Source organism: Falco peregrinus, chromosome 7 (genome assembly GCF_023634155.1).
Source record: "Falco peregrinus isolate bFalPer1 chromosome 7, bFalPer1.pri, whole genome shotgun sequence".
NCBI classification, from domain to species: Eukaryota; Metazoa; Chordata; class Aves; order Falconiformes; family Falconidae; genus Falco; species Falco peregrinus.
Genome location: NC_073727.1, coordinates 23,675,228 through 23,747,316, shown reverse-complemented (window position 1 = coordinate 23,747,316; position 72,089 = coordinate 23,675,228). Strand labels below are relative to the sequence as shown.

The 72,089-nt window shown below is 37.4% G+C and overlaps 1 protein-coding gene and 1 long non-coding RNA gene across 4 annotated transcripts; both read left to right on the top strand.

The window, feature by feature from the left end:
- The first annotated feature begins 11,674 nt into the window (after window positions 1-11,674).
- On the top strand, window positions 11,675-15,677 carry LOC129784889 (uncharacterized). The gene is made up of 3 exons (XR_008748094.1): window positions 11,675-11,930; window positions 13,288-13,979; window positions 14,873-15,677. It is a non-coding gene; the product is annotated as an uncharacterized LOC129784889 (long non-coding RNA).
- Window positions 15,678-16,179: 502 nt separating this feature from the next.
- On the top strand, window positions 16,180-70,052 carry HACE1 (HECT domain and ankyrin repeat containing E3 ubiquitin protein ligase 1). 3 transcript variants are annotated; one of them, XM_055810132.1, is made up of 24 exons: window positions 16,180-16,381; window positions 20,877-20,931; window positions 22,084-22,173; window positions 23,972-24,076; window positions 25,362-25,437; window positions 25,707-25,838; window positions 27,019-27,101; window positions 29,512-29,608; window positions 32,020-32,121; window positions 34,537-34,643; window positions 38,396-38,546; window positions 44,945-45,282; window positions 48,165-48,233; window positions 48,929-49,016; window positions 50,724-50,835; window positions 50,927-51,024; window positions 51,218-51,305; window positions 52,425-52,574; window positions 57,402-57,598; window positions 62,285-62,416; window positions 63,137-63,235; window positions 63,523-63,593; window positions 68,590-68,703; window positions 69,135-70,052. In XM_055810132.1, exons 1-24 carry the CDS (start codon window positions 16,306-16,308, stop codon window positions 69,235-69,237), a joined length of 2,733 nt encoding a protein of 910 aa, XP_055666107.1. In that variant the 5' UTR covers window positions 16,180-16,305; the 3' UTR covers window positions 69,238-70,052. The 3 variants fall into 3 exon arrangements, with proteins under 3 accessions (XP_055666107.1, XP_055666106.1, XP_027651922.1); XM_055810131.1 differs by having other exon boundaries at window positions 38,396-38,642; XM_027796121.2 differs by lacking the exon at window positions 16,180-16,381 and having other exon boundaries at window positions 22,084-22,241; window positions 38,396-38,642.
- Window positions 70,053-72,089: the final 2,037 nt, after the last annotated feature.

Sequence of the window (72,089 nt, the reverse complement as noted above, 5' to 3'; positions counted from 1 at the left end):
CTGAATGCCAGAAGTGATTCTTGGAGCTGATGCAGAGGAGAAGGATGAGGGTAGTGGTTATGGGTGGGCAAGTTTTTAAAATAAGGTGGCAGAATAGGAAAATGAGGAATGCAATGGGTAAGCTTAGGAATGCAGAGCAGGAAATGGATTGTGAATCAGCGTCTTGCCATGGGGGGAAGGTATACATCATCTATCAACATTACTGTCAATGGTTAAAAGTGATGTTGAAAGAAACATCGATCTAGAACTTTGTCTTAAAATGTTAAAACTACAAAATCACATACTGAGAACAGGTGAACAAGCAAATAACATTTAAGAAGCTGATTAAGCATCAGGTAAGGAAAGAAAACTCTTTTAATGGAATACAGTAACTCTATTAGCTATCTTCAATGAAACTTGAGCTTGGGTTGTACTGACTAATGGAAAATTACCCATGAAACCACATGCTCCAGGAGCTTCTGGTACAAGAGCTGGGGAGCTACACTAATCGATTTGGTGACACTAACAAGCTAGTTAAATCACAAATTCTAATAGACTGCATTTAGAAATTTTGATATATATAGATAAAATTAACTGATTGGTCTGAAAATTTGATTTTTGTATGTTGGAAGCATTGGACTTCCTGCAGAAAGTATCTGTCAGATATATTTTTAGACAAGTACTGGTATTACATTGTGTTGCTGATATTTTGCATTTCTCCAGTGTACTCATTACAAAATAATTGATGAGTACTAAATCAATGTATGTTAACTCCTGTGTCTGTGATTCTATATCCCTTGTGACCGCCATAGTGGTCAATATGTCTAGTTGCTTTCCAGAGAGGAGACTATATAGGAAGGAACTGATCTTGTACCAAAAACCAGACAAAAGGAACTGATTTTGTACCTAAAACCAGACAGATTCCAGACAAATTACAAGACAGGTTGACAGAGACAAGAAACAACAGCTTTTCATCCTTCACCTTTTACTTTTAATATTTGCAAAGGATTGCTATAAGGATACTGTTATAACAAGTGATGTATCAGGAAGAAGCTTTAACATCCTCAAACATTTTCCCTCCTAAATTTTGAAACATCCTACCATAATGTGTTCATTTTACAAAGCACAGATCTCAGAAGAACATGAGTCATCTCTCAACCAGGTACACAACCTGCGTTTGCAGACACGCTTGTCCCAGAAGGGAGGTGTCTTTCATCTATGGGATGCAGATTCAGACCCCTGGAGGCTCCACACAAGTGCATCTCCCTTTTTGCCTTATATGAGTGCATTTTGGCTGTCCCTGCTTTGGGGGTAGGATTAGTTGCGGGGTGGTGCCACTGTTCTCTGTCGGCTTCCTACCACTGGAAAGCCCACAGCTGAGCACCACAGCATCTTTAATCTGCATATTAGGATGCCTGCTCTCTTCAGAAAGCAGAAGCAAATTGCCCCAAGGGAGACTGGCAACCATCAAACAGTGCATTATGAAACCTGAAGACACACCAGGAGAATTAAATTTTAAGGCCAAAGTAACTTTAGCAAAAGTGCTTTCACTTAACAGCTGAATGACAAGAGTTGCTCAACTTTGGTTAAGTGGTTTGTAGAGCTGGAGGTGTGAGCTGCAGGGGAGGACAACAGCCTGTGTGAGAATCCTGTAAGACAGAAGCCTAGAGCCCTGCCTGCCTGCAGCAAGCTGAGAGCCAGCAAAGGAACAAGAAGTTCAGGGCTTAATTTCCTGGTAAGTGTTGTGGTGCCTCGGGGTACTTCAGCTACAAGTTGATGCATAAGGGTTTTAGTTGTGTTCTGGGCAACCTATGTGTGATTGCTGAGGGAGCAAATGCTGCAGCTTGTCATCGCATCCCACAATGAAGGAACCAAAAGCAAATCTGGATCAAAGCATCTTTTGGTGTTTTGTCTGGTTGGTTTTTTTTTTTCAGAGCAGGGGTAAGATCCTGCTGGGAAATCTGACTGATGTTGCAAGGTCTCTGTGCAGATCCTGCTATCACTGAACTTCTTAAGCACAACTAAAAGACTGTAGGGACTGCAAAAAGAAAGGGTTGAGCAGAGGCAGAAGCAGTCAGTGGTTTTGCGGCAGAACAGAGTAGAGCAAAGCAGCACAGTGTCAACAACCAGCAGAAACAACAGGAGGTTGCGACTGATGGCAGTAGCTAATGGTAAACGTGGCTAGTGTGAGCAATTGGTATCAGACGCAAGAACATTGTTACTGTGAGTAGCTAAAGGCAAATAGAGTGTCCCTCAAAAAAAGCAGTTGAGAGCACAATTCCTTTGTCAGCTTTCAAATGGCAAAATATGGGGGAGTAGATTGCAAAGTATTCCAGGAAAAACGATCAATATCTGTCACTTGAATGTCTCCAAACCTGGACTGGAAATGGAAAATTACTTTCTTATTATCTTACAAGCGTTCAGACCCATAGGTTGAGAACATAGTCAAGTATACCAGGAAAATAAAAATAGCTTTACAGGAAAAAGTCCAAAGTCCATCTGACAGCAGATGCTTAGAGAAAGAGTATAAAAAAAAGGGCAAGTGGGGAGTGACAAATCCCTGCTATGTCCTTCCTGTGAGTCTCAAGCAGAAGGGTTAAATCTTCAGCTTTTCTCCTAGTAGAAACAAATGTGCATAGGGACTTATCTGGAGCTGATCATTCGTTTTTCTGACCATGCTTATGACTACTAAGAATATTATTCTTAGATTACTTTCTCCACAAATTTTTCAACATGATACATAATTTTCCCCTATCTTATCAGGAAGGACCCAATCAGAACGAGCTACTGTAACTCATTAAGGCTGACATCTTGTGGTTGCTTTTTGTATGCCGCCGCCTGCTCGAGTTTCTTAGAAAACACTGATTTTTCTCCCCGGCTTCAATAGCTATTGTACATCTTCTCTGTGTCACTGATTGTGTGTTAGCCACACGACTCTGAAAATTATTCATTAACCCCAACAGGGAGCTATGAAAAGAAGTAATGCTGGCATCAAAATTTGCTGGTTTTTTCTTTCTTTCTTTTTTTTTTTTTAAAAAGAGCTTTATGGTTTGAATTGTTAATGTACAAAAGCATTTTTACCACTACAGTCCCAGCCCTCTTTAACATGTCTCTGTTTACACACTCTTATTTATCAGTTTAAATATTTTTAAAACTGTTAATAATCTTACCCTAGAACAGTAAACAAAGGCACTGGCTGGAGTAACAAGGATCTATAGTTTAGTTTGAAAATCCCTCTAATGATATTTTGTCTTTCGTGAGTTAAAAGCTACCAGTGTCCAGTAGCATGCGTGTAGCAAGGCCTGCCTCTGCATCTGTTTAGTCAAGACAGGTGCTGGGAGCACTGCTGTGTTCCCAAAGGCTTCATCATGTATTTTATTGTGGTGCAAGCATAAAAGACACGCCTTCAATGTCTGCAAAATAGGATCCATTTCAGAGCATGAAATACTGTTATTGCCAGTTCAAAGAGTGTAGCAATCGCTACATCTCAGGGGTGGTGTTATATGAGGCTACATCTTCATATTCTGATTTTAGAGATAGAATTGCCTTTCTTAGCAATTTGCAACTTGCAATATGTTGATATAAAGCTGGAAGGTAGTTTGTATGTTTATCTGAAACTTTTTGATCTTCTATTGGTACTTTATTAGCTTGTTCACAAGCATCAACAACTTCTTCATCCATACTTTACAGGAGGTTTGGGATACCAAGGGGAGTCTACCCACATAGCATCACCAGCAAGTAGCAGAGAAACAGCAGATCGATTATCTCCAGTTATTACTGTGTTAAGTAATGAGAGATCAACCCAGTATTTTCTCATGTGTATATAATGTATTCATTCATTTATTTGCTTAAGAGAAGAGTTACTTTGAAATTTTCTGAGTGACAGAATATTCTGTTGTCTCCCAACTGCTAAAATTAACCCAGTTTTAATACACTTCCAAGGAGGAAATCAGTTGATCTGGAAGAAATTAATAGATTTTGCTTGTCCTTCAAAACAGAATCAATTCTAGAATAACAGCAAATAGTGTCAGCCTGAATGCAATTTTGACAGTTAATGAGGACTTGAAACAGGGGTAGATAATGACAATCTCAGTATACTGTAAACTCTAAATTTGCAGCAAATGCAACAAAATAATTAGTTCCACTGTTCAGTTAATACATTTAGATGGTTCAGGATATAATGTAGTATTTCAGCATTGTTCACCTTGCAGGTTTCCTTACTGTGATCTCTGCTTGAGTATAGAGATAAGGAATTACAGAACCTTAAGTCATGATTACTATTGCAGAACTGTAAATATGCATGTTCTAGAAACATGAGAGAACATGCAGAAATTGCCATAATTATCTGGAGGGAAAACCCTCACATCTGTACTGAGCTGCAGCTGAACAGAGTAAAGTTGCAAACACAACTAACCGAAGAAGTGGTAGGGAAAACGTAAAAGCCAGCAGGAATATTACAAGAACAGCATCCCAAAGTTAGACAGACAAGGACAGAATGATTATCAACTTCTTTTTGCCCAAGCAGATGTTGAAATAGTTGGCTCTTCGCTGGTTGCACCGAGGCTAATACCAAGAGGAGCATAATGATTAGCAGAACAAAGGCTTGTGTCTATGTCTTACACTCCTTTAGTATTTTCTGCTCAAAAATGCTTTGTGCAGAAGACGGGTTTTACTAGAAAAAGAGCGATGCTGTTTTTTAAATATGAGACACAGTTGTACGCTTTTCAAGCTCCAGTAAAGATATGGCAAAGTTAAGGGCTATGACATTATGAACATAGTTTAAAGTATCTTCACTGTCATCCTTGAGCACTGTGGATTTGTTCTGAGGCACAGCAAAACTTCCTTTTGAAAAATTAGTACAACAGAAATGTAGCAGAAATTAACAGAACTGACAGTTTCTTCAGAGCAGAAGCATGGCCATATTAGACAAAGAGAGAGTTAAAAAATATATCTTCAAGACGGGATGCTTTGTTACTGACGAATTTCAGCAACTCAGCTTTAAGGAAATGTAGGTAGGTGTCAAGTAGTGCTAATTGCTCCACAGAGAATAGAAATGGATGCTGCACAAACTGTAACTGATGGTCCTTTAGTTTAGAAATGTTGAGAGTGAGTGTAAATCATGTGGGCCATTAAAACACACAATAATGTTTTTAACCTTATGTTGAGTTCTAATTAGAATTACAAGAAATTTTAAAAGATCTGTAGCTCTTTTGCAGCCCTGTCATAAGTCTCAGAAAGAGAAACCAGGATTTTGTATAGTTCATCTAGCAAAGCAGGAAAGAAATAGAAGGAAAATTCAATAATTCAACCATGCAGATAAAGTCAGAAAAAGTGATGGGGAGTGTCTCTGATGTCTGACCTACAGCTACTTACCTGTCAGTTGGCAGAATCAAAGCAACTGCAGTGCTTTCATAGCCTTTTCTCAGTGAATTTCCCCCCTTGATGAAATCTCTTCATAGTAAAATGAGAAGAAACCCAGTCAAAGTATACACAATTTGTACTTTTCTTGAACATGGTTTTCAGTATTACCTAAGGAACTATGTTTGTCCAGTAAAAGAAGATATTAAAATGGCTTTAAGAAATCTCATTAAGGGATTATAAAACCAGCATCTTTTAACATACAATAATATTCCTCAAAAATAAGAGAAGACATAGAAATAACATCTTATTTTGTGAGATTTCTTATTCTTACTACTGCTACTACTACTACATGTCTTGGTTTCATCTGGGACAGAGTTAATTTTCTTCTTAGTAGCTGGGGCAGTGCTGTGTTTTAGATTTGGTGTGAGAACAATGCTCACAGCACACTGATGGTTTTAGTTATTGCTGGGTGATGTTTATACTAAGTCTTTTCAGTTTCTCAGGCCCTGACAGTGAGAGGGCTGGAGGGGCACGGGGAATTGGGAGGGGACACAGCCAGGACAGCTGACCTGAACTAACCACAGGGATATTCCACACCATATGACGTCATGCTGAGTATATACAAGCTGGGGGAAGAAGAAGAAAGCAGGGGAGGACATTCACATTATGTCATTTGTCTTCCCAAGTACCCGTTACGTGTGATGGAGCCCGGCTTTCCTGGCAGTGGCTGAGCACCTGCCTGCCCATGGGAAGCAGTGAATGAATTCCTTGCTTTGCTTGTGTGCGCAGCTTTTGATTTACCTATTACACTGTTCTTTATCTCAATCACGATTTTTCTCGCATTTACTCTTCCGATCCTCTCCCCCATCCCACTGCGGGGGGAGTGAGTGAGCAGCTGCATGGGGCTTGGTTGCCAGCTGGGGTTAAACCACAACCCTACAACCTCTGTTAGTATTGCTTTGGCACCTATATCACAAATAATGAGGCTCAGAAGTAAAATCGGAACACAGCCAAGCTCACATATCATTTGACAGTAGAAATAAATGTGGACATAATCCATACTATTATTATTGTCTTATAAATCCCATTGACAACAAAGTGAGGTTGCATTGATTGTTTTTAAGATGGATATGCAAATGGAACAATTGATTTCCAGTCCAGATAACAGATAAAAGTGAAATAGCTTAATGTTACATTTTCTCTACCCTCAATACTATTGATAGCAAGGTTAAAGATGGATTTTGGAATGCAAAAATAATCTGGATTCATGTATATATGTATAAAAAACAAGGATTCATGTATATATGTATAAAGCCTATCTATCCAATGTTAAACAGCTAATATATCCTGAAAAGGTTACTGTCTCAGTGTAGTAGCATTTTACATGGTCAGAGGTACTAAAAATACAGCTGTATGAATTAGTGTATAGGACAGACACGCAGCTGCAGTAGTAGTGCAAGTCACAGAGATATATATAGATCCTCTATCATTGTTTCCACTGCAATTATGCACAGTTCTCTCTTTGGAGTGGCTTGATCTGGTTTCCTCAGTCCCTAAGAGCATATATCCAACAAAAAGAGATGTCCTCTCAAGAGCAGGTAGAAAGCAACATGCACTCATTCTCTGTATGTTATATGTTCTTTGGTGGTAACATAGGAAAGAGGAAGGCAGCTGAAGTAGCTCTCTATGAATTAAGTTGATCTTTACTATAATTCTGCAAAGGTCCTCTGTTACATAGCCACATCTTCAGCACAGGCAAGTTCCTGCATAGAAGATGAAGGCAGTTTCCAACAGTCTGTTGGCGTGTCCAGAAGAAGCTGGCTCAGCCTGCAAGGAGCACGTGGCTATTGGGAAAAAAACCTCCAAGCCACACTCCGAAGATGTGCTGACTCCTAAGACTGCAATGTAGCGGAGAAGAAAATCTCTGCTGGCAACACAGCTTCCAGGAAGAACTCAAATTGCACTTGTGAGTCCACTGCTAGGGAAGGGAATCAAGACTAATGGAATTGCAAGGGAAACACATTGGATCATGCCTGCCTATCTGGAGCATCCCATAAAAATATGCTCTGTTAGATTTTTAATTCATTTGTTGATGAAACATAAGCTACCACATTATCAGCTCCTCCAGTATGAGTGGCAGACAAAATAAAAGGAAATATACTTTTTTACCTATTTGTAAATATTTAATGATACTTTTCCTTTTTGAAGAGATTTGATCTTTTCTTCAAGTAGTCCTGTCTGATAGTTTGCCAGTAACTGAATAGAGCCTGCTGAAGTGAATATGAACTTTAGTAGAATCTCTTTTTATGGTAAAAGGAGACAACAGCACATAGGTGAAATGCGCTTTCCCATACATTGAATTAATTCCTACATTTTGGCATCCAGTGATGCTAAAAAGGTCAAATTTAGGACCGGATGCTTGAGCTCAGCACTGTCTTCCAGAGAAGACTCTTTGTGAAGACCTATCAATGTAATGATAGAAAAAATGCAACAAAACCAGATCCAAAGTTCACTTAAGTCTTTATGCCACAAATTTCTCTGGGGATTTAAAAATACAACTATCAATATCCATTTCTCTCTTTCTTCTATGCTGTAGGCTAACAAGTTTAAAATTCTTACAATTTTGTATGTCTGTGTGAAGAATGTACAGAGGAAAAATAGAGTGAAAGAGCTGAAGGTTTTAATGTTTACTTGGTACTGCATTCTCTTTCTGACAACAATCTGCATTCCTCCAGATCCTGAAATAATTTTTGTCTCCAAAGAAGATTTTGCTCATAGCAAAATAAATGCCACAAGCTCCACAATTTTAATTGTTTTGAAAAGAAACACAGTCTATCTCTGGTCTCCCCTGAGAATGTTCACAGCAATGAACTTCCTGTAAAGCCCAGGGACAGTGTTTCTCTTGCAGGACTGATAATTGACTTGCTTTCATTCATCACAAGAGACAGATCTGACCAACTGCTCTTAGGCGGTTGAACATGACATTTTTAGATACGTGAGTGCAATGGATAGATGTATTGGTGTCTGCTTATTTCAGTATTGAAGAGAACTCTGCTGACTGCACTCAATGAGCAAATGACTTAAAAGCTGCAAGTGGGAAGCTGGGAATCTTAGTCTTTCCTTGGGATGACGTATTTTCCCTTGACACCATGGAAGTGAATAAATTTTGAAAGTATTATTGATGACTTCTCTCATGGTGTAACTAATTTTAGACGATTTTACTACTGTCAGCTAATTTTAGTCATGTAAAAGTTTTCAGTTTGAGACCTAGTCTTACTGCAGGTGTCTTACAGACACTTCAGAAGGTGTTTCATCCCTGTGTGTTACTAATTTCTAAACTAGAATTAATTACCATCTGGAGTTGCTTAGTTCTCCATGGCAGTCAATATAGGCATGGACAGTTGCAATACCACTGGAAAAGCACGCTGCTCAAATCAGAATTTCCCAGAACATACTACCAGCTCATATGGTTGAGCTGAGATTTTTTTTAACGATGAAGTCTGCTACAGTCTACTAAAAAAAAAAGACCCTTAGCCATTTATGCAGCCCTCAAACCAGCTGTGTGGATCTGGAGTTTAAGTCAGCCTCTGAAAGTGATACTGAAATTTGTGACCACTGATACTGACCATTGGGATCGTGTTACCACTATCTGGTTTGCCTCTGGGCTTCCACTGGATTTTCCTTCCTTGAATTTTTGTACAGTCATCAACCAAAGGAGTTGTTAGACTTCAGGAAATGCTTTTCACTGTAGACTTCTTCCTGCTACATTGGAAAGAATAAGGCTTCAAAGCCTCAAATGCCCATCAATTTATCCTATCTGTTTGGGAATATCTTGGCAGGTAGAACAAGTTTGCGCAAACCCCCCTGAAATAGGGTCAAAAAATGCAGGTGCAAAATTAGTCAAGGGGCTTGGCTGATGATTCTCCCTTATGAGTCAGGGGAAAAGGTCTTGGTTTTCCTGCCCTGATAAAACCCAAGCTGTTTGGCTGGATAGCAGAGCTCATGATATAGGTAATGGAAGACCCTGTATTTAGGTGAAGGAAGACCTTATATTTAGGGTTGGGAGACTGTGGAGCTTAGTGCTAGGGAAAGGAGTCAAGTAGTATCAAGTATCCTTCTTTCCTTCTTTCCTGAGCAGTTTGTGACAACATGGAAGGTAATAGCTACTGTTTCTATCCATCCTGTGTCCCAAGAAGAACTAAGAAAAATCTTAAAAACATGATAAACTCAAGCAACTGGCTGACGTAAGAGCAATAGCTTATGTTTTTCTTTCTTCAGTGCCCACCTGCTCTCTAGTAGCATTTCTACCCTGCTGAATGCAGATCACAGTGCACACAGTGTTCGACTATAAAGCATTCTCTAAAACAAAATTTACTAAGGATTTTATATCACTGCTGTAACAATCCTTTAACTTTTGAACATGCATCCCTGAATATATTTTGTGTTTAGCACTGAACTGGAAGCTAAATACATAAGAATTTATATATATATATATATATAAAAAAATAAACAAATTTAACATGCTGCAATTAATTGCATACCCTTAATGCTTTTCTTTTGTTTCAGCCCTTTACTGTGATGTTCTTAAAAGATGTCACCAAATACGTCCTGTGGCACTGGTATACCCTTGAAATATCATTGCACTCAGAGAGTCTCAAAAGGCATTAATTTAGAAAGGACATATATTCTCAGGTTTCCTTACTTTTCTCTTCTTCGATTGTTATGATGAAAAAAGGCAAACAGTAGTTGTTCATGCATGTTGTGGTTCTACCATTAATGTACCCAGAATCGTACACACACAAAAGGAAATGGAGTTCAAGAGGTCACTTAATTCATCCTCTACCCTAGCAAGGCCATTTAGAAATTGGAGTAAGCTCTGATCTTAGCCCCTGAACAACCTTAGTTCTTTGAAACCTGGAATAAAAGGAAAAAGCTCTGGGTATGCTCACAGATTGTCACTGTTTAATAGCACACTAATAGTGTTTGTTTCTATTAGCAGCATCAGCAGCCTTTGGCAAAGCTGAGGGTGAAGTGTTGCCAACTCGCCTACAGAAGACCAAGGAGGGGAGAATTACATTATACTGCTTATTTTAATTAAATAGAAGTTACAAATAATTTTTCTAAGGAACACTTAAGTATGGAGACATTCTGTAGCTGGTCCTTTTTCTTTCTTAATACCAATGAAATAAGAAAGAGAAAAAGACAGCTATAGAATATTTTGGACCAGTAGAGGTAGACTGTGACACGGGATGGATTTCAAAACCATGAATAATGTGATGACACCTCATTATCTGATTGCTTGTTCCATTATCTGCCAGAACACGTAATAAACTCAAATTTGGCTAACATTCTTGTTGTAAGGGCTCCTCTGCTCCATCAAGCATTTGCAGCAAAATAAATCACATTTTTCACATAGTATTTTAAAAAGTATTTAATTTTTATGCTCTAAAAGGTGTGTATAGGACCCATTTTTCATCTTACACCCAAGCCTCCACACTTAGACAAAGTGTCCTGTACAAGTGCTGCCGGTAAATATTGTCCTGGCAACAATATCATGCTGGTCTGGAAAGGAAGGAAGAAAATGTGGCAAGATCCAGGTAGCAGAACCCTGTGAACAAGGGAAGGAGAAAGCATTGTTTTGGTGACACAGGGATAGGCACATTTGCTCTTCTGTGGAGATCAGCAAAGGCATCTGCATGGATTTAAAAATGCCAGGACAGAGCACATGCTGTTCCAGGTAAGAGCTGTCATACCACATAAGGCCAGTCTGGCTTCTTGTGTCTGACCATGATGGGTGATGAATACGTCCTCTTACATCTCTTGCATACTTAAGAGTTTACAGAACAAAGTGTGCACAGTGTGATTCTTTACCTGGTTTCCACACCTGGTTGTGGAAGTCTGAAGTTCAGCAACTGCGTCATGTTGCACCTACACCCATCATGCTTAAAATCTGCTGATGACCCAGTGCTCCATGAACTGTTTAATTTGCATTGGAACATATCTTGCACCCTGGCCTCCGGCAACACATTTATTCTAAGCTTGTTGCCTGTTAAGTTCATTTCCTAGTCACCTTCTCCATATTCATAATATTTTAAGATTTTATAAATCTTTATAATGTCCACTTGTATCCACCCTTTTCATATGCAAGAGTCCTAGTCTTGTCTCATTATCTCACAGACAAGCCATTCCACATCATTGACCATTGTTCTTGCTTCTCTTTGTAACTTTTTGGAGGTAATAAAACCTTATTGACCAGATGTGTGCCCATCATATTCAAATTTTTTTTTCTGCTTTTAATTCCTTTTATGTGTTACAGAGCTATAAAACCAACAGCTGTAAATAACTGTAATTTTTCGAGGAATGAAGCTGGGTTAATTACCATTGATAATATACAGCTGTGGGCTGGCTTCAGAGGCAGAGGGTTGGCTGATGTAGATAAGGTGCAGGTGTGGCTGGTTCTGTGAAGTGGTTGAGAGTCAGTGAAGAGAGAGCAGCTGAGGAAGAAGCAGGGAGAGGAAGAAGCAAGAGAAGAGAGAGTGGGCCTTGGATGAGGAGAAGGCAGCAGAGGGACTGGCATGAAGAGTATGTTGGTATGTGGTGGTAAAAGACCTTGTTGCAGCTTGATAGTTTGGAGAGTGCTGCAACAGTCATTCATAATTAAAACTAAATAATACTCTTCAATCACTAATCAAACAAAAGCTTGAGAAGACAGAAGGACTTTGCAAAGTTCTTGAAAGTTGCTATTTAGGGTATCGGATCAATGGAGACAATGAATTCCAGTGCCAAAGGTCCTCCACTGTGTATGGCCTCTCAGCATTCTCCAGATATTTTAATTGACTGACTTGTAGATGGAATATCTCAACCGCTATCATCGACCATGGGACTTCAGGCTGTCATCTGAGTACCTAGGAGCTTTCTGAAGATCAGGCAGTTTTATTATATGGTTGTGTTTGTTTTTTGTTTTTTTTTTTTAAAAAAAATGATATGTAGGCAGGTTAGCAACTGTTTTCCTCCTCTGAACCTCCCTTTGATTTCTGTTCTTCTTTTTCCCTTGTTAAAGGCTGTCTTAGTATTTAAACACCTACTCTGATTTTTATCTGCTATCTGTAAACTAAGTCTGATACCTAGGAAGCGCAATGTCTTTTCATTTATCATCAGGGTGTGTTAAATTCACCTCTTGTCTGCATAATCAACATCTCAATTACCTTTTAAAAAACACTGAAAAATAAATTTGATACAAGGACTGGAAGCTATCAGATGGTTTCTTAGAGAAGACTGGAGTCTAGCCACCACATGCCTCATAGGTATTAGTTCAAGACAGGATCTTACTGACGCAGGATGCTAATCTTTCTTTTTCTTCTTTTTTGACAGATCAAAAAAGTAAACTTTAAGCAGTCAGCTATTTAAATTTGTTACATGGAACTAGGTATTGCAGTACACCAGGTTATTTCTAGTATCTTACAATATTCCATGAAATGCTAACCAGTAGAATCGTACTTCTAGCAAACCAAGAGTTACTAAAACTGCATTCAAGTAATTAATTTTGCTGAGAAAAGACAGTTGTTGGCTGGTACCTCCTTTATATATTAAAGGTAAAGCTTAATTTTTGTTAAAACGTTAACATTTTCAGAATAGAAAATTTGCACATCACCAATTACCCACACCATTGTAAAAAAGAACTCTGTGTTAATTGGCACGTTTATTTTTGAACTATGGAATAGTTCTTTTTACATTTTCACAGTATTCCATCACCCTTTGCTATAATATTAAAACTCCTGTATAATTTTATTCTTCAACAATTCCGTATTTTCACTTAAAATTACCCTCCTCACGTGCTGAATATTTTTATCTTACGTATATTGCCTATTATTGCGATTGGGGATTCTCTTTCAAAGACTGTTCAGTAGTATTGTGATATAAGTAATGAATATCTAGTATTTTCCACAGATTTTTAGGAGGGGACTCCAAGGTGGTCATCCAGTCATTTCTTCATCCCAAAGCAATGTCAAAGGATCTACATCACTCCTCTCACATGCTTCTCTTGCAAATTATCGAATCATATGTCTTCTCAGACAAGCTACTCTACTACTGCAATGGCTATCAGGAAATATCTTTCTAGTATCAAAGCTAAGTCTAACCTCCAAACAATTTAAGGACAACTAGGAGCTTCCTGAGACAGATAATACAACTACATTGTTGTATCTTGGGTTTCCATAGCTGGGGGGGGGCACGCTACAGAGAGGGGCTTCTGTGAGAAGCTCCTAGAAGCTTCCCCTATGTCCGGTGGAGCCAACGTCAGCCGGCTTCAAGATGCACCCGCCACTGGCCAAGGCCGAGCCCAGCAGTGACAGTGGTAGCGCCTCTGGGATGGTGTATTTAAGATGGGGGGTGGGGAACCCTGTGCAAGAGCAACTGCAGCCAGAGAGAGGAGTGTGACTGTGTGAGAGAAACAACTCTGCAGGCACAGAGGTCAGTGAAGAAGCAGAGGGAGAAGGTGTTCCAGGTGCCAGAACAGAGATTCCCCTGCAGCCTGTGGTGAAGACCAAGGTGTGAGGCAGGCTGTCCCCCTGCAGCCCATGGAGGTTAACGCTGGATCAGATTTCCACGTGCAGCCTGTGGAGGACCACACTCCAGAGCAGGTGGATGCCTGAAGGACTTTCTGACCCCAGGGGAAGCCCGTGCTGGAGGAGGTTCCTGGCAGGACCTGTGAATAGAAAGGAGCCCAGGCTGGAGCAGGTTTGCTGGCAAAAGTTGTGAACCTATGGGGGACCCACGCTGGAGCAGTTTGTGAAGAACCGCAGCCCATGGGAAAGACTCATAGAGAAATTCATGGAGAACTGTCTCCTGTGGGAGGGACCCCACACTGGAGCAGGGAAAGAGTGTGAGGAGCCCACCCTGAGGAGGAAGGAGTGGCAGAGAAAATGTGTGATGAACTGACTGCAAGTCCCATTCCCCATCCTCCTGTGCTGCCTGGGGGGAGGAGGTAGAGAATTTGGGAATGAAGTTGAATCCAGGAAGAAGAGAGGGGTGGAGGGAAGCTGTTTTTTAAAATTTCATTTTTGTTTTTCATTATCCTACTCTGATTTGGTTGGTAGTAAACCAATTCCCCCCCCCCCCCCCAAGTTGAGTCTGTTTTTCCCAAGACAGTAATTGGTGAGTGATCTCCCTGTCCTTATCTTGACCCAAGAGCCTTTTGTCATATTTTCTGTCCCCTGACCAGCTGAGGACAGGAGTGATGGAGTGGCTTTGGTGGGCACCTGTTGTCTGACCAGGGTCAAACTGTCACAGATGTCTTCTGTGGATGTTCGTTCTATGATCTTTACTAGTGTTACCACGGCAGTTTTCAGCAATCACCAGAGTTTGGCAAGAACTGCAGGACATACGCCCTCTCCTGTGTTTCTCTTCCAGATAGCACAGTTCTAACTCAGTTCCCACTTATATGGAATCCGACCCATATCTCTTGATTGTCCTTGTTGTCCTTTCTGAACCTTTTCCAATTTTTATATCACTTTTCTCTGATTTATGCTTCCAGGTTGGAGTCATTGGAACATGTTATGGTATTATCTCACTGAAACGTCTTGCAGAATGAAAGAATGAAACAGTTACACAGGATCAGATCACGACAGACCCTTGTGGACACATAGGTCCTTGCATTTGGAAGCAGATCATTAATTAACAGCTTGTTGGGGTATGATTATTTCACCATTTTTACATTCTCACTGTACAGAATTTTAATGTAACCCATATTTCCTGGGCTTGCCAAGATTACATTAAGTACACCTGAAGCATTAAAGCCATAATACCTGACACAGGGTATTTCTTCGTACTTGACAACATGTATTATCCTGCCAGAGGAAGAAATTAATTGATAGACTCACACTGGCAGTTGTTCCCTTGCACAATGCTATGTGTCTACAGGTTTTGTTCTGGCGATTTCACTGGAATTTAAGTTACACAGACTTGCTGATAAATCCCCTGGTTTTCGACCCCCCCCCCCCCCCCCCCCCCCCCCGGCAGGTACTACACCTGCTTTTTATGAACCCAACCAGTCCTCCAGGATTCCATTTCAGCTCAGTGTTGACAAGTCTTCGGAGGGAGATCACATGCCACAGCTAGCTTGAGAGCACCCAACTGATATTTCCCTAGGTTGTTCTCAGAGTACAGCAACTTCTCTTTGGATTCAAATGCTTTATCTGCTTTTTGTAGCTGGGAGTGACAATTGAAACAAAAAATCTCAACAGATAACTTATGAACATTTGTTCTTTGCTTCTTGTGTCATACTCTGTGTTATTTCTATTATGAAGTCCTGCTTCGGTTTTTTTTTAAGGTTATAGCTCCTAAATCCTCCTTTTCCTGTGTTTACTTTGAAAGTGCTAGTAAAGTCAATCACACTTTTCATCTTTGCTCTGTGTTTCCTACTTCATTTTCAGTCACCCCTCAAGTTTAAAGCTCCCGGAGCTTGACGGGTGAGCCCTCTTCAGGGCAGAGATGGTAGCAGAGCTGCCCTCTCCCGCTCAGGTGCATTTGCCGGGCGCCATTGCCACCTGTAGCTCTGAGGAAACTAAGGCCCCGAGCCACCACTGACAAGATCAGTCAATCGACATGATTTCAAAAGGCATTATTTTCTTCAAAAACTGATACAAGCTGTTAAATAATATGTTCAAATACCCGTATTCCATAAGTTTTGGAAATTTATCCCTATCTCCCCGTTCCTATCCCTTTTCCTTTGCCCCCAAGGAAAAAAGTCAACTGAGGTAAACGGGCGCGGACTACTGACAGCGCGCGGCTCCTGCCCGCGGCCCCGCCCACCGCGCCTGCGCGCAGCCGGCCGGCCGCGGAGCATGTGCAGAGGCTCGGGGCTGGCGGCGGCCTGGGCAGCCTCGGCGCCGCCACCGCCGCGATGGGCTGAGGGGAGAGGCGGCGGCAGCGGGGGGTGTTAGCGGCTCCGGGCTGGGCGCCCCGAGGATGGAGAGAGCTATGGAGCAGCTCAACCGGCTGACGAGGTCCCTGCGCCGCGCCCGCACCGTGGAGCTGCCGGACGGTAGGAGAGGGGACGCAGCCGGCGGGGCGGTGGCGCGGCGGCCTCCCCGGCCCGGCCCGGCGGGTGAGCTGAGCCGGAGGCCATTGCGTGCCCCTCCGCCCGCGCCGGGCGAGGAGATTTCAGGAGAATGGAAGCCGGTCCCTCCATCCGCCTGCGAGGAGCCGTTCTTGTTTGTGGTGGCGATAACCACAGCGGCTGCTTCCCCCGTCCGCTTCCTTCCCCGCTGCCCCGCCGCCGGGGGACGGCGGTGACTGTCACGGGGCGCGGGTGCCCCAGCTCGCTGCTGCCGCCGGGCCTGGGGTGATGAACCCTCGTGTTGTCCCGTGTTAAAGCCTTCGTTAGATGGTTCGTCGATGACGCACTAGTGATGGCAGTTTTGTGTTTTTTTTTTTTTAATTTGTTTCTTATAGTGCTGAATTTTGTTTGAAAAGGTGTCACTGGCCGTAGCCTAATTTTTTTTTTTTCTTCTCTAAACTACTACACTTGGGCTAGCCACTCCATATCGGGATGGATTTGAAAATACAGTTTCAGGCTCTTAGGCAAGCAGTTTAGTGTTCCAGCCAGATCCAGCTTTTGGGAGGGCTACCTCTGCAAAAGCTTTTGAGATATGCAGAAGTTTCTGTTCTTGTGAGTCACATGCTGTCGTTGTGCTTTCTTCAGGGTTTATTTTTACAGATGAGTCACTTTGGCTGTCTGCCTGCCAGCTTTCATCGGTGGAGAAAAGGGAATAATCTATTTTCTCTGTGTGTTCCCTGTTGGGACTTCCTGGCAGCTGCTTATGGACTTCCCCCAACGCTGAGCTGCTGCACCCTTTCCTTCTTGTCATCTGTCAACAGTTTCAATATCTGCCGGTGCAGTTGCTCATAAATTTCAAAAGATTGACAGATGAGTTTCATTCGGATTTTGCTGCTTCTTGTAAGTCTTTGAATGGCAGCAGTGAAAACTGATGTACTACATTGTTAATGTGAGCTCAGACTTACAGAAATATTGTAATAGCACCAGTTCAACTAATTGATGATGGTAATATGAATAATGCTTAGCACAATGTGCCAGTTGGAGCTGCTTTAAATTTACTCCAGTATTAGTGTGGGCAGATTAATTCTGAATTTGAGTTTAGCCGTTTTCTTCCTATCTTGGATGTTACTATCTTAACACTTCAGAGGTAATTATGTCTGTGGTAGTGCAAGCCCTGTGACCTCCAGAACAAGTACTTTTCTTGCCTTATAGTGCAGAAGGAATGTCAGTCCTATGTATTCTCTAAGAATTACATGAAACAAATCACAGCTGGACTGAAATAAAGAGATAAATGGTCTTCAGGCGCTGGAGTCTCAAATTACGTTCCAAGAAAACCTCCATTTGATGGCCACCTAACTTTGGGTCCCTCTTAGCTCATTACGTGCCTTCTTACTTGACCTTGGTGTTCCCTAGGTTCATGCAGGCCTGCCCAAACTCTTCTTGAGAAGCAGGTTTGGGTTGTAGTGTTTTGCTCCAAACATGTACTGACAGGATCAGCTTAGAAAATACCACAACCAGCCGAGTATGTCATGCAGTTTGGTAGCTTCTTGTGTGCTGTGTCTGGCTTCTTGAATTACAATTCCCGCGCCCCCAGCCCCAACATTTAAATAGCTTTGATTTGAAAGATGTGTAGTTTAACTCTCCATCTTTAAACTGAGAGTTACAGTACTTAGGAAATGGGAGATGTATGTTTGAGCTTCCTTATGCTGAAGAAGGCACTAAATCCAAGTATTTAACTTCCTCTGCACGTGCTGTAGTCATTAGGGTACTATATGGATGGTGCTGACATTTCTTTAAAATTTCTAAAGATCTCTGCCAAATCCAAGCCAATATCTCTTATGAAATAGAATAATCAGTGTATCTTGTCAGGGCAGGATTCTAGATGATGAATTTTAAGTGTGTTCTTTTTTTTCTAAAGCAAGCATTAACACCTCTGTCCAGTGCCAATGAATACCCTGAGCTGACCTTGCCAATAGGAAATAGTATTGTTCTTTTCATCACTCTTCTGAAGTATCCTTCAGCAGGAATTTTCTGGGAACTGAAGAGCTTGACACAGATTTCTGGATTCTACTGTTAAGGCTCGGTGCCTGAAAACTAGGTCGTAGAGCCCAGAGGCTGTAAGTTTTAGGCCCTTTGTTGTCTCTTACTCTGCATTTTGGGTGTGCTTTTTGTCTTTAGATATTCATGACTTGAAATGCAAGCAAGTTAGATAACAAATAAGTTTTGTAAGTGCATGAGGCATATAATACTTTTTCTTTCCCTGGTGTCATGTACTTTTACATCAGTAGGAGCTTGTTTATGAATGGGGTAACATTTACCAAAAATAGGCACAAAGCCTCTGTAGTCACATACTCTTTTAATTATTTATGTACAGAAAAAATCTGGGAAAATCTGCATATGGTCCGCAGTGTAAATTTTGTAACTAGAATAGCAAAAGGCTTATTTTTATAACTGCACCATAAACACCTTTTGTGGTCCAGCTACACTCATATTTAAGTCTCTTTCTAGATAACTGCACTTGCAATATAGTTACATTTAATTAGGCAGAGTATTAAGCATTTCAGTTAAGTGTGTTGGAGTATTTAAATTTTCGTGGTTTTTTTATTTGGCCTTTTCTCTTTAATAGGGCATGATTGTGCAAATACATAAAAATGTTGTGCTTAGATTTAGTTGGTGCTCTCATGTTCTGGTTTTTTTTTTTTTTTTCAATTGGAGAGCTTTATCTTCCTGCCAAGAGATCTGTGGAACAGAGCTCAAGCAAGAGATTTTTTTTTTTTTTTCATTTGTACATACTGGGAGCTAATAATGGATACATTTTTAAAAAGTGATCAAATCTTTTCCACTGTTGATATCTTTATTTAGCATCTATTTAATTTTATTTCCAGGACTCTCCCTCCATGTGTATCATTCCTGCTTCTGCCCCCCCACTACTTTCCCACCCAGCAATGAAAATTCTAGTAGTGCATGTTGGGGATGGAATTACCTGGTACTTACAGTGCTCTGATGTAAGGAGCAATCTATAGACAGTTCAAACTCTTGATCTTGGGGATGGTTAGAGTGACTCTTTGCAGCTTTGAAACATCATTTGGTGTTTTGAGAAGCTTGTGTATCTTCTACCATGTGTTCACTGTAAGCAGCTTTATTTTTTTAAAATTTTTATAAATAGTAGAATTAATGTGATTTGAATTTGAATATGACTTACCTCTTTTTATTGTTCAAAGGTAATAATAGATTAGCATTGCTTCTTCCTTTTGTTAGCTATAGACTGCTTCAAATAGTGGGTTGGAACACTGGAAGAATAATGAGTAGCATAGCTGCAGCATGATAGGTAGGGGTTTCTCTGACTCCACTTGATAACTGAGGAATTGTTTGTTTAATATTTGGTAAGTGTCAGCTTGCCTATCTAATGAATATATAGAAGCATGGTACGTAAAAGGTATGAGAAGCTGTACTTGCGTGTCTGTTTTAATTCTTCCTGTTCTGATGGCTTTGTAACTTTGATATTGGGATCAATTAAGATGATGAGGGAAAGGTTCAAAATAAAAGTTTTATGAGAACAGTCCTATATTTCCATATCCTGAAACCATATTCTTGGGTTCCTAGGAAGTATAGTCCCTCCTGTCATAAGCTGGCATCTACATGAAGAGTCTGTAGGGACTGTACTCTCAACAGTGGGTAGTTTGCTTCAAGCTAGAAAGTATAATCATTATACATCACTAATTAATAATTATTGTACACTAATATTTTTAATAATTATACATTAAAACCTTTTAAGTTTTATCAAATTTATCTTTTCAAAATAATATTTTACTTCAGAAAGTCTGTAAATGACCAAGCAGGCATGTCATACCCGTACAGTGTGCTGGTGTGTGCAGCAGGAGTACTGACAGGGACTGTGTAGCTGAATGTCAGTTTGTTCCCACCGTTGACTTGGATCTTTCGAGTTCTGGTCTGTCTTCATTGCCTTCACATGTGGAATACGAAACTGATTAGAAATTGAAATGAAATTTATTCCATTCAGGTATTCAAGTTTAGGGACAAAAATGAATAGTTATGGAGTAACTTCACAGAAATCACTTTTACAAACTCATAGTTATCAGGACTATGGAAGTCACCTTGGAACACAGATTTCCTTCTTTTTAAAATAAGCTATTTACCTTTTTTGTTAATGTGCATTTCTTAAATACTTTGGCTTAATCAATAGAGCTGTCAATTTAAATAAACTGATGCTCCATTGAAAATTCTGCAATTACTTTGTAAAAGAGCCACACTGAAATGTCATGTGTTGCAATCCTGTTAATTACCTCTTTTGTCTGAGTGGTTTTTTCTTTATAATGAAACTTCAGGTATGTATAACCTGTGTAAAAAGAATGATCTATTGAGCATTGGACACTTTAAAAGGTAAATAAGTGTCTCTAGAGGAATTTATTTTACATGAAAGATTTCTTTATGATAATGGAGTAATTTAATTCCTTCACAGATAATGAAACTGCTGTCTACACGCTTATGCCGATGGTTATGGCTGACCAGCACAGGTGGGAACTTCTTTAAATTCCTTTTTTTTTTTTTTTAAGATCCAAAAAAGCATGTTTGCTAGAGCTGTAGCTGCTAGAGTACTCTCAGAAATTCTGCTGCTGAATTGCTGAGACCTTCTGTAGCTGAAGTTAGTAATTGCTTCTGCACATCCCAGCATATTTTTACCTGAAAACCTGTTTTGTTTTACGCCATAGACTGGAGCTGGGATTTATTCTGCTGATGCACAGATAAATTTGTCTTAGGATAAGAACAAAATCATTGTTCTGTAACTGGGTTGTGGTTCTGATTGTGCATGTATTGATGACATAGAAGCTCTTAGTCTTGTTAGACATCAGAAAGACATAGAACTAGAGCTGGACAATGAAATTGATACTTCTGGGATTCCTCGGATGAGCAGCAGTTTCTCTTACCTATTTGTCAAAGTGGTTGGGACCTGGGGCTGTATAGTGCCAGCTAAGCGGTGCTATCTTCCGAGTCTTGTAGGCAAGCAGGTAGTAACTCTTACTGATGTTGTAAACTGTGTATCTAATCAGGATAAACATTTGTTCTGCTACATAATACTTTGTTGAGATTTTATGCAAGGGTTTTAAATTATGTGATCAGCTCATTACTGGAGGTTGAAATGTTAGTAGTTCACTTGTTGTTTCACCTATTTTGAAATATTTTCTCTTGACTAATACTTTAGCTTTACTAATTCGTTAGGGCTCGAAGGGCCTTACCCTCTTGGCGTATCATGTGTCCAACTACTTCATCATGATGATTTCACATACCAGTCTCCCTTCTGAACTTTGCCTGTTGTTTGGGAAAGCTGTTGGATATGTGGTTAGGGTGTCTGTGTTGAGGTAAGGAGGAAAATAGGAATTTATAGTGTTTCAAACCAAAGCTATTAATATGCTTTTTTTCCATATTTGTAAAGAAGTGATTTGGTAGTGTCACAGTTAATTTTTTATGTACAAGTAAGAAGTGAAAGATTAAAAGCACTGTTAACATGCGCATGCTTGAAAGCTGTTGGATCTCTTGTTCAGAAATTAGTTGGAGGGAAAAGAAATAGTGATCAAGTGAAAACCAGAGTAATTGTGTACATCTTACAGTATATACTTTGCTTGGATATTGTGAGCTTTTCTAAATTAAAATTATATTTCTGTTTGAAGGTCTGTCTCAGAGCTGCTATCAAATTCAAAATTTGATGTGAATTATGCATTTGGACGTGTGAAGAGAAGTTTGCTTCATATTGCAGCAAAGTAAGACTTACTTGAGTCCGGTCCTGAAGTTAACAATGAAAGTATTACCACAAATCTAAGGCACCAATGTAAGCTGGAAAACTCTGTAGTATGAGTTAAAATTTTGTTTTTACATTTTTTTTATATTTCATTTTTTCTTTTAGCAGTGTGCCTGCCTCATTGAGAGGACAGGTTTTATATGTGATAGCAAATGGCTTTCCAAATTCTAGTGAAGGAAGTCTTGACAGATTCATTTTTTCCTTTCTGTGAAAACTCAGTCTGTGAAGACATGTAGCCATTATGTGCATCCTGTAGACTTGCCTTTGTAGATTTAGAGAAATCTTGTCTGCAGATGCTGCTTGTTTATGAAATACTCTTAAATGGTGGGAAGCCCTTGGGTGTTCATTAGGAAGCAGCTGTTCCAAAGCAGTTCTGTGACAAAGTACTGTGACTGTAGCTGTAGGGTATATGACTTGGCCACTCACTTTTACTAAATTTTTGTATCCTGGATTAAGTATTAAAGTGCAAATTTCAAATCCATGGCCTAGATTGTTCATTATTTATGCACCTTTTCAATGGGGATAAATCTATATTGCCAAGAAACAACCAGATTAACATAACCTTAATAGAAATGAACCAGTTTTTGAAATGGCTTTTCAGCAAACTAAACTTTAAACTAATGATTAAATGTTCTATATTTGGGTCCCATTATAAACACTCTGAAAGTTACTACATTTAAACTGTTAAAAAAAAATGAAATTACAATAAACAGTAGTAGTAGTATTGCATATAAATAGCACAAATACCTGGTAGAAAAACGGGTGGAAGTTCCAGATGTCAAAGCAGGCTGTTTTACAAAAGTTTGCCAAACTTTCTATCTCAGAATCACATGCTGCTTATATAAATTTATAATTAAGAACTTAAAAAATAAATGCATGCAGATTTTTAGCATACTTTCTAGATGTATCTTTGAAAAGCTGTATTTATTGATACGAAACCCCAGGAAATTGTTCCACTTAAATTTCTGGATTCTCTTTTATTTTGGCTAGTTGTTGGGTTGTTAAGAGGTTACGGAGATGCACTTTTTGTAACTTATTGTACAGCTAATCTTCAGTTTCTTTGGGTTGTTGTGTAGCAGTTCTGTCATTGGGAAGACTAGTAACAATGGATAAGTCAGTCATGACAGATATAAAAATACTGTATGTTTAGCCTCCCAATCAGCATTTCCTCTTGAAGAGTTCAGGAGTAAGATAAACATATGATGCAAAGTTTCTGTGTTCTTGGTGATGTTGATTATCCTGAAGAGCTGCTGTACTATGAAAAGTGAAAGGGAGTTATAGGTTCAAAACAAGTAGCAAAGAAATATTTATATGAGTTTTAAATAATTTTTTTTATATTTAAACTTTCAAATGTAACTTCCAGACAGTGAAGTGTAACAAAAAAAGAAATTATATTGGAATTTAATGGAAAATTTAGTCCTGTGAGTAGGTTAAAGATGAGGAAGGTGAGAGGAAATAGTAAGCAAAACATTTTAAACAATTGGCAGTCTTAAAGATTCACTGTTGGGTTTTAAAGTCACGAAAATCACACAGAAGGCTAGCATCTCTTCATTAGTACGAGTTATGTTCAGTCAGCTCTCACTGCATTGAAGTGTATTTCCTTTAGCTTTGTTTAACTTGAACTATGAGGGTGTAAAAAGTTTTGTGTAAAGAGTTTCTACGGAATATAATCTATACGTAGTATTGCTGTTGTCTTTATGTCAATATAGATTTGATCTGTAAGTATCCTTGTTACAGTTTTTCCCTTATTTTGTTCTTAGCTGTGGATCAGTTGAATGTCTCGTTCTATTATTAAAAAAAGGAGCAAATCCAAATTATCAGGACATTTCAGGATGTACACCTCTCCATTTAGCAGCAAGGAATGGGTAAGAAAAGTTTTTAAAACTCTTAAAAATGCATAATGTGCTTGAGCTGACATGTTCTGTAATATTTTTGCATGGTTCGAAAACAGTACTTTCGTTTTGGCACGCAGGGAATGTGGAGGCTAAAATCCATAATTAATACTCATAAAATATTGTTTTATAAACAGGAAGTTTCTGAAATTCCAGTTTCAGTGCCAGTCATATTAATGTTTTCTGTTAAACACGAGCTTTAATGGTTTTTACAACAGTAATCAAGCAAGGGATGCATTCACCTTCCAGTTAGCTAAGAAAGAAAAGGTTTCCAAGAGGACACTGAAGGGTTTGGAAGGTTCAGAGATTTCGAATTTTCCTCCGATGGTGTCTCCAAGGAAGATTTTACTATGAAGGAAGGAATACAAATTTTGCCTGCACAGTATTAGCAGAAGGGAAAAACAAAACTGTGAGCAAGCACCTTTTATAAGATCTTTTAAGGTCTTATTTCTTGAATTGTAGTATGTGGACACACACAACTGATAATAGTAATGTCTTTTTAGAGCATATATGTCTTACAGTAACTGAACTGTATCACAGCTAGTATTTCAAATGAGGAAGAGGTAGTGTTTAGTGGCTTTTAGGTACGTGGGAGGAGTATTCGTAGGAGAAAGGAGAAAGAAGCAGCCAAGTGTGGTACATGATGAAATGCAGAAATACACAGAGGAAACAGTTATGTGGAAAGGAGGCATGAGAAAGGTGCGAGTGGTACCAAATAGAAAGAAGTAAGTTTAAGGGTAAAGCGCTTCGAGCATTAGAGAGCATTAAAAGACCAAACAAAACAAGTACGAAAAACACCCCTACTTTCATTAAGGCTTTGTACTTGCCAAAAATTAACATAGTGTTATGAGTGTCTCATTAAATGATTTAGTGCTGTACTGTAAATGTGTTTACTGAAGTGTACAGACCGTGAGCTTCATAGATTTCCATTAGTTGAACCCTAGCTTCTTGTCTTGAGAGTGTAGTTCATGCTGAGCTGAAGCTGTTAAGAGTGGTGGTGAAGTACTTCTACACTTGACAAAAACATTCAGCTACACAACTGTGGTTTAGCCCTGTCCTGTCACATGCTACACTTGTGTTGTATGAGTGGTGCTACTGATGATCGCTTCTTTTTCACCTACTTACTCCTTACAAAGTGAAACTACCTGCTGTAGTTTGTACAATGATGAATTAGAGTGAATGGAGCTCTAAGAAGATACTTGGTCATATCATAAATTATTTTCCCTGGCTGGATTTTAATGTATTCTTTTGTTTATAGCCAGAAGAAATGTATGAGCAAGCTGCTGGAATACAGTGCAGATGTCAACATTTGTAATAATGAAGGCTTAACTGCAGTAAGTACTATTATCATGGTGCTCATAAAATGAATGAAGAATTTGAAGGTTCTAATTTCTTAAGCTTCTGGTGTCTCACATGTAAATAAACTGCTGTGTGTCCACTGCCCTTAAGAATCAGGGGATGTGATCAAAGTACCTAAGCATATGATATTGTTCAAAGCTTCTCTGTGTGAAAATGTTGACAATAGTACAGTGAGGTTTAAAACCGTTATGAAATACTTACATCATTGCTAAAGGAAACATACATATTATCATTTTGTACTTAGATTCATTGGTTGGCTGTCAATGGACGAACAGAATTGCTTCATGATCTTGTTCAGCATGTCAGTAATGTAGATGTTGAAGATGCAATGGGACAGACAGCCCTTCATGTAGCTTGTCAAAACGGACATAAGACGGTAAGTTTTTACATTTTATTAACACAGTGGATTTGTGAAGTATTGAGTAATGCCTCAATGTTGTTGTGTGCGGGTTTTTTGTAAACTTCAGGCTAGTTATGCACATGATAATGGTTAGAAGTATGAAGAACTCTGTTGTTTGTCTTAGTACTGACTGCATACACTTCCATGGGAGCAACTTGTTTATTCTTGTGTGGGTGATTGATCTCGGTGTTAATGGGAGTTTAAGTGGCGTACTGTATACTATTCAGAAGTTCTGTAGTGCTGTTACTGTTTTGTTGATAACAGGTTTTGATGTAACATTAAACATTTGACAATGTTCTTTCTTACTTTTTAGGATGTGTTTGATTTGTAATTATACCAGCTATTATGTGCTTTTGAAATCTGAAATGATTTTACTTTACTGTGAATAAAAAATGAATGTGGAGTTTGGTCAGTAGAACATCTAACAGAAATAAAAAAGTTCACAGGCTCTTCTGTGTTGATCTGTGTGAATAATTTTTAGGCCTGGCCTTGCATTAGGGCTGACTATTTACTCTCAGAGTGCAGGTCTAGGTGCTTTACTTGAACTGTGTTACAGCCATGTGGAGTTATACAGATTGTCTCCAGGACTATTTACTGTTCAAAAAAATTTATCTTTCTTCCCAGATCCTTTCTGTTGTCATTGTCAGAACTTGACTTTTGAAGACCGAATTCTGAGAAACTATCTATAGACTTACCTACTTTGTAACTGGAATATAACAAAAGTTGTTTGAGAGCCTGCTCAATATTTCCATATTTTAGAATTTGCTTACTTATTTCTTCTAGTGTGTGTTTAAAACTTCAACTTGTGATAAGGCTGTTTATGGCTGTCAATAAAAAAATGTCATTTTCCTGTTTAAATGGCTTACTTCTATAAAAAAATGTCATTTTCCTGTTTAAATGGCTTGTAGTTCCAGGGGTCTTTGGGGTTAGCTAAAGTTCAATAAAAGGCTTTGTTATTAAAATGGGAAGTTCAAAGGAGGCTTTATGAGCTCTGACAGCCCTGTTTTTTCCATATAATGTTTAGAAATTTTGGTTTTGAGATTCATTACTGAAAATTAAATCTTTCAGTGTAATTAGACATGCATGATACGAAATCATTGCAAGCCAATAGACTTTTCTATTGTTTTTCTAATGCTGGTGTTTTCTTGTGTTCTAGACGGTGCAGTGTTTGCTAGACAGTGGTGCAGATATAAACAGGCCGAACGTGTCAGGGGCAACTCCGCTCTATTTTGCTTGCAGGTTGTATGTTCTTAACTTTTGATTACTGTGCTAAAAATGAAATATATTTTTTAAAATTATTTTTTTAGAAAGCACAAAATTTAGAAAACATAAAAGCTGACTGGTATTTAATCTTGTCTCATGTTTGAATGTAGTTGGTGTCTTATCTAAATGCTTACATTAGTACCGCAGGCTTATATACCTCTTCCTAACGGACATGTTGAACACATAGCCATGCATGCTCTAGCATGAGTCATAGATAATGACTGCAGAACTTTTTTCTGAAAAAATGAGATACACCAACTTAGATTACTTTTGAGTAAACTAAAAATGCAGCCTTTTATAAGGCAAGTGTGATTAGTTTTTAATGTGCATAATGGTATTACAGTGTATGTGAAATGTGCATATATGCCTTAAAGTTGCAATGTTGAATCGAAATCATATTCTTGCTTTGATCTGTTTTGTTTTCTTCACAGTTTAGTTGTATTTCAAAACAAATCACATATGATAAATGGCCTTTTGTTTTAATTGGAGCATTTCTGCTGTTTGATAGAACATTTATAACTTTATAATCCAGTGCTTTGGTTAAAGGTTAAATAGTTCACCTGTGATTAAATGTTAGTATAAACAAAAGGAGAAATGGACTGGTCTGCCAAGACTTATGTTGCGAGAGCCCTGGTCTCTGCAGCTAGTGTATGCTGACTCTTGGCAGTTGAGAAGAAGGGAAGTGGAGAATAAATAGCTGCTAGTTAATTGAATGCCTTGGTTCTTGATTTAGGGATTGTTATTGGCCCACTTTAAAAAAAGTAAGCGACTTGCCTCATCCTGGAGGTTTTCCATGAGAAAGGAATGTGTTCCAAGTACAGCAGTGATAATTCTTTTAGAAATTAACAATTGGAGCAGCTGGCAAGGTAGATTGAAAAAGGTGTGTAGTGGAAGACATTGCCACCTTGTCAGAAGTGCTAACTGGTGGTGCTGCCATCTGGGAAGAAAGGTCACTGATGGCATGGAGACCAGGATGAGGTAGCAGTGGCTGGTGACGGCTGGAGAAGGGGTATTGGTGCTCAAAGTCTGACTCTGAAATACCTGTTTTTTCAAGGTGTTGAGTTGTGCACTTAGTCTAGAGAATTGCAATGAAGAGGTGCTTCTAGTAGGCTGTTACAGTCTTAGCTCCTTTCTGGTATCTGGAAGCTGACTCTGAATGTTTGCTGACATTGGGGCAAAGTCCAATTATATTAACCTGTTGGTTTCTTGGGCTGGAAGGACATGAATGAGGAGAACTCAGTGGGGAACTATTGAGAGACCAGTGAAGCCACCTCTTCCCCTCATCTGTTAATGGTCACTCTTCTTGTGCCCTTCCTGAACTGTTAGTGCAGACAGCCTTGGTGTGTTCCAGGACAGCAAATACTCATATACATTTGTGTAAAGGGTGAACTGCACGCTAACTTGTGATGTAAAACTTTATTGAAAAACTTGTATCTGTAACTTTAATTGCTATGTCTTTTGTATCATTTCATTTCACCCATTAGATACTTCTGTACTACATTTGTCAGTATATGCCGTTACCAATGAAGGCAATAGTCAGCTAGTCTTACAATGTGTTTTCCATGAAGTCAACATCTAGTCACTGGTACCCAGTTTCTCATTTTCTTCAGAGGAAAGGGTTTTGGAAAGTATATGCTCTAGATGTTGAGGGATATAAATAATCTTTGGTCTTATTATTTTCTAGGCAATGATGGCATGTAGAATAGTTTGTGAAATTATTGACTCGAGGAAATACAAGCATCCTATACAACCTATAAACAGATGAATGAGACTGTGAAATAGACTCTGAATGGAAAAGTAAAACTCATTACTCTTCACATTTAAAGGCTAGGCAAAACATTCACATATATTGGTTAAAAGAAATTAAGAGTCAAGAGTGATGCACTTATTTTGCACTCGTGCAAAAAAAATGTTTTATCAAGAAAAAGTCTTATTGATGGTTAAAGCACAGACACATACACCCCAATCTGGTAGGAATGAGCAGAGAACTCAGTGAAGGAAACTTTCTCTGTGAAGTATATTAGGATGTGAATTGAAAAAGAGCTCTTTTGTTTTATTTTCACGAAATACAGCTCCTACATATTTATCAGGCTAGGCTAAGACGAATAATTTCTGAATGAGGTTGACTGTGGCTTAATAAATGGGCCATACCTAATTTTGCACTGTGCTTCAGCAGTGGCCTTGAAAGCTAGTGGAAGAATATAAGTGGCATTATCTTCCATCCTGTGTTTCTGCTTAGTTTCATACCATAGCTATTTGTTTTCTTCTAGATTATGTTGTTTTATTAGATGCAATGAAGTCAGATATATCACGTATTGTACTATAGTATTGTACTATAGTAGAACATAAGTGCTGTATTAACTTTTTCTTATTTTCTTTTGAATAGCCACGGTCAGAGAGACACTGCACAAATTCTTTTGATGAGAGGAGCCAAATATTTACCAGACAAAAATGGTATTACTCCACTGGATCTCTGTGTGCAGGTACTGGTGTTTGTGGTTTTTTTAATGACCTTCTCCCACTTACTACAGTGTCGCTTGATGAGCGTTGCCTTTTCTTATTTTTAAGGCCTATGAAAGATGATAGTTCTTTGGTGAAACAGAAATATAAAAATAATTTTTTTGCAAATAAATTGCTCCTACAGGCAGGCTCCCAATTTGTACCCTTTGCAGAAGCTTTTAACATGTTTAAAGACTGCAAGGTTAGAGCTCGTCAGAAACAGAGTTTGCAGAACTCCATTTGACTAGAAAGTTTGGGAATCCTTGGTATAATGGTAATAGAATGTTTAGATGATTAACTGTTAACAACTAAGCGGTAAAGGCATGCATTGATGGGTTGTTTTTATTTAAATTAACAGATTTTCTTAATCTTGGAGAGAGATTACTAATGAAAACAAACAAAACTTACATGGTGCTGACTCTGTTACTTTTCAGAGGTATTCCCAATACTATATCTGGATGAGGAACAAAAGTCTTAAGCATTTTTAACTACTGTGCAAAACAGTGTCTTTCTTGTTTGATACCAAAAATTGTGCTCCTTGCTAGGGTGAACAATTCCACATATTTCTGTAGGATCGGTTTAAAGTTAGTATGTAAATAACACATAATGAATGAATGGAGGCTTTTGAACCTTTGCAGGTAGTCAGACTAGAAAACTGAACTGGAGGCTAAAAAAAAATAAACCACTGCATTTAGTGGACATCACATTACCTCAGTGCATGTCATTAGTTTGGCAGGATAAAGTTAAAATGTTCTAGTCTTTTCCTGTACTAGCAGATCATTTCAATCTCAAATTACTTAATTTCTGAAGACTCTTCGTGGGCCTGAGATCTGCTGTTGAAGGTAGCTGTGTGCATGTGGTAGATACGACTGTCTCCAATACTTGTGGGATATTTTTTGAATGTTTAACTCTGAAAATTTTATTTCATAGAATGTCTGTGGAAGATCTGCATCAAGTAATGTTGCTTACAGCATTTTTTCTTTGATATAAGAAATCCTAAAAAGTCTTTAGCTCCAGTTGCACAGAAGTACCAGACGTCTATACTGTCTCACTACTGATTCATTTGTGAAGAGTTAGATTTTTTTTCTCTTTATTATGGCAAAATCACTTACCATTACCATAAACCCACATGAAATCTAGTCAATTTTGATGCTTTCTGCAGCCACAGACCTGTAAGACAGTATACCATTGTATACTTAATGGTGCTATTCTTAGTTTTTATGATTAGTATTTCAAATGTCTGCTTCAGTCTCCAGTTTTACAGTCCCTAGGGCACCGCTTTATATGTCAAAATTTTGTCAACTTTTTTTAGGTGTGAGTAGTGACACCTGGTGTTTGCTATTTTGTAGTGATGATCTTACTGTGTTTGAGATAACCTAGTTTACAAATTCATGATACTAAATAAAAAAGGAGAAACCAAAATATTTTCTTTCCATTTACATCAAGTGTTTTAATCTATGCTTACAGAGCAGATACATGTTTTTAGAAGACTGAAATTATGGATTCATATATTTCTTGCCAACATGTTATTACCTTGTTTTTGAAGAGCTGACTGCAATTCTTGTGGATTCTGGGTGGTTTTAATTTTAGTACTTAATTTCTTGGTGCCAGGAATAATTAAATGAATCTGTTATCACTGAAGCAAGATATAAACTGTCCTGATACGAGTTGCAGCATGTTGTTAATACATTACATGGTCATCTTTCCAGTGTAGAATTTGATGTGTATGCAGTGTTAGATGCCAGCTTAAAAATGCAGCTGTGTTAAATAAGAGTTGATAGAAATAAACCACAAATTCAAGTTTTGTTCTTTCCAAAAACCGCTTTTCTCAAAAGGTTGTGAAGTTGGTCTGAGCTGAAGATTAAAGGCACAAGCAGAATCATACTTGTGTATTGATTTTAAAGTTAAGTAACTGTCATGGGTTTATCTTATTTCTTCCTTCAACAAGTCAGAATTGTGCCTTATGAATCTTTAGGTAAATACTTGTTTTGAAGGATTAGATTCTGGGTGTAATTAGGTAGACATGTTTCATCCGTCAGCAATGGGAAGAGGAGCTAAATACTGCACTATTCCTGATTTCTGGTAAATTGTTATGTGAAGAGTTGTTCTAATGTAACTTGGCTTTCTAAGTAGGAAAGTGTTTCAAAACACCGAAGAAAGGGAGCGGCTATATGTGAGCCACTATACTGAAAGAATTTGATTCTGTCTTCTCCCAAGTTTTGTGATATCCAATTTTGATACATTATTTCAGTTTATTTTAGGATTGAATTTCTCTATACAGTATTAAAAAAAAAAAGTATTTGTAATCCTCAGTAGGTTTTAATGCCTATAATAGTATAAACCCAATTGTAATGCTTCTTTTAATTAAAACATTTTTTGAACTATTGCTTTTTAGGGTGGTTATGGAGAGACTTGTGAAGTCTTAATACAATACCATCCTCGACTTTTCCAGACGATAATTCAAATGACGCAGAATGAAGATCTGCGAGAAAACATGGTAATACAGTGTTATGTGGTTTATAGTTACTGATCTCTCTGTGTTGAGGAGATCTGATTGCTCAATGTTAAGTGCCCTGATTAGAAGACAATATTGGCAGCTGCCTGTTAGCGCCGCAGTAGTTCAGCACTATGTATTTTTCTTCCCCCCATGGAAAATGTACTGTCTTCACATAGTTTTAAACACAAGAATTTTGGATTAAGTGTAGGATCTATTTTAATTTAGTGTTTTAACTTTGCATATTTGGTAAAGTGATCTAGACAATGTAAGAATTGAAAGAGCAGACTTCTTGCAAGCTTCAATAAAAGGTGCCATAGAGCATTCTGTATATACAATTGCTTTGTGCAATGGGGTCTGTTTTCCTTCATTTAGTGGTTCTCTGCAGATACCCATTTTAGGATATTTCTTAGGCCTTGAATCATCTAGAATGAACTTGAACGTTCGGAGTATGAACACTCCTCTGTATGAAGTTGCCTTATATAATTAGAGTTTGAAAGATTGCAGCAGCAATTTTATTTTATTATTATTGATGTAGATGAAACTATTGTTCCTCTTACAGTGGTTCTTGTATACCTTGATTCTTCTGTTGTTGTGGGCTAGTGCAATCTAAAGCAAAGAAAAAGCAAGGAAAAGAATTTTTGTTTCTTGATTTTGTAGGAAGAAGGAACCATAGGGTGCTTTTTTTCCCCTTCCAAATCTAGCTAGCTGTGGGTTTTTATATTTTTTCTTTGCAAATAACTGCAAACAATTTTACAGACTGCAAATTAAAAAAAAAAAAGAAAAGAAGGAAAAATAGATTTAGTAAGGTATTGGCTGCCACTTCACTGCACTTGGTTATGTAGATTTTTGAAGTTTTTTATTTTCTCTGTAATCCCATTATTTCCACTACAAGACTGAGGATTTATAAGTCTATATAGAAACAGTGTTTAAATTTCTGATACAGGGTTGAGTTTTACAAAGTAAAATGACAGAGAGGTGAGAATTCTCAAAGTGTATGTTAGAAGCATGGGGAGATGGTATAGATGATTTCAAATAAAAGAGAAAATTTAAGAACTGAAACCATGGAACAAAAAAGATTTTCTACAGAAAGGTAAATGGCAAAGTGTATTATTGTATATTGTAGAAGTAAAGACAGTAAGCAGGAAAAATTAATTTCATCTGTCTGAGTAATAATGGCGGAGGTACGTGCAAACCCAAGATCTGAATGAGAGGATATACAAAATATATTAGAGATACATATATACCACGTATATATATAGATATATATGTGGTATAGTTATGCTTCATTGCTAAAATAGAAGCATATTTTAAGTGTGGTTTTCTGTGGCCAAGTCTTTTCTGCCCAAAGTCTTGGCTAATTACCAGTTCATGTGATCTGAAAGGACTGCTGTGAAGAGACTGAATGTGCCTTAGAAGTCAGGACTCACATTTTAAACGTTGACAAAATGGGAAAGTTATCAACAGACTGCAGGGAGAAAGATACTGCCTTAGCCATTTCTAGCCAGAGGTTCAGCTGAACCTTGAGAAGAACTTTCACATAGTCAAGGACAGTGAAGTATTAAAGAGATCAGTTAGTGAAGCTGCAGGGCTTTCAGAGTAGAAGGCATCTGAAAGTGAGTCAGGCAAACTGGACAAGCCAGTCTGGATCACAGATAGAAGTCCTGCTTTGGGGCAGAGTGTTGGACTAGATGACCTTATTTCAGATTCCTTTTCATTCCACCTTTCTAAGGGGAAGGTGAGAGGAATTACTGAACTTTGTGAAAGTGAGAGAGAAGGGAGTGAAGGAGGATGCAGTAGGAGTGTGTGAAGAGCAGTGTCACAGAAGAGTGAGTTTATCTGCAAGAAAAAATGTTTAGGCTAGAGAGAGGTGTAGAACAAAAAAGTTGAAGACAGGGCAGTGTCTGGGTGATTGCAGCATCCAGTCTTCATGGGCCAAGTGGTGGTATTAGCAATAAAAAGGACAATTTTGGGAAGAGGGCAATCATAATGGTTATTGCTTAGCAGGGTATGACTTCTTATCCAAGGAAGAACATTCAGTATTTTGAGCAAAAACGAAGGTAGTGAGAGCAAACTCCATGATCCGAGGTTCATTTATGCTGTGTCATAAACTAACAGTACACTAGTTTTTCAGATGAAAATAAGTTGTTCTTAGGAGTTAATGATACATGGTTAAGCATTCATTGTTCATAGCATTCTATAATACTGTATATCCTGTGGTACATACACTAGAACATATACCTTTTCAGTAATCTTTGTAAATTATAATGAAATGCCAACTGAGGTTAAATTAGATTTGGACAATATAGATGTATGTTAATATTGCTAGATATTAATGCTTGGGTGATAATGTTCTAAATTAAATGTTGATCTGACGCTCCATGACACTATGTCATTTCTTTTGTTCTAATTTATCAGTTGCGGCAAGTTCTGGAACACTTGTCTCAGCAGAGCGAAAGCCAGTATCTTAAAATCCTAACAAGTCTTGCTGAAGTTGCTACAACAAATGGTCACAAACTACTTAGGTAAGTGAGAGGATCATAAGTAGGTTGACAAGCTACCTGGTGGTTAGTGCCACTTAGTAGTTTTAATAATCTAAACTATCTGGTGCTGGACACATGCTGGAGTAGATGGATCTTGAATCTGATTCTGTATGACAGTACCTGTTTAGATCACTGTCTTTACAAGGACTTCAGGAGCGAAGTTTGGTGTCCTTGTATAGCTGCTGCCACCTAGAAGCTTGAGTTGCAAAGTGTATTTTTTGTTTGGTTAGTTTGGCTATGGTCAGCTTTAGGAAGCAAAGCTTTTTAAAAGCCTGACTTGTCAGTCATTCCTTACCGCCCCCCCCCCCTTTTTTTGCTTCTCTTCCACATCTTTACTTCTCTGCGTGCTTTCTTAGTATGTTTCAGGAGAATTTTGTTACTTCAGATGCTTGTCTCATGTTTGCTGGCTGTCATTGCCTTCCCTGGCTATTAATATATGTAAGACAAAATTTCATGTACTAATGCACAGTCTCAGCAACACAAGAAGTGGTTACTTGGGGAAACACATATAATAGGCAGGAATATTTTCCTAGTATGCTTTCCAAGTTTTTGTGGCATGTGTTTGAAGGAGTTTGTGCAAAAGGCCTCATCTGTGATCTCTTGGAACACCATTAACATTTTACTGTTTCCAAAAGCTAGCAGAATTTGCTCTAACCTTTATGCTTTACTAGCAGCTAAGCAAATCTTTACTGAAAGAGGTCAAGAGCCTGTAAGTGTGAGTGGAAGTTCCTTAGTAACTTGTTCGAGATGGCTTTTTGGAAAAGAGGTTTAAGAGTGTTCTGTGATGTGAGGTGCCTGGCAGCATAGGATGTAGAGGAATACGACTTTGAAAGCCTTTTCTCAACTGGGGCTGGGGTGCGAGGAGCCCGTCAATTAGAGACTAAATATATTCTTAGTTCTAGTTGTTGCTTTTTTTTTCTTTCCCATCAGTCATACTAAATTTGATTGGAGCTTGTAGATAGCAGGCCAGAACTCCTAGACAATGCTAGGAAATTCTTGTTCTGATGGGTGTTCATCTTGATGAGCAAGTGTAGAAGACTGGAACACTTCAGGTGTTTGGGGTTAAAGTGCATAGACACATTAATGACATTTTGTTGCTGCAAAGATAGCTTTTTTGAAGAACTTTAGCTGTTGATGGGCTTCATTGTGAAATCAGCTTAACTTGTAACACATTCCTTTTGTCTCTAGACTTCACTAGAGCCAATAGATCTTCCACAAATAAACAATGATGAAGTGTAAAACCATTCTGCAGGAAAGGGTTTCAAACTTGCTTTATTTGGGGACATCTATCAGAAGTCATGGCAGCAGTATTAGATCATATAAGGCAGTATTTGTTTCTATTTAAGTATCTTCAGAGATAATAAATCAAATTAAACACACAATCTCTTTAATTTACTGTTATTGCTCCTCTGTACTGAGCAATGCTTCCTCAGTATGGGTGTGGAAACAGTATCTGTGTGCCTGTACTGTCTCTGAATTTAAGCCAGTATGTACTCCTCTGCGGCTGCTTGTGGGTTGACTAGTGGAGGCTGAAGACAAGGTGGGAAGCTTTGCATTGTGTTGGATGAGCAGGCATTTCCAGAGATGTCTGTGCTTTGGGTGTCCTGTGGACCCTAACTGTCCCACTTCTCTTTGGTTCTTTGTACTTTGTAATATATCACAAGGGAAATGGAATTATTTTCTTTTTCTGTTGCAAGCTACGGTTTCACAAAACTGTGTCTCTGTTCTCTCCGATTCTGTTCCCTGTCAGAGGCTTCAATATCTGCTTCAACTAAGTATTTCTGAGTTCCTTTATTACTAAAACCAAGGATGAATATAGACCCTCTGACCTTGGGCCTCTTTCCTCTCTTCTCCTTCCAACAAATAATGTGTAAAATGCACTCTGTACATGAAATCCTCCAATAACTGTACTCTTACATAGCTGAATTAGTATTATCACTGTTAGTTTTCTGGGTGCTAACCCGCAGCCGGTTGCTGTTGGGTTTGTTTGGTTGGTTCAAGGGTGTCTAAAGTTGTTTTTTGTAATGCTTCTAGCAGGTAGCCAGGATTGCCACCAAGCTTCTGCCTGAGGACTTGCCTTGAATACCAACAAGGAGCTTGTTCAGTTAGCATTACCTCCATCATCTATTTCCTCTTTCCAAGAAATAATTGTAGTGTGATGTGACTTGGTCTTGCTGGTGCAGATTGGGCCTAGCTGAATGTTTACAAATGTGCTAGTAAAAGCTTCAGTAAACTATTAAAAGCACCTGAAGGTGTTCCTTTGTATGTGGGTCCTCTTCCTGGAGACCAGGAGATTTAAACTGAATTTCACCAGGAAAACACTGCTGCTGAGGGATGATAAACCTCAATCAAAATGTTTGGGTTTTCAATACTTAAGTTAACTTACTGTATTCATAGATTCTTTTGATATATAAGCAAAGATTTTACAAATGCTAATTTGTGGCTGTGACCAGAGCATCTGGTAATATAATTACAGCATTTTAGTCAGGGGATTTTCTTTTACATGGTTTAAAAACTTAATGTTGTTAATGTTGCACTGTTTAACTCTGTGTTTCTTTCATATCTCCATTTACTGAAAACCTCTCTGGTTTGTCTGTTTAGATTGTGACAAGAAATTCATACATTGTGTATCAGTTTGGTAAAATTCTTAGTATGTGGCTTTTAAAAATTAACATTACATTGGCAGCCATTAAAATGTAGTGCTGAAAACAAACAGGTCTTTTGTTTTTACCCATACCATTCACAGAGAGAGTGAGGTCATGATAAAGGTACTATGATGTTACAACTAGTTATGTTACAGATTTGTGAATTAACAGACTCTTAATTGTATCAGAGGTTTACAGCATCCTTTAAGACGCCAGTTCTCTGGGCTATACCAATCATAGTTAGAAAGTGTGCTTTTAAGTTGGCAAGTACTTTAAGGATAGAAATATGTGCTTGCTTGCATTTATGAGTAGAGTTCTGTAGAAAAAGTTTTAATTTGCAGTTTTTGTTATATGTTCAAGACAGAAGAATTCTTACTACTTGAGTTTTAAGGAAAGAAGACAAAGTTGAATTCAGTGAAGATGTTTTGCTTGTACATGAACTCGCTAATATCTCATATTCCACACTGACCAGTTCAGTTAAGAAGACATAAAACTTTTATTTATTGGATAAATAAATAACATAGTGGTGCTTTTGTGTAGATGCTTTTAGATGATGTTCCTCCCTAGTAGAAAAAGTGGCATCTTTATCCTGATCCCTTGTCTGTTTGAGGTAGTTAGTGGGCATTTAGGATAATAGCTAGGTGGGGATGCGCTGTGGCAGCATATCTCATGATCATGCACTTTTACCATTAGAATGCTATCTTTTCTGGATTGAAAAGCATTTTCATCTGGATATCCCAGTTTGTTTTATATGTTTAGGTCCTTACTGTAGTAAGCTGAACTTCTTACCAGCAGTTCATAAGAAGTGTACATGTGTGTAAAACCAAATGAAGTATTTTACAAGACCTGGAATTTGCTGTTCTTACTTCGCTTCTTGTTAAAATTATGAGTACATGTTAGTAAAATTATAGTGCTCATATTTGACTTTTGGTGCTGGTGCAGGAGATGAAAGTTAAAATTCATTAGGGTTTAAAGCTTAGGGTTTTTTCGGCATTGTGTGTCAGACCCTGCCATTAGATTGCTTACTCCTTAATATAGTAAATTGTTTCATCTAGGAAAGAAACTTAAATATTCCATTTTTTCCCCCAGCTTGTCAAGTAATTATGAAGCTCAAATGAAGAGTCTCTTAAGGATCGTGAGGATATTTTGCCATGTCTTTCGCATTGGCCCATCCTCTCCCAGTAATGGAAATGACATGGGCTACAATGGAAATAAAACTCCAAGAAGTCAGGTGTTCAAGGTCAGAAAAGTATATGATGTTGTTAGGAAGATAGACGTTAAAGAGGTGAATTTCACAAAGCATGCATTCATTAATCAGACATCTCATGAACAGGAAGTAAGTTTGGTTGATGTCCCTATCCCTTCTTAAGTTAAGCCTACTTCTTTCCTCGTCCTTATTTTTTTCCCACTGGATTCATTTAACCACTGATGCACATATCATCTTATGATTTCTGTTTATTTCTTATTTAATGTATGGTTTATTAGATGTTGGAAGTTTAGTTACCCAATTGATTTTCATAAACTTTGGTTTTATTTCTACTATGTTATTTAAGAGTGTAGTAGTCTCAAAATGTGGTAATATAATAGATTGTGTTAATGTAATTTCAGAATTATATTTGGAGATTCATTGGGAGTTATGATCATTCAGTTTTACCTAGCTTTACAAGATAAATGGAAATAATTTAATTTTTAATCTGTTCATTGCTTTCACTGTGACCATGGAGTGTTTTCCCTGAGTTGTTCTTGAATTTTATTATTACATGCTTTGAAACATACTAGCTTACTACTGCCCTTGCAAGGTTATTGATTTATAGCTGTTTTCAAACACTTGCTTTAGGTGCTTGCCATTTAGATGTTTTATTTCTGAAGGCTTTTTTTATACTTGTTGGGTGAAGAATCCCTCTGTAGAAAATTATAGCTTACCTTTGTGTGGAGCAGTCCCGGTTTCGTACACACCACTTAATGTGCAGTGGGTATATAATTGACATACTATTCAGAGCACCTAAACAAAAACTGAATGACTTTTTAAGACAGAGCTTTATCAACAATGTCATGAAAGACGATACCCTTAATTCCAGATATATTTAGTTAAGTAGCTCAGTTTTTGTTTATATTTCTTCTCTTGGAAAGAAGGAAAGCATTAGACTATTTAGAAAACAAGCACAAATGTTTGTTTTTCTGATAGCAATATAGTTTTAATAATGAAATGATTTATATAATGACTATAAACTAGTGCTTGAGAATGAAAAACACTGTGGTTAAAATATTGTACAGTGTGCAGTGTAATAACTGTCTTTTAGTTGCTCACTAAAATATATTAGATTGGCACATTGTGAGTTTAACCAAATTTCCATTTTCAAAAAACAAAGCCCTCCACAAATCACAAGAATAGTTTTATTAAAGACAGCATTTTCTAACAGTTTTAATGAAAAATGATTTAAACTTACAAGGCCAAATAACAAGCAGATGTTAAAAATACAGGAACTATCTGCAGTGAGATATTCTGCTACCTTATTTTCTTTAAGGTTTTAGGAGTAGCTGCTCTCATCTCCTTGCATTTTGTGTTTGCTCATAGCCCCAAAAGGAAACCAAAAAAAGTGTTCAATGCTTTTCAACTCCAGATCATTTCAGAATTCAATATAAAACAAACAAAACCATTCAATTGCAAATTTTGAAGGAAGTTGTATTTCAGCAGAATCACTTATCTGTGTGCCCCAACTACTCTGTATGCTGAAAGAATTGTTTCTCATGTAAGTATGGAGTTAATTCTTGTGCAATAGACATACATTACACAACTGGCATGGTTGTTCCAGAAAATACCAGTAATTCTTAATTGTGTAAAACCAACATTTATGTTTTCTAATAAATGAGCAAAATACATACTACTGTTACATTAGCTAACAAAACAACAATTTCAGGGTTATTTAAAAATATTTATCGCTATTATTTTAATTTATTTTAAAATTATTAAAAAGGAGGTAGCTCTTCATTAGGGCCGCTGCCGACTCTGTGATTCTTTTAAAGAGTGATTTAAATTTCAAACTCAAAAATACAAAACTGCTGATGAGATCTTACTCTCATTTGGGAATGATGCACACAGGTCTGGCAATGCTAAGTAAGTCTTCAGTCTTCAGTTGTGGTTGTTAGCCTGTGCTTTGTTGAATTTATCGTAACTGGATAGTGGGAGATCAGACACAGTGCTGAGTCAGTTGGGTGACTTCCTGTTCTCTCTTATTTCTGCTTTCCCTTTCCTTTTCTTTTTTGTCCTTTCCTTGAAAACATGGTTGTGATGGTCCCTTTTGCCTTTTGGGAGGAGGGAAGAGAAGTTCCCTATATCTAGATTATTACAGTGGTATGGAGGCTACTTGAAGACCTGGCAGTTGTACATCTTCATTGGTACCAGTACTTGTGTGTGGGACATGCAGGTCAGTGCCAAAGAACTCCTCTTCTGGTTTTTGTTTTATTTGAGTTTTGTTGAATATAGGCTGTGTAAATGTTTAGTACAGGCTATTAAGGAAACCACAGAGGTTGGTGCTCCAAAATGATAGTTAAATCTGTATTAAAAAAGTCAACATAGAACTTAAAGATTTTAAATTTGAGGTCTGTATTGAAGTTGGAATTTGCTGCTGATCTTACAATTCAGTTGTGGGGATAAATGTTGTAGATAATTTGAATTTTGATAGAGGTTTTATGGGGAAAACAAGTCTCCCAGGCTGCTGGTTCATGTCCCATGTAAGGAGATCTTGAATACTTTCCAAAGCACAAGAAAATCGTACAGGTCACCCCCACTTCTCTGAATGCTGTTTATTTGAGTGAGTGAAGACCTCTAGATACTGTCTTTCTTTTACTATATGGGAGGCTAATGTGTTGTTCAATACTGCCTTTTTTTTTTTTTCTTTTTTTTTCCAAGAATGGAACTAGAAACTTATCTGGAGAGGAATGAGGGTAGCAGTGATAGGAGTTCTGTCTTGCAGTACACTTGTGCGTTAGGTGGAGGAACATTGTCAGGCCTTATCGCATGGTATAAGGCATTGTTTCCTTTCTGTCTGAACACACTCCTGTTAGGTCCAAATAGATAATTTGCATGACAACCTTTAAAGATGTACTTAGTAACTCCTTTTAAGAAGCTGGTGTAAAAACATTGTTTATCCAATATAAGAAATGAAGAAAAACTTTCTTCTGACTTTTTTTCTTAATGTTGTATGTTGAAGTTTTCTGTTTTTGTGTACTGATTGAACTCATTGTGAAGAGTTGTCACTGTAATCTAGCTTGGAAGGGATTGAAAATATGAGTGTATCTTGATCTAAGGCTACTGAGGAATGTTATTGCTTGACAAGGACAAGAAAGTCATAGGGCCATCTTTGCTTTACTCAGTTTTCTGTATGTAATTAATTACAGGCCTGGTCAGTTGAGGCCTATCCGAATGTTTTAAAAGTGGAAACACTAGCTAATTAAGATGTGCAGTTGTACTGATCTTGCAAGGAACAAAATAGTCACCAAATTTCAACACCCACTCTTGAAACAAGCTACTACTAACTTAAATGAGATCTTACCAATGAGGAACTGTATCAATAGTAATTTTGACCAGGTTTACATTCATCACTTTTCCATGTATCCCTCTACCAGTTGCTGTTCAGTGTGATCATGTAGTAGGTAAACTTGCTGCAAAATCTGTCTAGTTGAACAAAGTTCAGAAGCCTGTAACATTTTTCCTTTCTTTGAGATACTTTTCTAAAGGGAATTGACTTTTCTGCTGTGACACAGTCACATCCTGGATTAGCAGTCTTAGGCGCTCTGTGTCTTAAAAGATTAGCTATCTCTCACCCGGCCAAAGATTTTGCTCCAATGTTGCAGTTTGAGTATGGGTTTGGTTTCTAGTGTCTTTCTTTCTAGATGCTGAAGAAGGGATCTAGAAAGCATGCTAAATCCTTGCATTTTGGAGATGAGGTGTGCAGCTGTAAAAAGCTTGGTACTCAATCAAGATTCAGGTGTGTGATTCCAGAGAAACTTTTCTGAAGTGTGAGATATGAAAACTGAAGGTTGAGTGGAGGTTTCTGTTTAATATGTTGTTCATGGTAAGAAATGACTGAAGAAAGCTGACTTGTAGATTGAAAAAATGTTGCTAATGGTTTGATTGAGTATGTCCATATTACACTTGAAAAGGTCTGATCATGGATGCTAACTTAAAATGCTGATAGCCATGGATAGATACAGAGGTAGTGGGCAATATTTAGAGGAGTGCTTTATATTCTGAAATTAAACTAGAAAGCAAGTGAAATGTTGAAGTCTGTATGCTTATCTATACTTTTGTAAGAGTTTGTGATCAGAATCTGTGGAAAATTAGCTTTGGAAAAACTAGTTGCAAAAGTTCTGAAAGGCATGCTAAGTCTGTGGGGAATAAAAGATAAAACACAAGGTATCAGTGGAAAAATGGTGTCTGGCAAGGTAATAATTGAAAAGTTTGGGAGAAGAAAACTATGTGTTAGTATTCTAGTAAGTGACTACCTAGTTTCTTGTAACTTAAATGTTGAGAACACAACTGCATTTTAATTCTTCCATATATTCAGTGAATCATATTTTCCATTAACCAGTTTTTCTACATTATGTTTTGTGGTGAAAGTCTGCCAGGTAGGTCTTGTAAAGAAGCTAACTTGATCCTGGATGGCAGACACTTATGTAGAAAATGGTACCTACACTGGAGGTATTCAGATCACCATTTAGAGAAACGTGGTCACTAGTAGTACAAGAATTAAGTGAGTGTCATACAGTACATTGAGAAAAGCTTACCACTCTTAGAGATCAGGTTGTCTTTCCCCAGAATTCTTACTGGGGAAGAATGGGAGCATGGTGGTAAATTTTTTAATGGTAAATTTCAAGAATTTTTTTTATATACACAGCTTTTACGGGAAGTAATTTATTGTGTATTGAGAGTGTGTCACTGTGAGATGCGCTGACAGCACTCTAGATAGCGTAGACTTCTGGGTAGTGTGCTGTGAATAGCTGTTAATTTTTAAAGGCAACTTCAGAAGATAAGAACATAATTTTCTGTCTGCTAAGTCTTTGAATGCTTAATTGGTGAAAAATGTTGATGCAACATTAATATATGGGAAAAGGAGTGCATTTAGAAGTTCAGTCTTTGGGAATGCTATGAAGGACTTGAGTCAGAATTGCCTCTCCATAGGATGCATATACTCACTAGACTGTAGTCCCCTTAAACACCATTAAGGGATAGCACAGTCAACCCTTGCATTTTTTTGAAATGCTCATAAGAAAGCCACAGGTATCTCAGCCCGTTCTCTCCTCTGTAGTAGGTCAGCACCTCAGAGCAAATGCATAATGATGGAATTGTACCAGGTTTCAATTATATTGGTTTTAAGCTGGTGGTAGTGAATAAAGAGCAACTTTGTGTCCTGGTTTCAGCTGGGATAGAATTAATTTTCTTCTTAATAGCTGATACAGTGCTATGTTTTGGATGTAGTATGAGAATAATGTTGATAACACACTGATGTTTTAGTTGTTGCTCAGTAGTGCTTACCTAAAGTCAAGGACTTTTAGGTTTCCCATGCTCTTTGCCAGTAAGCGAGTGCACAAGAAGCTGGGAGGGAGCAGGGCCAGGACAGCTGACCCAGACTAGCCAAAGGGATATTCCATACCATAGAACGTCATGCTGAGTATATAAACCAGGAGAATTGGCCGGGAGGGGCCGATTGCCGCTTAGGGGACTGTCTGCGCATTGGTCTGCAGATTGTGAGCAATTGTATTGTGCATCACTTGTGTTGTTTTTTTTTTTTTTTCCCACTTGGGTTTTGTTCTTCTCTCTCCTTCTCCTCTTCACTACACTTGTTTTTATTACTATGATTTACTTTATTTCAATTATTAAGCTGTTCTTACTTCAACCCATGAGTTTCAGCTTTTTCTGATTCTCCTTCCCGTCCCGCTGGGGGTAGGGGAGAGTGAGTGTCTGTGTGGTACTTAGTTGCTGGCTGGGGTTAAACCACAACATTTTGTTAAATAAATGTACAGCTGTAAAAAATGGATATGTGATTCTGCTGATATTTTTTTCTGTTTCATAAAGCTAGATATTAGTGACCCTTACCCTGAGACATCTGGGGTACTATCAAAATGAGCTATATGAGCTTACACTATGCATAAAGCACATCTTACTAGTATCTGCATGATTCTGAGTCTCAGTGGTGGTGTCTGGAGTATACTCCATGTACCTCATAGAGGGACCTTCTTTGATCAGTGCCTTAAAGAACTACACGTTCTTACTCTGGAAACTCAGTGTGCGTAGTATTGTTTCTCTGCCTGACTGCTACAGTCAGGTAGTAGTGTGTTATGTAACAACCTTGAGGTCAGACTCTGTTAAATAGTTCAGTGTTTTACTCTTTCTAAATGATTTTATCTTTATTCAGTCTGCTGCTTGATTGTTTTCCTTCTATATGAAATTTTCTTTGTGCTCTGTGTCTACAAGTACATAATTTTTTGAGTGTTTGACTCATTGCTAACATAACTTCTAAAGGATCATTTAAAGATTGTAAATGTGCATTTTTATTTGCCTTAAGAGGATTATCACGTTATTAATATCTAATGTCAACATGTTCCTTTTTGGTCTGTTTTTGCATGTGTTTATTGCAGCCGCTGGAACTGCTCTGGCATTCTCTAGATGAATGGCTTGTTCTTATAGCCACAGAGCTGATGAAAAACAAAAGGGACTCTGCCAACATTACTTCTATTTTACTAAAGCAAAAAGGACCAGATCACCAGGATACTGCTCCTACGCCTTCCTTTGCCGCTGTAGGAACTGAAGGCAGAAAAGAGCTATCTGCTGATGCTGGCGAGTTGAAAACGTATGATGTTGCTGGGAAGCAGGAAGCTTGCACTGATTGCCAGGATGTTATCTCCATGACAGCAAACAGGCTAAGTGCTGTCATTCAAGCCTTTTATATGTGCTGCTCCTGTCAGATGCCTCAGGGGTAAGGAGAAGATCCTGTTTGGTACTTAAAACTTACCATTGTGAAATCATACATGCTTTCTTGGAAGAATGTTGGTACTGACCAGGTGATGCTAGTAACAGTCAAGGGTATGCTTTTTACTGCTTTCACTAGTTCAATTATTTGAATGCTTTTTTTCCTGGCTTTAACGGCACCAAACAGCACAACAAATTTTCCGTAGTGCTGCTGCCTGTGAACATAGATGTGTTGGCACATATTTTGTATTGAGTGTCTGAGGGCCTTTTGTAATCATGTGGGATACTTGCAGGTAATGTAATTTTGATCTCTTGAAACTTAGCTGTTCTTGCTGTTGGTTCTTCTTAATGTGAAATTATCTCTGAATTTAATGTGATTATCCAACAAGAAGAGCTGTAAGCTCAGAAAAAAAATGTGACTTATCTTGTGTATGAAAATGACAGCTGTGGCAAAACTTGTTTGGCTATATTACAGAAATTTATAACAAGGAGAATTAAATCTCAAATTAATACTCACTTGGAATGTCCCAGGTTGGCAAACATAATTTTGTGTGGAACAGGTACTACAGCTTAGGTAAAATGTAATACCATTAGTGTCTGATTTAAAAAGAAAAAAAGTGCATCCACTGTAAATGAGGTCTTTGTCCAAGATTATTATGGATAGTTGTGAACTTGCAAGAAAAGGATCCTTTGACCCTCTTGAATGAACAATTAGGCAAGTATGGTGTATTACAAGCTTCCTGAGGAGCCTAGAGGCAAGGTTCCCACTACATGACAACTCTTGGTTATTCCCAGCCACTGTATGGGTTTTTCTTTCTCTGTCAAACAGAGTGGAATAAAAACTTTCAAGTTGGCCAGTACTGTTTGTCTGGGGCACAATCCTCTGTGGACATTCTGGAAGATGATTTGGGGATCAGCATGTTCCACAAGCACCTCAATACTTTCACTTTTAATTTTACTGTACCTTGAAAAAGGAACTGCTGTTTAGCCATTTCCCTCTATCTCCATCAAACCTTACTAATATAAAATGCCAGTAAAGTACTATTTACAGCAGCCAAATGAATAGCAGAAATATATATATATAAACTGAAGTACATTTTCCCTTCCATCAATCGCTGTACAAAAACTCAGTTGGAGAGGTGACTGTCTCCCTGTGTCCAGGTGACTTGCTGATGGGCCCTTGCCCAGTGGGGTCTGTCCCTATGCATAGTTTACACTAAAGGTTAGGGACAACTCCCATGGATACTACATTAACAGAGTTGTTACCATAGAAGACAGGAGAGTAAGAACTGCTTTGATAGTGACTGGGAGAACTCCCTGGGATGCAGAACAGTAATGCAGAGCACACCTGAATTCTGTGTTGCTGTAGGGCTTTTCAGAACTGTGTTGAAGTACAAAGACTTACTTTTTTAAATGAAGTTTTCATATTAATAGGAGTAAATGGCACAACAGTGTAACTCAGTACTGCTGTCATCTTCAAATAACATTTGAAATGATAACAAATGACATTTTCAGACAAAATAATTTAAAATGGCTCAAACTTTAGATTTGAGTGTCTTTATGTTTAATGGAGGAGAGTAAACTGAGCTCATAGTTTTCCATTGTTCCTAATATTCATACAATAGATGGCATTTCATGCTGGTTAACATCTGAAATATTGAGGTTATTTTCTTTCACTTGCTGTCATTGATTTTCTTCTGCAAATGCTGGTATTTAATCTAGACATTCTTTGTTAGTATAGTGAAATACAATGTTCCAAGATTTCAGCATCAAAACTGATGAGTGGTTTAGTTTTTTTTTTTTTTTTTTTTTTCTTTCTTTCTGCTATTCACCATATGTTGCAATATACAGGTAGAGAGAGTTAATTTCTTTTCAGGTTAGCCTCTTTTAATTGTTTAATACTTTTAGATCATCTCTCAGACCAGATGTTTAAATGTTCATATTTGGTCTCTGAAAGATTTTGTTTGTTTTTTGTGGGGCTGAGGAGAAGGATATGGTAAGACTTTTTCCTTCAAAACAGTAAGGGAGAGAAGGAAAATAGCTTAGATTTTATATAAAATGAGCAGCTCTTGTCTAAATTGTGGGGAACAGGAACAGTTCTAGGATTGCTATCCTGGACTTTTTAAAGTACTATTTTTCACAGCCTCTCAAGGCACCTGATGAGAGGATTTTATTCTTGTTTGCAAGTATTCATTAGCTTTTGCTGAAGCTAAAAGACCTAATTAAAAATTTCTCTTTTTTAAAATGTGGAACATAAATGTAAATAAATGGAGTAAAACTTACACCCGTGTTAATCCTTCCCTTGTTGTCCAGATATGTATGGGAGAGAAAATAAAATGTCATACTAATGTATGAGACACTTGCTCGGCAGGTAATTTTGTTATTTTGCACAGCTGTTAAGTATCACCTTGCCCTCCATTATTAAGTTTGCCAAGTCTGTAATGTTATTTCTTCCTGGCTCTTTTCCTCACCACAATTTACAAGGTGCATGGTGGGAATTTTATACAATGAACAAGAATATAGAACAATGAGAATATTGTGTATATTGTGCATATAATATCAATCCTTCCATGTATGTGCTTCCAGTGTATTGAAAGCTGGAAGGATTCAATAGAGAAATGTGTATGTCCATTAGTTTAAGCTTTTCGTGTTCATATAGTTAATAACATGTAGTGGTCAGGTTGCTTGGACTTCGTAATTATTGACATTTTTGCCTTGTTTTAGTTTATTGTGAAATGTTAATGCTGCTGAGTATTTAATTTCATGATTGAGTAGTTAAACATCAGTTTCTATTTGCATAGTATTTTATTAAAAAAACCCACAACAATTTATGTAATTCACATTCCTTTTAATTTCATTAACCAAAAGCATCTTATGATTTTTGAACAGGATGACATCGCCTCGTTTTATAGAATTTGTCTGTAAACACGATGATGTCCTTAAGTGTTTTGTTAACCGGTAAGCTTCAAGAAACACAGTATTTCTCATTTCTCCGCTCCCCCCCCTCCCAAAAAAAATAATAAAAAATTAACACTCCTATTTTTTTGTACTGAGTTGCATTTTAAGGTTATTGTTGTGACATATGTGCCATATGCACTTTAACAGTCCTGCCAAATTCAAAGGAATGTATATTAATGATTCAGAGCTCTGGCTTAAATGAGCTCTTCTGCATATGTAAGTGATCCTTTTGTAAGATTCTGATATTTCATGAACAAAATCTCTTTCACAGAGCAACAGAATAATTTCCTTAATGGATTCTTTCCTCATCTTTGTTCCAAATAAGGCCTTCCTTTTTGAGGCAGATGAAAACTTTCAGTCTTCCTCAAAAGTGTTATACTTAATGACTTCTTAAAGGAGTCTAAACCATCTTTGTACATTTGACTGTTTTCTAGAGTTTCTCTGGGACTACCTAGTTTATAATCTTGCTTCTGCCTGCATTGCTGCTTGTAATCCTCCATGTTCAAAGGTAATATAATATAATTTGGAAACAAGAGTTGGGAAAACATTATGAAATAGAAGAGTCTGTTCGTACTTTTCTGTTTGACTAATAGCATTGTCTCTTTATGAAGGCTTTGTGTATCATGAAACATTGTTAGATCTCTGACTAACAGGCCTCTAACCTAATTTTTTTCTTTTTTATATTTTTTTTTCAGAAATCCCAAAATAATTTTTGATCACTTTCATTTTCTTCTTGAGTGTCCTGAACTAATGTCCAGATTTATGCACATCATAAAAGCTCAGGTAAGTGTCTGGAGATGCTAAGTTACAACTTCAATGAATATAAAGAGGGTGTTTTGTTTAAAAATAATATTTTTTAAAAAATCCATTTGTGGAAGATGTGGCCTCCAGTGCTTCTGAATCTGGGATGTTGAAAGATCAGATTAAATGGACATGGCAGCCATCTTTCTCTACTTGTAATTCCTTAAAATACATGTGTAAGTCTTATTTGCGATGACCAATGTTAAATGTCTTACAAGTCCAACTTTCAGTTAAACAGACTTAACTTTCTGTTACTAAATCTGTTTGTGCACTTCTAATAGACTGAGCTTTAAAATGCTGTGCTTTTTTCCTTAATTGACTTACGTTTTGAGACAAACATATATACACCACTATTAGTTGATTTGGCTATAGTTAAATACCAGCAGTTCCTTCAGTGAAACATCATGTTGTCTTGTTGCCCTTTGCTCTGTTCCTGTTGTTGGTTTGGATTTTTTTTGTTTTGAATAAAATCCTGATGTCTTGCATAACCTAAACTCACTTCTCAGTTTAGCATGTGACATGAATTCAAGACTAAAGAGTTACTCTAGGGAAGACTAGTGTAGTTAAGTGGAAAAATTAGCGAGCAAACCCCCGTGTGAAAGTCCGCTGCCTTACCTAACACTCTGTTGAGCGTTTGCCATGTTTTCATTACTTATCTTTAAAAGCTTATGATTGTCTACATGTAACTCTGGGATAGAGCTGTGGTTTTGTTCTATTACAAATGAAGATGGTCTTTGGGCAATAATGAGTTATTTGGAACTCATTTGTTTAGTGCACACTGGTTTACTTTTCTTTATTCTCTATTAGAAAGGTTCCTTACATTGAACTATTTTAGTCAGAGACAGAATTTGCTGAAAACAAAGGTAAAAATCCTGTAACCAACCAGAACACTTCCCCCGCCTAGTATTTGTGGAGGGTCTGTTCCAAAAGCTTTATTTAGCTGTGGACATTACTGTGCCTTTGTGTTTTAGATATACATTGTTTTTCGTAATCCATTTTCATTTTTAGGGCATGGTGTAGGTGTGTTGTGTACTTACTCTTTGGTTGAAATGTGTGTTTTTGAAATTCATTATGTATAAATAATGAAGAGACTCTGAGAACTGACATTGTTAGATAACTAAAACTACGTGCTGAGAATCATGATATGTGAGAGAGGCCATACTTGTGTCAGATCTGTCTCAGAAGAACTGCAAAATGTCAGTCTAAATACTGAGTCAAGCAAGCTATGACTTTCTCACCTAGGAATTGTTTTGGCAAGCTTTTGGATCCTTTGGGCTGTTTTTTATTGCCGATGAACTTTACTACAAATAGGACTTGCTTTTATAACTTGTGCTTCTGTGTTCGGTTGATAATAAGTAGTGTTACAGAAGCCAGTGACTTCTAATCTAGATCCCCCCTGCCCTGGGAGAAGTTTTGTGCTATTTTTCTCCTGTGTGGTGAGCTCCCAATAGCTATTTCTGGAAAACTGGTGGTCCAGCCTTTCTGCATACCAGACTTCAGCAAGTACTCAAGGGCATGTCTAGTCCTTTTCCCAAAATACTGTGTAGTGTATTGAGGTAGCACCAAGTAGGTCTCTGCACATCTCAAAACTTGAGAAGTACGCGTAACCATTTTCCAGTCATGCTTATTAGAGAAGAATTGTTCAGTTGAATTTTATCTGTATGATACAGTTTACCCCTTGTTTTGTAGCCATTTAAAGATCGCTGTGAATGGTTCTATGAACATCTGCATGCTGGGCAGCCAGATTCGGACATGGTGCACAGGCCTGTCAATGAAAATGACATACTTTTGGTTCACAGAGGTATTGTGTTAAAAATGGAGTTAGTATATCTTTGAAGTACATTGAAATATAATGAATTAAGGTAAAAAATTAATTGGTGGTTTGTATTTAGATTCTATTTTTAGGAGCAGCTGTGAAGTTGTGTCTAAAGCAAATTGTGCAAAACTAAAGCAGGGGATTGCTGTGAGATTTCATGGAGAAGAAGGCATGGTGGGTAAAACTGCATGGTTTTCCTTTACAGTATTTATATATGGAAATATTCTCTTTCAAAAGTATTGTTTTGAACTAAATCCTAATTTAAAATAACTTTTGTACTTTATTAAGAAATATGTGATAACCCAGCATAACTGTTTGTGCAGTAAAAGTTCTATGTGCTAATATGTTTTATTCTTTTGACGTGCAGGGACAGGGTGTGGTGCGTGAGTGGTTTGATATCTTATCCAGTGAAATAGTTAACCCAGATTATGCATTATTTACTCAGTCAGCTGATGGTATGTCTTTGCCTTTTCTTTCCTAATTTTTAGGGTGTCTTCTTTTATAAAAGCATTTTTGTAATCTGAGAAAAGTCTCTTGGTTTCAGAATATAAGATTGTTACTTTTTAAAAGCAACACTAATAGAACTTACCTTTTATATATATATATATATATATAAAAGCGATCTATTAGTTGTATGGTTTTTATAACTATAGATGAAATATTTTTCTTATTTTTAAGTTTCCTTGATTTTGTTCTCTCTTTTGTAAGAGGAGGGTGAGATGTTTGTTTTAATGAATCCATGCTATTTCTGCCTGGTTGTAGAGGGACATAACTTGCTGGGAGCAGTACAGAAAGTGTTTTTCTTCTGCATATGTAAGAGAACTGTGGTTGTATTCCTTTATTTCCTTTTAGAAACCTACAAATTCAGTCAGTTAATTTTTGTGGGAAAACCAGATGTTGATCTCCACAGATCTATCTTGTATTTGACTACATGTCTTTTGGGTGCTTCATATAAAGCAAATCTTTATCAATAAAAGATCTGACATCATCCTCAGTGATAAATGTTTTGCTTTCTACCTTACAAAGCTGTGGGAAGTGGCAAGGAATTCAGTCAACAGTAGAGGCATAGGTTAGTCCCTGAAAGTTAAAAGGGAAAGTTCAGGGCTGTCTGTTTGAGGCGGTCTTTTCCAAGGAGACCAGGCCTGGACTGTCTCCTTTCTGCATCTGGCTGGAACCAGATGAAAGGAAGTAGATGCATTCTGATCCTTTCTTTGAGCGTGTTCACAAAGTTGACAGCAGCGTGGCCCGTTACAGTGAGCAAAAAGTGCACGTAGCAATATAGTAAGATGGATGGCCAAGTTTAGCAGATCCTGGTTGCCCTTATGTTGATGATGATTATTTCAGAGTGCTTAGAGAATGGCTAAGCAGTATGGTTGCAATAATAGGATGTCATTACATTCTAGTAGTTTATTTCCGATATCTTTTTTGTGCAAATAGATATCCCCAAACAATCTTCTAGAACCCCAAAATAAACTCTTTCACTGTTGTCAATGCTTAGTGTATATCATAAATACAAACTTCACTTGAAGAGAAAAAAAAAAGTTGTGAAATGTGATAATATTTTTGTTTTATAGGAACAACTTTCCAGCCCAACAGCAACTCTTCTGTAAATCCAGACCACTTGAACTACTTCCGTTTTGCAGGCCAAATCCTGGGGTTAGCTCTCAATCACAGGCAGCTGGTGAACATCTACTTCACAAGGTCATTCTACAAACATATTCTTGGTATGATTTTATTAAAATCCTGTTTGAGTCATAACAGTCATCAGAGCAGTAAACTTTCTCCTTTTTTACTTTGTGTGATAAAAGTGAGCAAGTCTTGGAAATTAATGTATTGCTAATCTTTTATGTACATCAGAGTCACAACATAATATGGCAGTAATTGCTAGTCCAGTCTGAGCCTTTCTTAGGAACTGTTATAGTTGCAAAATATAGAAATACATTAGCAAAACTACGTGGGAATTTTGTATAGTTAGCAACTTTTAATCAAATAGTTAGTCTTCAAATGAATCTTACATTAAAACCAAGAAAAACAAGGAAGGCATCATTAATCTGTCTAAAACATAATAATATAATTTAGTTGTCTTTAATGTTGCTGACTAGGAATGTCTGAAAGGCAGACTAGTGCGACCAATCGTTTTTGTGGTATATGCAGTTCTTTGCATCACAGTTGTGAAGTTCATCTGTCTTGCCACATAATGTCATTATTGAGAAATGAAAATAATCATACCATACATAATTTAGGATGGACTTAGAAAGTTGATAATGTTTATGAATTCCGGCAAAAATCTATCAGGCATTCTTTATTATGCCTGCAGTTCTTCAGTTGTGTAATGTTTTAACAAGGTGAATCCATATTGTTGTGAAAGCTCCCTGTCTACTCACTCCAGCAAATACTACCTATTTCCTGAAATAGTGTTTCAGAACTAATGCGGGTTCATCCTGTCTCTTTCCTGAAGAGTGTTGATTCATACGTTTACTGTAGCATTGAAGAGGATTGGTCAGAAGTCTTTACGAAAATGTACCTTTTCTTTTTAATAGAGAAGGACTGCTGTTACCTGGTGGTATCTGTGGTCTAGGGCTCTTCTCTGCTCCTCTTTGAGAACCTTTGTGCTTCTTGGTTGCTGAACATGATGCCCCTGTTCTGCATTGTCATGAAAAGCTTTTTCTCTTGCATGACGGATGTGATGGAATGGTAGATTCCCTTTGCATTCCTGTTACTCCTCCACGTATATAAATACCTTTGCTGTTGCATGCAAAATTTCCTTTGAGTTTAAGCACTGTTCTTTAATCCTCTTTGGAAATATAAGATAGCGTAGTATCAGAGGTTTTATTTTCCTCAAGAACCACTCCTTACTTTGAGACTTAGCAAGGTTTTCAAGGAATTGTTTGCACCTTGTTCTGTTTTTCTGTAATTATTCTGTCTTTCTGTGATGTTTGCTGAGTTCAGGACATAACAACTCTTCACTTCAGATTTACTGTTTCTCTTCCCTGACAGTGTTCAGGGAAGACTGTTGCCATTTGGTGGAGGCTTGATCATCTTAGTCAAGGTCATCTTGACAAAGAGATGCATTTTATGTCTCTCCCTCAATACTGCTTTCTGCTGCAAGAGAGTGACTCTTCACTGGGCAAGAGGACAGGCAGTCTGAAGCAGCACCATGTTGGCAATGCCTCATCAGGCTTCCCTAATTATTGATCTTCACATAGGAAAGCAGTTCCAAAGTAGACATATCTTTGTGTGGTACAACTTGGTGCTGATTTAAGAGTTGGCCTCTGGCATCAAGAGATTCCTCTGTGAGCAGAATGATGTTCACAGGCTAATCTCCATGTGATGTATTCACAAATGAGAAAAACTTATTTTTCTGCTGTTCAGTGACACCTTGAGAATAGTCAAGTGTTGCTCTTGTCACCTTTTTTTGAAATGACTACTGATGAATTTGGGTTCTTTTCTAGTTTGACTTATGATTATGTACTGGATTTATTTGTTTCTGAATTGACAAGATGACCTATTGTTTCCTTCTTTTTTTTTCCATTTTGCTAGCTTAACTATTGCGAATCAAACAGCAGTGAGAGTAGTCTGTTAATAAGATCTCATCAGTCCCTTTTAGTAAAGTAATTCTGTTGAACAGGCATCCTGGAACTCTCTAGAGGTTTGTGTATGTTTAAGTTCTTTAAGTTCAAAAGGTTAACAGGTTTTTATCACTTCTTGTTATTTATCAGACACAGAGAACTGGAAAAGTTACACTTCTGCTTCCCAAAGCAGTTGCTTTTTCTGCCTCACAGTGTATTTATTTAAACCTTTCCAAGGCTTTTTCCCTTGGCTGTGTGCATCTCCTCCTTTCTTGTCTAAGGAACCAGAGTTGCACAGCAGCAGATGTTCCTGAGGGGTTTTTATTTTATTTTTGTTTTGGGTTCAGCTGTCGGTTATGCCAACTGTTGTTCATGCCAAATACAAGTTACTAAGTTACAGACATTAAGATTCCCTTCAGCTACTTGTCAGGCCTTAAGTAATGGAGTATGAAACCTTTGGAAGCCTGAGACCGTTTCCATTCCTTTGGTTTCTCACCGTGCACTCAGATCCTTGTTTTCTGTAGCCTTTCATGTTGATCGCACTGAATCCACCAGTTCTGTGGTAAGACTTCCTGTATCTGAGGAACAGTGTGAGCCTCTTTCAAAGGAACTCTTCTCTTTAGTCAACAGACATGATGTTGAAGTGTGTTAATTAGAAGCTGAAACCTGTATGAAAAAATGTGGCTATTCTTTTGAGACGCAGGTGGGTGCATCACCTTTTTTCACTGTGATGAACTGAGATCTTTCTGCAGTATCTGGTAGGCAAGGAAAGATCACCAACTTGTGTGTTAGCTGGGTCATCACTTAACTAATGTGCTTTATAATATGTTAGATATGTAGCTTGCATGATTATTTTGGTTTGCCGTGATATCAAATATACCATAGGTTTTCATGTTTATTAGGGCTGCACTTTACTACAGATGTAGAACTGAGGCAGAAATATAGTCAGAAATTAATAAGGTCTCTTAGGTTTGTTTTTTTCGAACTTCCTGTCTGCCTGTTGCTTATACAGGGGAGAAGATACTTTCACTAGTACTGTTGTCCAGTTACTGTGTATTTTTTCGAAGGAGCCACTTTGTTTGGAAAAGGAAACTTCTACCTCCAGCCCACAAATACACATAGCAGATAAATTCCTCACTGTGCTATCTGCTGTTAAGCCTCCTCTTTCTCAGTATAATAGAAAATATTCCTTGAAATGGCATAAACAAAAGCGAAAATTAATTTCTGGGTCAGTGTGTTTTGAGGTTGAAGCCTTAAATCCTTGAATACGTACTGAATTTTTCTTTTTCTCAGAGCTTACCTGTAGTATCTTTTTGAAGTTGTGTTGCACAGAAATACCTGTTTATCACAATTATACTAGGTTAGATTTCTCTTCCTTTTCAAACTACAGGTGCCTTAAGGATATAGCAAGAGAAAGATATGTAGTATTTAATGGGATTCAAATTTTGTCTTGATAAATCTGACAGAGTTTCTTTATAACTGCCTGGCTTGAATCTGTTGACTAGTATCTGTCAAGCAAATGAGTGAGCTTAGTGCTTTGGTCTCACAACATGGTGACTATGAGTGTAGTCTCATCATAATGCTCCAGGTCAGTTTCTTCTCTGAAGGAGTCTCTGATTCCTACTTTTCGTTCTTCTTTTCCCGCATGTTTTGCTTATATCCCTCAGAGACATCATTATTTCCACATCTCTTATCTGAAATGCCCATATGCTTACTAGTTGTCAAAAGTGAAAGTTCTCTAGAAACTACTGGAGAGCTGTTAGATTTTCTTTGTTGTATTTTTTGAGAGATGACAGTGGAAATTCATTAGTAAATTATCTGTCCCTCTCGAACTGGAGTGTTCCTTTATTTTATTAGAAAAACAATGCCTTACGGTTTGTGTACACACCGTTTCAGTGCTGGTCAGCCCTTCCAGGGAAATGCTGTAACATGTTTGCACTGGCTGCTGACCTATGAATTCTGTGTTACTCTCTGGGGTACTGCAGTTCATAGTATGCTAAGACTTCTACTAATGGGCACCCTTGTGACACATCACAATGCACAGAAGAGGAAGCAAAGAGAGTACTTCTTGATAACTTAAGTTCTCCAAACCTGCTACCATCCTCACCCCCTGCCCCTTCTCTCAGGTATTTATGTGTCTTGGTAGAGGTAAAGAATCTGTCATGACAGTTAAAGTAATTGTAATTTGCTTTCTTGTGTAGTGAATAGGGTAGTTCTCTTGTGCAAACTCAGGGTCACCTTGTTCTCGACACATTTGCTGAAATTTGCTTTGAGCGCCATGTCTGTGAAGGGACTGTAAATAAACAGTTTCTATATTGGATAGAAGTCAGACTTATAGCAGCTCTCTTCTTCATGCTTCTAAATGACTTGCAAGTTCAGTTTGAAAATGTAAAATTCCTAGAAATAATTTTTTCAGCCATATAGTAGGTCTCATAGCAAACATGATTAAAAAGAAGAAAACTGAAAAGCAGAAGTTAAGTACAGAAAGGTTATGTGTGGTTTTTTTTTTCTCTACACTATCACCTCTAACACCCCCCCCCCCCCCCCCTTCCAAATAATTTTATGGGGGAAAAGATATTATTATAGAGAGATATGATATTTGGGTTTCTAAAAGTTACGTAGAAGATGCCAAGATTTTTTTAGGAAATTCCTTTAACATTGTGTGTTCTGTATGGTTAGAAGCTTTTACTGAAATCTATTAGTGAGCTAAAATTGTGCAAATTCTTGTTGCTCAAGTGGTATGCCATTTGCTTCACTGTGAAGAAACATAAAGAAACATAAAGAAGCTTGATTCTTTAATACTTTTAAAATGTAGTAAGTACAGGTCTGCTCTAGAGAGTAATGGTGAATCCCTTTTTCCCTTTTCCTATTAGTGCATTATTCTGGTTTCTCTCTAGAGGGCAATCTTCTACCATATATTGATTTGGAGTGCTTTTTGCTTTATCCTATTCATTTGAGGGGTTTTGTCTCTATTTTTTCTAGGTATACCTGTAAATTATCAGGATGTAGCATCTATTGATCCAGAGTATGCAAAGAATTTGCAGTGGATTTTAGATAATGATATCAGTGATCTGGGTTTAGAGCTGACCTTCTCTGTTGAGACTGATGTGTTTGGAGCAATGGAAGAAGTGCCATTGAAGCCAGGGGGTGCAAGTATACTTGTTACACAGGAAAACAAGGTGAGTATACAGGTTTATTTAGAAGTTGATAGTATAAGAAGAGCAATTGGACTGACTTTCTGGATAACTGGAAGCATAAATGGTATACCTGTTTTGAAGGAAATACACAAAAGAGTTGCCAACACTCTTCTTTCTTATTCTAGCTTAGCATGTTATAGTACTATTTAAAGTCTTTGTAAGTGTTCAGGTTTGAGGTTCTTCTTTCTGTGACAGAACTTTTGGAAGGAAAATAGGATCAACTTTAACCAGGAAGGTTAAACAGTAGCAATTGCTAAAAGTAAAATTGTAGGTAATGTTGCAAAGTGTGCTGCCTGCTAGTGCAGTCTATGGCACAGGACTGCTCTACTTTATCATACAAATAATTGACAGAGCGAAAGGCTGCAGGAAGCTTTTTCAGCCATTTGCAAGTCATGTGGTGAGTATGGAAATAATCTACCTTTTAAAATGTAATATAACAGCTTGGAAGGTCCCTCAATTCTGTGCAGCATTAGTTCAAAGGCAAATATGGAAAAATGCAGCCAGACTTCGAAATTGATCGAGAAATTAAGGTAGTTATCAGTCTGATTGAATTCTGCAGTTTCCAACTAGATAGTTTTGAGTAACTGCAGGAGTGTCATGAGTAGACCTGCAAATTTTTGTATCATTGACTCTTTCGATCCTTATATCTGCTTTGTTTCGTGATGTTCATTTGTGTTGAGCTAGCCTAAGTTGTTCTGTGCAGTGTTTATTCAGCTTTACCAGTTGTGTAGACAGCTGCTGTACTGGTAAGTGACCACGTGGTGTCAGCATTTGTTCTAACAATTCTAGTTTGTGTTGGAGCAATTGGCACTGGATTTTTGCATGCTTAATCCTTATTTTCGTTAAGGCAGAGTGTCATTTCAGTAACGTGTATGCATATTAGCCTGATTCTGCACTGTTTCCTGCAATACAGTAATTCATGAAAGAATACAGATAGAAAGTCTAATAGCAAAGGCAGTGGATGATTAATTTCTTTATCAGGGAAAGCAAGGGTGGTGATTCTTGTTTCTGGGTAGGCTCAGCTTCTCAATATATAAAATAGATGTGCTTGTTGTAAATTGTGGTTTCATAAAACCATTTAAAAACTATTACCAGTTAACATGAAATTAGAAGTTTGCCCACATTGCTACCTGTTAGTCGCTTAAATCGCTCTGTTGACTTCTGACTTGGAGCACACTGAAAAGAGTGGTTGGACGTGTGTACAACAGAGGCATCTATTCTAGCTCTTCAGCCCTCCTCAACTGTGGCAGGAGGGGATGAGAGTTTGTATAGCTTTTATTTGAAAGGTGGTAAGAATCAGATGACAGTTGTGGTAGCTTTGAAACTGTTAAATTGATTTTTGAATTTGAAACTGCAAAATGTGAAGTCAGAAAACATCTGTAACATGGCACTGTCTCTTGTTCACCAATTTTGACAGTGGCAAACCAAATTGTTGAAAATTGTAGATCTGTGTTTTAGTGGTGTTTGGGGATTTTTCCCAATTTCTTTAACATGATGTGGTTTTGCAGTATGTTTTAGCTTGGAAGTTCTAGCAGATTAAACAGGAAAGTGACTGCTTTACTTTATAGAGTATCTTTTTTTTCCCTGCAAGAGTTATCTCCCGCCCCCCCCCCCCCCCCCCCGGCCTTTACCTGAGGAATAAAAGATTTAAAACTGTTTAAAACTCATTGTATTTTCTATACCTCTGGAAGAAGAAAATTCAGCATCTAAAGGGATTTGCTGTGTATGCACACTAGCAGATTACCTGTTTAAAGGATAGTATTTTTTAAAAAATGAAATGAGTGAATCTTTATTCCTTAAAAAACCAACCAAACAAACCAAAAAACCTACAAAACCCCCGACCCGTGTAAAAACCGAAACACAGCCCCACAGAAACCACCCAAAGAATCCGTCTCCCTCTTATTGAAAACCAAAATTAAAGAGTAAATGCTCCGTTGAAGAGCAGTAGTAGTAGCTATTTGTAAAATTGTTTTCTTTGAACAAGGGCATGTTTGTTTTTTTTTCTTTTTTTTTTATATCAGCTGTTAATGGTGAATGGCTGTGGGGCCATACAATGAAATTGGTCTGGTCTTGCAAATGGAGCATCTGTGTAGTGCCAACTGAAGTATCAGTAACAGTAGTGGTTCAGCTGTCTTTTGTCAGGGTAATGACAAAGGGAAAAAGTCAGGCTTTGTCCAGTGTCCATGCTACGCATTTATCTTTGGTTTTTGCTGTCTATATTTTGCAGGTTTTTATTTAGTTTTTAGGAAAAAAATAAAATTAGAACTAGGCAAAGTTTGACTGTATGTTATTTTAAAAACATGATACAAATCTTCACAATCCAGTGGCTTTCTCTGTCCCCCAAGGACTTGTCTGTCTGAACTGGCTATGCTGTTTGGCTGTAAAAAAATTATGTATTTTTTTCAAACAGCTTTAGAACAGAGCTGCTCTTTGAATCTGAACATCATAATGAACATTGATCTTTGTCTCAACAGTATACGGGATTGTGAAATCGGGGAAGCATGATCACTACTTTGTTTACCTCAAAGGAAAATATAGAACAACCCCTCATCCAGACTAGACCTTGTCATTATATTTGTGATGCCCATCTTGTGTGTTCAGTCAAATCTCCCCTCTTAAAAGAAAGCTGCATTGTACCGTTTATGCACTATGTAGAAATGCATATGTACATCTGAAGCTATGTAGATATTTCTGTTTGTAACGTGCTCCTAAAGCTTCTGAGAGGGAATAAAATGTAAACGAAGTGAATGGAGAGAAAAACAAATTGACCAGTTTTTTTACTGACATGTATTATGTACAGTCTGTGGTACAGGTCTTTCAGCATGTGCCAGTGCCAGGATGCTCAGCTGTTCCAGGCTATTTAAAGCATTTATTGTTACACCTAAAGCACAGCAACTACTCCTTCTCATAATGAAAGTATTCAACGTAAATATTTTTGTAATGCAGAAAATAAGTGTTTGTCTTATTGTTTATAATGGAGTTTTTTAGACTTGATGTGAATTTTATTTTTTCCTCTACAACCTTGTTTTCTGAATAGCCTAATTTATGTCACAGCAACTTTGAGAGTTGCAGAACAAGTGTTTCCGATCATCGAAGACCGGTGTTAATGCTACTTCTAATCCTGGTATTGGTGAAGTTTCTGATTTCTTCCTAGAGGTTATAAGATCTATTCACAGAGGCTGGCTTTTGTCTAGTTTGGGTAATCTCCTTTGGCTGCCCCTCTAATTCCTTAGAGAAGAAAGGTGTCTTCAGTTCCATTGACAGTAGAAACAACCTAGGGAGATTACTAGATTGAAACTAGATTTTTGCGAATAGCTCTGCAGTTGAAGGTATGATTAGGTAATGTTCCTCCTCTTCAGAGCAGTTCACAAATGAGTTGTCTTCTCACTCTAATGAAATGGTGGTAATGCATTTAAAAATATCTTCCAACTGCAAAGCACATGACAACCCCTCTATACTTCTGTGAATGTAAAGAACTGCCTTTGAAAAATACTCTTCTATTTTGAAATGTTTCATATTTCATTCTGTATGGGAGGAAAGAGAGAATGCTTTGTTGCTTTTGTGCAGGTTCAGAACCTAAAAGTTAAAGGTAATTTATTTTAGAGTTAAAAATGTAGTACTTTTGTAAGATTATTGTCTTGAAAAGAAAGTGGTAGTTGAGATGGTTTCATTGGGAAATATATTTCATTATTAAGAATCATGATTAGGAAGTCAAAGTGTTACTTTAAAACTGAATACCTTAAGTTATCTAGAGATAAATTTTTGTTCTCAAGTAGGAATCTCTTAAGTAAAGAAACTTTATTAGACTTGTGTAGTTTTGACAGGGTAGATGAAACATGTTTATATGCTTTTACTGTAGGCACTTCTGTTGGCCTCATTCAAAACCCTTCCTCAGTTAACCACTTCCTAGGATTTTGTGTTTTCAACAAAAGCAAAGTTCTGGCAGATTCCTTTTCTAACTGGCATCTTTTAAAGGGGAAGGAGCCCCGAAAATTCTAAAGCATGCAAACTATGATATTGTCTGTTCACATGGTTATGATGTGAATGCTTTTCTGTTTCTTTTTTCCTTTTTAAAAACTGAGGAGACTTTCAAGACTTTCTTTTAAAAAATTGAAATTGTTACTGCCATTAAGATAACAAAGCTTGCAAGCATAAGTCATATATTCTGTTAGATGTCCAGAGTTAGGCAGAAAGCAAGAAAGCTTTTTGGCTCACAAATATTCTTTCAGAATTAACTTTTTCCTGAGTTATGTCAGATTGCTTGATAGAATACTTTTCTCTATAAATATTGCCTTGTTTATGTGCTTAGATGATCACAGTGGCAGTTGTATATAGATGCAGGCACGGCAAACCAAGTTTTATTCACTTCCTTTATCTTAATCCAAGTCCCTGTTTTTTGACTGGTTTGTGTTTTGATTTAAACACTTCTGTTTGGGAATTACCTTTGGAAGGAAGGAAGGGGAAAGAACAGAAGGGGCTCTGAACTCTGAGGGGTCTTCTAAATTACTTTGGGTTGCTTCTGTGGATGGGAAGTGCATAGGGACTCTTAACAGAGTAGATGAGATTTGTAATGTATTGAGGATTGCATTTGTGTGCGTGTGTGTGAGTCTGCGTGAGCACTGTGAATTTTTGCTATTGTGTATCTTAGTGTTCTTTTCTATATTGCAGGCTGAGTATGTCCAACTTGTCACAGAGCTTAGAATGACAAGAGCCATTCAGCCTCAGATAAATGCCTTTTTACAAGGCTTCCATATGTTCATTCCACCATCTTTGATCCAGCTTTTTGATGAATATGAACTGGTAAGCAGAAATGCCTATACTTTTAAAAATACTTTGTTCAACATACTTCATCAGTAGCGTAGAAGTAAAGCTCAATACCCACAAAATAAACATTTTGTGTCTTTCACTTTGGTTTTTCTTCCAGGGAATCTGTCAGTGAGGATCTCAAGACTGTATTTCTGCTTATCCTAATTACGTAGAATTACCGTCTTTCTGGAATGTGGTAACTTCACATACCAGAGATGTCTTAAATTATAGTTTCAAAATGGGATCAGGATGTTTTGGCCTTTTAAGCCTTTTCATATTTTCTTTCAGGAGGACAGAAGTCCTTTAAAAGTAAGGAGATGCTATTGTCTTTACTTTTTCTGAGTCACAGAATCAAATTCCAGTAAATTTTTTTTAAGTGGTGGTTTGATCTTCTGTAACCAACACATCTCAAATTTTGTTTCAAGTTATAGCAGAAATCAGAGCTTTTTTCTTACATGTTCTTTGGCAATAATTTCTCTTGATGCTGTGTTCTTAAAAAGATCATATAAAGTTACCTGAATTCAAGGATCTTCTTGTGTAAAATTAATTATAGGTTCTTTAAGGCTGCAACTAAGCAGAAAAAGCATTGTAATTTTTATATTTCTTAAAGCATTACTTTTTAAAATAGCAGAAACATTTGAAATCAATGATTATAATAATTTATAATAATAATATTCAGGAGGATTAATTGCAGTCTGTATGCTTCCTCTGAAGGAGCTTTTGTTGTCTGGTATGCCAGAAATTGATGTGAATGACTGGTTAAAAAATACAGAATACACCAGTGGCTATGAGAGAGGAGACCAAGTTATTCAGGTAAAATTATTTTTTAAATAATGTAGACTATTGCGTTTTATTAAAAAAAAAGGTGCTTTTGTTGTCATTTTCTGTATGTGTTTATGGAAGCTTATTTGGCTGGAATTTGTGGAATTCTTTTTATACTATATTCCTACATTAAGTGACTTATGTGTGAATTTGATATGAAAAATTCCATGATTGAAGTAGCAAACACACAGACATTCTGTTTACTGTTTTACCATTACTTTTTGAAGTACTATAAGTATTTACTGCAAAATACAAACTAACTTTTTTTTTTTACTTAGTGGTTCTGGGATGTTGTGGAAGAACTAACTCAGGAAGAAAGAGTATTACTATTACAGTTTGTTACTGGCAGGTGAGAAACTCTTCTGTAGCAATAAATATATTGTCTGGGTACCCTGAAATTAGTCAAGAGGCTTTGTATTACAAGATCACCTAATTAGAAACTTTCGCATACTTCAGTGTTCTATATGTTGATCAAAGTAGACAAAGTATGTGTTAATACTTTTGCTGCCTGTACTGCCAGCAAAATGATTGATTACGTATTTATTAAACTTTGCAAGAGGCCTTTGTTGTTGTCCGAGGCAATTTTTAATGAGGCAGTGGTAAATTTAAGTATGCTTTATATTCTTCTTTCTGTTGCATATTTATGTGGCTCTTGGCTGCTCCAGTAATCAATACGGGCTTTAATATATGAGATGACTAGGTATCACTTCACTGAGTGTAAACAGAACATCCTTCTCCTAAAGCTGAGGTGAATTTAACATTAGTGCAGTGTGTTAAGATCAAGTGAAGACATAACCTTATGCAAGACTGTTTGCTTTGTATAGGATTTCTGTCCTAAATTCTAGTTGTTCTTCAGGGAAAGCTACTTTTATTTCCTTTATTAGTTTGGGGGCCATGGGGAAGGTTTTGAGCAATAAATGCCCGTGAGCTGAGTGAGCTGACGAGTTTGTGTGTACAGACATTTTGCAACATGAATCCATAGACATGTGTGACACCTGAGCTGTGTAATCCATGTCTTTTTCTGGTGGCAGGTAGAGATCGCACTGTTGTTTTAATGTGATCTTCCCTTCATACTCTCACACTGTAGGATTAGTAGAGTAGTTGACCATTTGTGAGTTTTGTGGTTAAGCAATGGTAAAATACAAATTAAGATCATCAAACCTTGTCTTTTATACCAAGGAATCTCAAGAGTCACAGCTGTCTCATCAAATGGCACGGTCTTCAAATTCTAGTAGTTTCACTTGATTTATTATGAATTTCATTGTTTCCAGGGATCACAGACAATTTAAGAAGCTGGTTCTGTGAACATCAGTCTTTTCTTTTTGTCCTCTGCAGAAATGAGTCCTGCAGTTCTAACTGCACATATGTTGCATGCCAGCTGCTGGTCTTTCATTTTTAGTGGACTAGTCCATTTCTAAATTTAGATGGCAGATAAGGATCTTTAAGATGTGAGATCATGTTTCAAATGCTTCTTAAAACATTCCAAATGATAGCGAAGGGGCATTCACTATTTTCATGGTATTTGGGATAACCTGGATTCAAAGGGATGCTTTCTATCAAATAAACAATTATGTTGTGTGATTAATATGTGCTTGAGCACTGTTCATTTCAGTCACAAATCACATACTGACTTGTTCTTACTCATTCTGTGTAAGTAGGAAAGAAATTTTTGGTATGTCTTTAGAACTCTGGGCTGGAATTTAAAACCAAATTGCTTAGGTTTTTTTCTGTATCAATATAGGAGGAACCCATTGTGCCTTTTCTTCAGTGATTGAAATGTAATAAGTATATTTTTCCATAAAAAATTAACTTATGAAAGCTATTTCTAATAGTGGTATGCAGCTGGTGTTTTTACACAGAAATCCCCAGACAGTTCTAGTTTCTGGGCACGGGAGGATTTAGATGCTGGATTGTCTATGAGCTAAAATGCGAGTAAGTAAAGGCCAGTATCTTGAGTAAAATTTTACACTAAAAGTATACCTGATGTCAAACTGTGATCTTTTTCTGGCATCACATCTCCTTAGTGAAGAATTTGTTTCTGTGTGTACTGGTGAGAAGGCTGCCTTAAAAATTGTCATTGTTTTTTCCGTTTCCCTTTAATTTATTCTGCATATTCATTTGATTTTTATTGTGTGTGTGAAGTGGTACTATTCTTTCTTTCCAATCAAAGACTATGAAATTAATTTAGCAATTTAAATGAAAGTAACTTTTATGATTACATCTTCAGCATTCCTCTGACATCTCTAAGTATTTCTTAAACTTTGCCTTTTATTGTCTTCCCTTGTTTTTACACCTTTTTCTCTTCAATGTAATGTCTTGCTTTGGTAGTTTCAGTGGAGATATCATGCATTCATTGTTAATACCAATTTTGAGACATCTTTTAACAGAAAAGTAATTGTGAGCAATGTTTCAGTAGCAGAATCTGTGTGTTTGGAGGTCTTAGCACACTCAAGAAAAAGCCTAAATATTCTTGTGCCTCATGTTGAGGATCTAAAACATGTATTTGTGCACTATCTACTTTTTCCTCTGCTGACAGCTGGTTAAAATGGCAATTCTGCATGCTTTACACACACACAGAGAAACACACATACCACACACCCCCCCCCCCCCCCCCATTAGTTTGGTTTTTATAATAGTATTTGGCTAAATTATTGGTAATTATCCACTGGCAACTTTTGATCTTTTTTTTTTTTTCTTTAATTAACAGTTGGAGGGAAGCGTTGACAGCTTGTCATGATAAATTTTACTTTATTGGTATTCTGCATGTATTGGGATTGCTGTTTGACTTAGGGGACCATAGTTTCTGTTGAGTAATAAGCTATACGCTGTTTTAAGGGAAATTCAGCATATTTGATAAATGTGATAGATATATGTGACTACTTTTAAAAGTAAAAGATAAGGAAACTGGCTTAAAGTATCTCTTCTACACTCTTTTCATTTCAAGTGAATTTATGTGAAATCTGTAAGTGGGAAAAACAGCTAGAAAAGTTAGGATTCAGATGTAAACTTAAACATTTTAATAGTGTTGAAGTTTCCAAAGCTATGAAATCATATTGTTGCTCTCGCTGAAGGCTATTGCAGACGCAGTAGGAGAGGTAAGATACTGTGATCTTACTCGCACATACTTGGAAGGCTTTCTTTTCTATATTCTCAGTGTTTTGCTTGGAAAGAAACCTGATTCTTGGAGGCATGAGTTGGCAGCCATCTGTTGCTTTTAAATGTTTAAAGCTCTGATCATACTATACAGTTTTGACCTGAAAAACATTGTATTAAGGTTTAGTAAGTTAGATTGTAAAAATTTTTAGCTAATTGTGGACTGAATGAGAAATGTTCAACAGTTAGGCCTGTGTTTTATTGCTGATTTGAATGTGCAATTGAGGGGGGAAAAAAAGGGTCACTGCAGGAGAAATGGCGCTGTATTAGAAATGCGAGCCAAAACCATGGTATGAAAGAGTATCACTGTAAAATCTTTTACAATTGCTCTGAACTGTGGAATTGTGAGCACATTTCCAATTGTATGTCAGAAATAGTATGCTGCAAATAATCAGTGCTTCCCTCCGTAGTAGTTGCCTTATATACCAGTGCTAAAACTACATGCCCAACTTTGCTGTCATTACGTTACGTGATAACGGATCACTACAATGGATACTATAACTGGCCTTTAAATGTATGTCTGAAAAGTAGTATTTTGAGCTCTGTCGCAGGTCCTTAAAATTTGTCAGTAGCACCCCCTACTCCTTTGCGTTTTTGCCAAGTAGTTTTACTGTGAGCTGAGACATTCATTTTTCTTTTCTATTCTTGCTCCTGGTTTTTACAGTCACTTTGATTTTGTGAATGTGGGAGCATTGTTTTTAATGTAAGTACCTGTAATCTAGCATTTAACAGCTGTTATATATTTTTATGGAAGGTTTATTTTGTTTTATCAGATTCTTTCTTTGCTAGTTACAAAATCACAGAATAGCTGAGGTTGGAAGGGACATCTGGAGATTGTCTAGTCCAACCCATGCTCAGAGCAGGGTCAGCTAGAGCTCGGATGCTCAAAGTCTTGTCCAGACAGATTTTGACTGTGTCTGTGAGTGCTGACCCCTCAGCTTCTCAGGGCAACTTGTTCCAGTGTTTGACCACCTTACAGTAAAAAAGTTTTTATCATGTTCAAATGAAACTTTCTGGATTTAAATTTGTGCCTGTTGCCTCCTGTCCTGTCGCTGGGCACCACTGGATCCTCCATTTTACCTGTTCTTCTTTTCAGGTATTTATATACATATACATCAGATTCTGCTGAGCCTTCTCTTCTCCAGGCTGAACAGTCCCAGCTCGCTCTCCTCTTGTGTCGGGTGCTTCAATCCCTTACCATCTTTGTGGCCCTTTGCTTAAGTTGCTGCAGTGTGTCCCTGTCCCTGCTATAGTGGGGAGCTTGGAGCTGGACTCCAGGTGTTTCTCACAGAGTACAGGGAAAGGGTCACCTCCCCTGACCTACTGTTGACCTTCTTTCTGATGTAGTTCAAGAGTCTCTGGCCGCCTTTGATGCAAGGATGCATTGCTGGCTCACATTCAACTTCTTTAGTCCTTATTCTTTCATTATAGTTTTATGATTTTTTTTTTTTTTCTCTGAGAGCTTGTTAAATTGTGACACACATACCAGCTTAAGTTGATGTTATAAAAATATCTGAATTTGTTCTCTTTGCCTCTGTTAGTTCAAAATTATAGGGAGGGACTCTGAAGACTCCAGGGCTATTATCCATTTACATCTTGAGTAATCTTTGAATAATACATTGATAAAAGGAAAAAAAAAAAAAGAGTTAACATGATTAAGTGAGAATACATTCCTGAAGAAGCTAGTGACTTGTTTTTAGTGTGTTCTGATTTTGCTATGGGTCACGTGACTGATGTAATGGTTTTATTAGTTAATTGAAATACTGATTTGAAGTAGTAAATGAAAAGACTTGTCAAGGACACTGGCCAGTTGTGCCATGGATAATAATCAGAGAATGAACTTTTTTGTGATGTAGCATTTCTTAAACTGTAAATATAAATAACCGTAGACGTTTGCCTAAACTGAGATAATGTTCTGTTATAAAAACTGGTGGTTGAAATGAATTCTTCTTGCAAATGGAATTATTATCATTCAAACAATTTGATGCCTAATGTTAATGGACGAATGTGTTGTTCAATATTGTAATTAAAAGCATTTAAAAATGAGAATTTTGATAAGGGTAAGAACAGGGGAGCTTGATAAAAGTATTGGTAACTAATTACTAGCAGTGAGAGAGATTTGCAGTGTAAAGATTATATTTTTTTGGCTTATGACATTCTTGTAATGGTCTAATTTCTGTGAATTTTCTCAGTTCCAGGGTGCCTCATGGTGGCTTTGCCCATATAATGGGTGGCAGCGGACTACAAAATTTTACAATTGCTGCTGTGCCATATACTGCAAATCTTTTGCCAACATCAAGCACATGGTATGCAAACTAGTCTCTTTGAAGTATCTTAAAAATGGGGGCTATCTCATGTCAGTTGCATTCAAAAGATTTGTACTTTTGACCATGTTCATTAAAAGGCCAAAAAAAATTTCAGTTAGTTTGTGGAGTATTTGCTATACAATAGATGATGTTACATTGTTTGCTTATTGTTTACTCCTTTGTTTTGCTTATTTAAAGGCAGTAGGATTAATTAAGGAATATTCAAGTTAAATAATTGTATTACAATTTAGTGAAGCGAAAAAACCCCTAAATTTCCTACAGTATATTTGAATGTTCAATGGTATTGTAATGCAGCACAGGTTTGTTTTCTTCCATAACTGTGAAATCTTCTGGGCTTTCAATCAGAAGTCTTTACTGTTGGGTTTCTTGCTGAGCTGTGATGTGGTGCTTTTTTTGGTTTTTTTTTTCAGTATCAACATGCTCAAGTTACCTGAATACCCAAGTAAGGAAATCCTCAAGGACAGGCTGCTTGTGGCATTGCACTGCGGAAGCTACGGTTACACAATGGCATGATGAAGTCTAGAAAACTCATCTGACTACTGATGTGCAATTCCGAGTGGCAGAAGTAATTTTGGAAACTGTCAATAGAAAAACAACTTAGATGCTGCAGCCCATTCGCAGGGCTGGGCTTCAGAATTCATACAGGATCATCAACTTTTCCTCCATTCTGTGTTGTCAAAGTAACTTTGATACTGTCATGCCAAACCTCTTGGTATGCTGTACTTTCATTTTTTAAAATTACAGATCTATGTGGGAAATTAGTTTACATGCTTTTCATTATTACTTCAGTCTGAATCAGAAAGTTTGTCAGAATCTGTTTCCACAGTTTACTTTTGATTTTGAACTATGTGGTTGAATGACATTTGTGTTTTAGTTTACTTTGCACTCAGATGGCATACTGCTAATGGACAGGCTTGTACTTTATGCCTTGTTGCATGTGAAAGTGCCATTTATTTTTGCAGAGAACAATATAGAAAGTTCAATTGGGATATTGTACAGTAAGACAGAGGTGAAGTATTTTCCATTTCTTTGCATAGCAACAGAAATGAAATTTTATAACTTTTTAGTATTTGAATGTATATAGTATATAAAGATTAGACTGTTACCACTGGAAAAAATAACTGATGAAGTTGATATCTAATTTATATTAGAATTTACACTATATTCTACTAAATATTTAAAGTATTTGTGACTTTATAGTCAACTTGCAGTTTAGAATTTGTAAATATTATTTAAGATCTATAGCTATTGTTTGAATGCCTTTACTCTTTCCTTGACATAATTGTATGTTCAAAAGGTATTACTAAATTTTAATATTTTAACCAGAATCTGAATGTGACAAGTTTGTGTGTCTTTGTGAGTGGTTTATTCTTTCATCCCCAGGATTTTATTCATCTTACTGTAATTAAATTGTCATGGAAGCAGCATTTGAGAAGGCATTGTCAAAGTGGTATGGATAGACATAAGCAAATGCACAAGGAAAGAACTTGAGCTTATTGAGGTGAACTGACAAGACTATAATAATTAGAATTTCATGTCTAAATTTTTATAACATTATTATATGTTACTCAATATGTAGAAATACACAGCAGTGGCTCATCAGCATGTGTTCTTGATAAGTTGCTGCACATGTTGTGGTATACAATGGACTGAGAGCCCTAGGGTAGTTTTACATTACTATTTTGGTTCAGACTAGGAGTGTTTTTTTGGTTGTAGGTGGGGTTTTTTTTTTTTTTTTTTAATTCATCTGGTTATCCCTGCTTGTCATGCTTTTGCTTTAATGAATAAGCAAACTGGATTCTCTCCAGGTGAAACTAAACAGAAAAATATGATCAAAAAAAGTGCCAGATATTAATGGATGAACATCTAATTAAGTCTGCAAGACCTAAATGAAGTGGTGATCTGAAGTGTTAGTAAATGAGTTCAGACATGGCAAACCCCCCAAATATGAGTTTTAAGGTTCAGATCCTCAGCAGAAACTGTTTGCTAATGATCCGTTCATGTTTTACTACACTAAGTGCTAGTACTTGTGTAGCCTGAGTTCACCAGCTAATCTGTCTAGGCTGCTTACTTAGTGCTGTTTTTTTCAGATGTTAGTTATTTTAATCTAAAGTATACATAACGTCTCTGGGGGTGTGAGAGAGAAATCTGTGGACCATGTGATTCAGTGGGGCCGCAGTAATTTTCCTTTGGTTTAAGCTTTACACATAAGGCACATTATTTCCTTACTGGTTCTGCTTGTGTACATGTATGCATAAATGTTGGTTTAAATTCTTTTGCGGTCTCTGTGACTGCAGTGGAAGGAGAATACCAGCAGGGCAATCCAGTGAAAGCTGGTTAGACTGTTCCTTAGTCAGTGGAGAGATGCTGTTCCTTTCTGGCATGCTCTGGGAAGCTTAGACTATTTAGATAGGTTAGATTTTGAGATGGGGTGTGTGTTGTTAGCATTGAATCCCAGTTATCTTGCATCCTTCAGTTAGCAAAAGTACTTTGCTTTTCTGTGCGGTTGGGCTGTGCGTGGTTTCCTGGCTATATAGTTTATTTCTTTATGTGCCTCTGTAAGGTGGATGGATAGCAGGACACTGTTTTGAGCAATGCAAGTTGTTTGTCAGGAATTCTGTGTTTGTTTTCTTCATGTAAACTGGGTTTTTTGTCTTTTATCTGAGGGTTTTACTATAAATACTGTTGTTTATTGACTGCTACGCAGTCTGTAACCTGTTTTTTCATTTCACTTGTTCTGTTTCACTGTAATACACAGCAGTTTGCAGGAGGCTGAAACCTTGTGTACTCCTGCATAGTGTCCAAAACATGTCATGCTGTGAGGCTGAATGAAGGGAAATAAGAGTCATATTTTTTGTCTCTGCACTCCTGTACTATATTGTGACGTAAGTATCAACAAGCTGAATTTGGTCTCAAACACCGTTCCTAAAATGCTCAGCAACTGGTTTTGAAATGTGACAAGGGTGCAGAGTTTAATGTTCTCAACAGTTTCCTATGACAGATCTGCCTGTTACAGCTTCACAAATGGTGAAGTAGATTACTCCTTCCTCCCCTATGCCACTGTTAGTCATGTCTCATATCAAGTATCTTACAGTATTTCTTGTAATATTTGTACTAAATACTCCCACCATTGTGTCAGAATTGTCAGAATGAAATCCTTTTAAAATACTCCTGTAATAAAAACCAAGGTGAAAATATGTAGAAGACGGGAATAGGGCTCTTGGTACTGGACTCTTGGTATAACAGCAACCTTATTACTGCTTGTTTTGAACAGGTTTTTTTCCCCCTGCTGAAACACTAAACAGTACTGCCTGCTGCGGCTGACCATGTGAAGTTAGCAGAATTTAGTTATTGCATTGAAAGAC

What these genes read in the sequence shown, in the direction of transcription:
- HACE1 (XM_055810131.1), top strand. Translation starts at nt 16,306, where the DNA reads ATGGAGAGAGCTATGGAGCAGCTCAACCGGCTGACGAGGTCCCTGCGC. An exon ending in CACCGTGGAGCTGCCGGACG is followed by an intron (nt 16,382 to 20,876) that starts GTAGGAGAGGGG and finishes ATTCCTTCACAG; the next exon opens with ATAATGAAACTGCTGTCTAC. An exon ending in TTGCTTCATATTGCAGCAAA is followed by an intron (nt 22,174 to 23,971) that starts GTAAGACTTACT and finishes TTTTGTTCTTAG; the next exon opens with CTGTGGATCAGTTGAATGTC.